This window comes from Polyodon spathula, chromosome 1 (assembly GCF_017654505.1).
Source record: "Polyodon spathula isolate WHYD16114869_AA chromosome 1, ASM1765450v1, whole genome shotgun sequence".
Taxonomy (NCBI): domain Eukaryota; kingdom Metazoa; phylum Chordata; class Actinopteri; order Acipenseriformes; family Polyodontidae; genus Polyodon; species Polyodon spathula.
The window spans coordinates 18,914,117-18,964,842 of NC_054534.1; the positions used below are offsets into that span (position 1 = coordinate 18,914,117).

The following is a 50,726-nucleotide window of genomic DNA, read 5'->3' on the forward strand; positions in this document are numbered from 1 at the left end:
GACTTCCTTGATGATTTTCTGTTTTGTTCTTGGAGAGATTTTGGTAGGACAATTGCTCCTGGGTAAGATGACTGTGGTCTTGAACTTTATCCATCTGTAGACTATCTCTCTGACAGTGGTTTGGTGGAGCCCCAAATCCTTAGAAATGGTTTTGTAACCCTTTCTAGACTGATGAGCATCAATAACTGTTTTTCTGAGGTCCTCAAAGATTTATTTTGATCATGGCATGATGTGTTTCCACACACCTATATGGTGAAGACCAAGGCAATAGTTCTGGGTGGAAGAAGGGTCGAGTGTTTCTTTAGAATGGAGGTTACAAGAGCAGTTTTGATCTTTATATAGGGTGAGGCCTCCCAAACTCACCCCTGAAAATCTACCTAATTATTTAAACACCTGATTCTAATTATCCTCTTCATTGAGCTGATAAAACCAGGGGTTCACTTACTTTTTCACATACCCTGAATTACTCATTGTTTGTCTAATTCATACATAATTTTGTTTCAAAAGACATGCAATTGGTTAATATAAACCCTATTGGATATTTAAGAAAAGACTGGTTTTGATTCAAGAAGGCTATCATGGCAAAACTATGGAATTTACATAATTATCATTGGGGTTCACAAACATTTTCTCAGAACTGTATACGGTGTGTGTATATGTGTGTATATGAGCAGATAAACTATATATATAGTTTACCTGCTCAGCATACTGAATCACAAAAAGGCGCTGATTTAATTTTATTCAATGAATCTCTAAAACTAAACAGTCTTAATATTCCCATTAAGTTATATGTTTATTTTCGATAGTTTAAAGGTCGAGCCCATACGTGTTTCTTTAGTGGGAGTTTCGATCTTTATCACTGTACCAAGCCCTCTGAAATATCCTCACTTCTAATTGGCTACAGAGCAGCGAGGATGTCACCGACTTAGTATAACCCGTCTTAGTGATAAACAAACAAATAATTTTCTTAAGTACGTGTGGTGCAGCTGAAATAAGAAAGTGCTTAGTTATAAACTAGTAACAATTAAGGACTTGGTAGAGACTTTCCGTTCTAACTTAGGAATGAACTTACTCATAGTTGGTGCAACCCAGCCCAGAGCTGTACCTTTAGCCGGAGCATTTACAATGGGAAAAAATCTGCTTCACCACAATGGTATTCCTTTAGGCGAAGTGTACCAATAAGAGGTGTTCCTATATGTGGAGACTACTGTATTGAAAAATTGAGAGTTTCGATGGGACCAGCAGCTGTGAGGCTTTCAAAGTACAACTAGAGACCCTGGCAGGACTGCAGGGCTGGAGAGATCGCAAAAATATACCCTTTAAAATCCCTACATTCCTTTTTATAATGAACCATGTAATTTAGGAATGCCCGAGAACCAAAATTAAGTTAAAGTGTCTTTTTTTAATAAGTAATAGCGAAGGCGGAATTATTATTATTAAATATATATTTTTTAATAGCATGTTTATAAATAGTTATCCGAACAACTTCACACTACTCAACCACAAGGAACCACTTTTGGTTTGTAGGCCCCATTAAGTATATTGTATTAGTGTGCAAAATCTTTTAAACACTGCTATATTATTGAATACCTGACAAACGGAGTACTTTTTCTTTGTTTATAGGTTGTTTAAATAGAAAGGTCAGCTCTTAATTGAGGGACACGTGATGTTTAAAATTTGCTCAGAGAAGCGTATTTTGAATCTTTGTATGGAATCAAATGTATATCTATACATTGTACACAGTGATGTTAGCAGTATTGAGCACTCATAATTACCAGTAGAATTATATAACCAGTGTGGCGTCATGACTCTTTCACCATGTAACCACAAATGGCTGTGTTTCAGCAGACAATAGCTGTACATCTAGCATGTTATTCACAGTAGTCTGACTGATTAACTGAAGTGAAACTGTCACAGCAGGGCAGGGTTTTTTTTTTTTCTTTTCAGAGAAATCTAGGTCACGTCATGTGACGTGTCAGCATGAATGACAATGTGCTCAGTTGAGGCCCCAAGAGAATTCTCCTGGTCAGCCGTGTGTGTTTGTATGTGGAAGAGGAGCTGGTGGATGCCTTTCAGTAAGCTTGTAGATGGTTGCTATTTTTTAGGAACCCTGAGCTGCAGCCATGGATAGTTATGTGCTGCCATTGGGCTTGGGTACCATTTGCTTGGTATCATAGCGTTGCCAATACTTTTAGCATGTGTGTTTGCCTATTTTTACACATTCTCACACTTGGGGCCATTCTGTGTTCTAATGTGATGTAACTTTCTCATTATATAGATTACAAGTGGCTCCTTGTAGGACCTTATAGTCAAATCTACAACACTCCCATCTCCCATCCTCCTCCATCATCTCCCTCTCCCCTTCTCTTTATCACTTGTTGCAATTAAGTGTATTAAGCTAGCCTAATTGTGTCCTGTTAATCATATCTCTTTTTCTTTTGCATAAACCATCTTAATCTTAATACAGCTGAGGCCAGTTTCAGACGGATGCTCCAAAGACATGCCGAACTCAATTGAAATTAAGTACACGTTAGAGCCGCACTTCATTAAATTCCATGAACCAATTGGTTTCATACTGACGAACCCAACATATTTTTTTCCAGCTGCATTTCTATTAAGTCGAGTTACAAGAACGTGAATCACAGCATCCCATTTAGTTAAAAAGCCTGTCATTGACAATTATTGAAATAGTCATTGTATTGTTGTTTTATTTAGATTTGCCTGAATGTATAAGAGGATCAAAATAAATTGCTCAGCTGAAACTAAAGAGAAATCTGCATTCACGTTAATATTTATGCAAACGAGGATTGATTTGTGTGGTTTATTTATTTATTTTAGTACTACGTATAAATAAATAAAGAACGAATAATTCAACTTAAGAACAATTTTAGGAAGATCTTAACTATTTTCTTGCAAACTTTCTTAGTGTTTTGTCATAAGACTTTCAAGAGTACGGCCCCTGACTCGTTGCTCCTTCATGGGCTCTGCCATGATTGATTAGCATTGCGGGATAGACGACACCGTTTTGCATATCATTTGTATATCATTTGTATACATTAGCATTAAGTACAGCTTAGTTCAGTTCGCCGCTGGAGCTCCTTATGAAACCAAGGTGCACCAGAGCCGTTCGGAGCGGCAGAGGAAGGTGTGATCGCATCAAAAGAATATCGAGGCAAACTTAATTGTTTCAGACGCCACTCTACTCATGTACTTAATGTTGTGCTTGAATTGAGTTCGGCATGCGTGAAACTGGCCTTACTTTTGCTGTTTTAACATTGCTAGAGAGATTCTGTCTAACGAGAGGGTGTATAGTTACATTTTTGTAAAACCTTAATATACTTTAATAATTGTCCTGTTATTTTCTTAATTATTTTCCTGTCATTGCATATTTACTGATTGTTGACTTGAAATGTATTATTGTATGTAAATGCTTTGTTGTTTGTATTTTTCTATACTATATGCCAGATGGTACATAAGGTCTTATTAATGTATGCATGTTATGGGTCTGCCTGCATAATTAATGGTACTCCCAGCCATAACAGGAAGACTGCATTTACATAACACAAAGAAAACATCTGCTTTTATTTTACAGGTACTACATTTTATTTAATTTTATTGATGGTTTATAGAAACTTGGTGCATGAATGGTTAAGGAAAATAAAATATTGTTTCCATGTTTCTGTTGCTATGTTGTTAAAAGCTGCCTCACTGCTGCTCATACAATATTAATACATCATTCCGTTAGTATTTGGAGGGCAAAATATTGAGGGCAGTGAATTAGTTTTAGTCTGTAATGGCCCAAACGTGAATCTACCGAATTTCTGAATTACAAAACACATATGAGAAATCAACCACCATTAAAGAGTTGTCAAAATCCCAGTTTACCTGTGTACAGTGTCAACTCATTCTAGAAGATTCTGCACAATTCCAGCTTATCCTGTGTACAGTGTGATCCCATTCTAGAACATTCTGCACAATTCCAGCTTATCCTGTGTGCAGTGTCATCCCATTCTGAAACAGTCTGCACAATTTCAGCTTATCCTGTGTACAGTTTCATCCCATTCTGGAACATTCTGCACAATTCTAAAGTTGAAAAACATACAAGAGTGTAATCTTCTTTTTTGTGATTTATAATAAGTTAATACATTGTTAGAAGGATGTCTGTCATTATTCAACTTTGCTTTGCAGTCTTCTCGCCCAAACTGCACAAGATGCCATCTCATATCCAATAAGAAACAACCTATACTCAACATATTGAATACATCTAGGTTGCAGTTCTAAGGGGCCCAGAGGCATTCAAATACAACTACAATCAATGTACTTGTGTTTTCATTTTCATGTGTCCATATCACCGAAATGGTTGAGTGGTGACATCAGGCCAGGTGCAGAAACAAACACAGACTCAAGTACTGCAGGGCAAAAGGCACTGTAGCACCATTTATTCTCCAAACAATAAAAGAAAAGGTTTGAACAAAAATAAACACACAGAGTAAAAATAAATAATAAAATAAATAATAAATAATTCAAAATCACGAACACTAAGGAATGTAAGTCAGGCAGGGCAGTAGCATTCACTGATCCTCAATTTCTTAGTTTCTTTTGTTTTCAGATGCCTTCTCTCGCTCTCATTCTCTCCACCTAGAGCGCAGAAAACTGCAGGCTTTTTATACAGGTGACCATCTCCAGATTAGCAACAGTGAATCACTGAATTGACGAATTGGGAATCGATGCTCAAAAAGTATTTTGTTGATCTATTAATTAGGAAGTTGAACCCATTCTTGTCTTCAGTCATGACAAGCTGAATAAAGAACACTGAAAGAGTAACCAAAATACCAGTTGAAGCTTAAAGTGTGGAAGTTTGGATTGGATATTGCCTTGATCCAGTTTTGAATTGGGCAGTGAATTGTAAAAAATTGCCAAGAAGAAACATTGCAGGAGGATTACCATGTGATCCATCATCTGGGTGTAGATCAAACATTCAATCCTTGACAAATTGCTCTTCTCGGGAGCCCTTTTATCACAATTCACCAAACTTGCTATCCTGTTTACATTATCTGTTTGATAGTAAATGCAAGCAAGTTACATCATATACTGAAAGCTATTTAAACCCAACTACTGTTTTGACTGCCAGTTCTACTAATGAGATGGGAATATGCACATATTAAATGTAGGCATGGGTGTGCGAAAACCAGTAGAAAATAAAATAATGCAGCTACTGTGCAGTTATTCCACAGAATGAAGCCCATTTTTGTTTTCAAATAACTTTTTTCAATCTGAGATGATTTTTTGCTGTTGTAGTAATCTCATAGTTTTCAGTACTAAAGGCTGTTGTAAATAGCATTTGTTTTGCCAGAATGCTAAAACTCAGGAAAGACATTTCCATCCAGCAGATTTGGAGCAGTGTAGAAGAAAAAGAAAATGGTAAAATAAACATCCATTAAACAGAATCAATCTTAGTAGGTACAAGTTCTGTTGTATAATATGCAGGATGTTTGGGAGGTTAGCATGATCATAGAGTATAATATACTGTAGGTGGAGCCTCTCTTATAGTATTCCTCTGAAAGCACTATTGTTCACAACAGCTGATTCAATTGTTGCCTTTCAAGTAACCACATTCGCGTTATTTCCTGTATGGTTTCTTTGATTCTATTGCATAATAAAGTTTTGGTGGGTAGCAGCTGCTTTCTGGTGAAATTAAAGCGCAGCTTTGAGGGTATGAAATATCACAGTTATCTTAACTAATTAATTCTTCTTCTTTAGTTTCAGTTTGAATGTCATTTCCTGAGTAAGTGAACATGCAATAGTAACACAGAAAGAAACCAAAATTCAATGACAAATGCTTCGACTCAAAGTCTTTTTCAATGCCTTCAGAATCTAAATAAAAATGTGAAGACATTGAAAAAGTTTTGTCATCGAATGTTGGTTTCTTTTTGTATTTCTTATTTAATTCCTAGTAAGTGGTAACTATATCAATGTAAATTGAAGCAGTTTGCATTGAAATGTCTTAGACATCACAGTGTATTTATTTTTTCACTATATAGAGTTCACAATTTAGTATCATTTTGGCGCATTTCCCCCACTCAGCCATCATATACAAGTTACCTAAGTTTCTGATACACAAAGCATTGAGGAAGTCTCAGTTAATTGAATTTGAATTGTAGGGTGTTTTGCCTAACATGGAAAATCTAACCTTCACAAATTATTATGCTCATAATTCTATTAATAGCCAGTGGGTGGGTGTTCTCCATGTTTTGGGGGGGAACAGTCTGTTTATAGTAATCAATTTAGTGTGTTTTATCCCTCCCTCCCATACAAAAAAATGTATACTAAAACAGGATGCAGCAGGTTGGTTGTGTGATGTTGAAAATGTAACAAGTAACAACACCTCAGTATCAGTAAAGTTGAAATAGATAAGTATTATCTTTAAAAAAAAAAAAAAAAAGTTATCTAAAAGACTTAGGTTTGCCATAACTGACTTATTACAGAAATTGTATGCAATAGGTTTTCAATACATTTTAGTATTTATATACTTTACATTGTAATGTGGATTTTGGTGAATACAATAACTTATATTCTCAAACAACTGATAAAAGACATGTTTACATTTTATTTTATTTATCAGTGTTTTCATACTCGTTTCTTCATCCTCATAACTAACTGATTATAGAAAAATCATAAATTCTGGGGTAAAAATAGTAGGCAAACATCATTATGTTCATATTGACAAAGGCATTAGGTGAAATATTTTAAGTGAGATGATTATTTAGTCTTCAGTTTTTAAATCACACATCAGATATTGTGTTGGTCAAAAATAAATCTTGATGAATTCTAAATGCCTTGTTTGCTCAATTGTGGCTGAAATACTAGCGCAGTGTTTGACAGTTTTAACCTAATACAGCATTGTATAAGCGATACACAAATTGACAGGCCGAAGGTGGAGACGAGGACGTAGGCGGACAGCTGGGACACGAGCAAAAAAGAACAGACCGCAAGCGATCCCGCAGCTGGAGGACAGAATTCAGACGCTTAAAAGTAGTGTGAACACAAAACATGTATTCTTATAAAAACTTGGAGAGAATCTGCTGCCATAAAGGTTGAAATTGGTGAATCCAGCCTTACAGGCCAGGACCATGCTAAAGATAACAGGACATACATTCAATTAGCATTATTAAAATCCTAGAGTAGGTGATTCATTAGCAGTCAAGGGAACACATCAACTGAAAAGTGTTATTTAGAGTTTGGTCTAGAAAATGACAAAACGTGTAGGATCATGACCCAGTTCAGCCAGACAACAAAGCAATAAAAAAAAACAGATTAGATCTTTCTACACAAGCACACCTGTATACACAAAAACAAATAATAATACATGTAATTTGGCTATGATAATATGAACTTGTTTAAATCTTCATTTGAAGAGTGTTTTGCCAGGTTATGCACCTGTAAAGGAAGTATTTGACCTTCCTTCCTGTTTGATGTGAATATAAAGAACACTGTATGGTGTTTCTCTTCAAATGTCACATGCCCTCATTACATTCAGCCTGTACAGACTGGGAAAACTTGCTCAAATAGTTGACAGATTGGCTATGTTTACAATGACTTTTGGCACCCAAAATGGAACGTTCTTTTTCCAGATGTGATGTGATACTATACTTTTCTAGTTTTTGGAAATGCATGTTCCAAGCGTGGAACGCTTGGATGGAGTAGGGCAGGGCCACTTTGGTACGATTGACATAATTCCATATGTCAAAATGAGCCAAATCAAGTGACAAATTGCAGAATCATATTTTTTTTGACAGATAGAAATAAATTATAGCTCAGAGATCACCTGTTTAAATCCAATCAATGCCACTGCTGACCGTGACAGGAGTTCCCAGGCCTGTATACAAGTCAGAACTGTGCGGTCCTGCAATGCTGCAAGTTCTGGATAGCGAAAAAAAGCTGACAGCACTCGTTTCGAAGGACATGGGTGCTCATCTTCATCTCTTCCGAGTTAGTTCAGGTTGAATAATAATTGGACATTACCAAAAAGCAAAGCACATTAACTTACTTTTTTTTTTTTTTTAAACTACCTTAAATTTAGGATGTTGGCACAGTTTTAGCACAGCAAATTAAAGAAAGTATTTTAATAGAAACATTTCACAAATAATTACATTTAACGGTCCTTGGAAACTAAAAAAATAAAAATAAATATAAAAAAAAACAGAGATGACCAGAAGAATGATCCAGTTAGATCTGTTGTAGACCAGTATAGCCATGATTAGGTGTGTAAAATTAGAAATTTTCTGTAATAGCATTCTAAAAATCTTACAAAGCCTTTGTACACAAATCTTACGTTGGTACGTTCTTATGATGTGTGCTGTAGGAAATATTAGCATAACTTCTCCTTAAGGATTAAGTAACAGGGTTCTGAAATATATACCATTACATAACCACATACCTGTGATTTTTATTTTCATTGTTAACATCTTGACATTTTTTTACAGTTATAACTTTAATGTCTGTTTCAAAATGGCAGCTCTAGTGCACTGGGGTTTGAGATCTGTCCTAAATCACTGGAGGAAGAGCTATAAAAACTAAAACATAAGTGCTCTGGCTTTCCTGTTCCGTACCAGGATTGTTATTGCTGTATTACCTGTTTGAGAATGTGGGCAATAATCCTTACACTATCAGTGTACTAGAGCAGCCATTTTGAAAAGAGCTTTGAAACAGACTTTAAAGTTATATATAAAAAGTGGTCAGGATGTTAACATTTACAGGTACGTTATTTAAACAGCTACTTTTTCTTTATTTACATAAATGGACACCTACTGGCATGGCCTTTAGAAGTTTGTTATTAACATTTGTCAAAGTAAAAAAAAGGACAGGGTCAAGGGACTTTTTTTCTTGAATAATAGCGCAACAATATAATAATAGCATACCACCTATATTTTCATTATAAATTTAGCCAATGTCTTTACTTTTCTAATTCACACTATTTCAAATCAGAAACATTACAGACATTACAAAAATGACATCATAAAGTTAGACAAACTTCTAGAACAATGACCATTGACAGGGTTTGCCCAGATTATAATACTTATTTTGACAATGCACCTGTAGGCATTCTGAGATACAGTTATTACATTGCGTGTAGGATGTGAAACAAAACGTTGCTGTGTGAAATAGTGTCTCTGATACAATGACGTCAGGATGCCTGTGTGTTAATGTATTCACTTTAGAAAAGATAAAAATAGTTTGTGCAATTAAAAATAATTGAATTATGCCATATATGTACAGAATGACAGCTCTATTTAGAATAAGATGTACAGGAATTATGACAAAATCCTTAACAGGAATACCTTATTAGATAAAACATGATTTCTCATACATTATTTATTATTGTTTGTCTTCTACTTTTTTTTGTATCTTTCTGTATTTCTGCTGCGGTCAATTGAATTAAGAAACACATACTCTTTCAAAATCCTTCATACAGTTACCATCAGTTACTGAATGGCTCAGCCACTTTTTTTTATGATGGCCAACTTGTTTTGGTGCAGATTTTAGCTGTCTGTCAGGAGCCAAAGACTATTACCTATTGACAAGGAATCAGGGCTCAGTCTCAGTCTGGAATGTTCTAACAAAATTAGAGCGACCAAGTAAACACAGACACCACAGTATAAGACACTTAAACAAGCATGATTAAACATGGAGAATGTAAAACATTACAGAATTCTATAATCTGCAATGTACAATATGCAAATGCATGGTGTCATGTGATCCGAGACCTACAGTTTGGGAATTGTGTTGCAGGCTTTTAAAGACTATTCTCTGATTTATTGGTCAGCCAGTCAAAACTCTGCCCCAACTTCAGGAAAAGTCAGCAAACTCAGGGTACAGTAAGTGAACTATAACTTTATTTTCCCCACTGGAAATACCATTATTTTCCCGGTATTTTATGTGTTCTGCTAATGCAAACACATTGAGAACCCTGCAAACCTGAAGCAGCATGCTAACATCGTAAAACATCCCAATACGTGAAATTCACATTGGAGTATCAGGAGTGTGATCTTCATATCCTGTAAGTATACATTTATGGAAAGAAATCTGTTTAAAGCTCAGTGCGTGGTATTTGCAAAGATGTGTGGACTCCTTTTGTTTGCAGTAAAGTGCAGCTAATGTTTATTCTGGTTTGTGCTACATAAACACTATTTATATTTAGTGCTGTTGCTCATTTGAGGGATTCACTTATCCTGTATCCAGTCCAGGTTGTTGAACTACCTTGTTTATTACAAAAATGATATTGTGCCAGTAATGTGAGCATAGGTTCTTGCTAAGTCTGCTCTGAACTGGCCAAGGCAAGTGGGACTTCAATTACTTATTCAGGAAAAGGTTGAGGTACTGTCAATACAGAGGGGTTGAGCAGGGACATGATTACTGGAACATGATCATTTAAGAAACACTTCTCAATGCAGTTCCCCCTACTTTAGCAGGGGAACCACCAATAGGGCAATACACTGATGCTATGGGGTAGCTGTCATTTCAGGAAATGTATCTGGTACAAGACACACAAATACTAAGATATTCACATGCATCACGCATGCTTTACTGCCCTTGTATTAGATCAAAGAAAACAACCAGACAAGTCCAATCTCAGTATGACAGTTCAGTTTTATATCGTCCCTTGTGTCTCTGGAAAACACCTTTCAGCTGTGTAACAGAAATTAAAGTTACAGAAATGCTGCCAGAAAGGCCTAGGAATTGTGTATAAATTATTGGAAACATTGTATGAGAAAGAAGACAAACAATGAAGGAATGAAACAGAGACTAACAAAAGTAGATTAGAGTAAAATAGAGAAAACATCTACAGAGAAAGGATGGCTATATTTTTAAAAAAATGTATTACTAGAGGCGCAAAATAATTACATCCCAAAAGTAGACAAATCAAAATCTAAAACAAAATGGTTTAATAGAGCAATTAAATATTCAGAGAAAAAGAAGGCACTTTACAGGGCATTTAAAATTGACCAAGATCAAAAGTACACAGAAAGAGTACTTGGAACTGCAAGTGCAAGTCAAAAAAGGAAGTTACAAAAGCCAAGAGAGAGATAGAAATTAACATTGCCAAGGGGGCTGAAACCAATTCCAAAAAGTTTTTCCCCAATATTATAACAGCAAAAGAACGAAGTAGTAAAATGCCCAAGAGATACAAATAGCAACATCATAGTTGAAGAGAAAAAGATAGCAAATATATTAAATGATTACTTTTCACAAGTTTCTACAAAAGGAGGATATGGACAACATACCCCCCATGTTGACCTGTTCCTAGCCAGTTTTAAATAACTTTAGCATAACCGAGGCAGAAGTGTTAAAGGGACTAGGAGCTCTTAAAATAAACAAATCCCCTGGGTCGGATGTGATCCTTCCAATAGTACTCAAAGAAATGATTTACAAACCGCTAACTAAGATCATGCAACTGTCTCTTGAGACTGGTTATGCCGACAGACTGGAGAATTGCAAACATAATATCGATCCACAAAAAGGTAGACAAAATTGAAACAGGTAACTACAGACTTCTATTATATGTAAACTATAATAAGATCCAAAATGGAAAATTACCTATATGGTAACATTGCCCTGGGAGACACTCAGCATAGTTTTAGGAAAGGGAGATCGTGTCCAACTAACCTGCTTGATTTTTTTGAGGACGCAACATCGACAATGGATAATTGCAAAGCATATGACAAGGTTTATTTAGATTTCCAGAACGCTTTTGACAAAGTCCAGCATAAAAGATTCATTCTCAAACTGAATACAGGGATTCAAGGAAATGCATGCACATGGATTAGGGAGTGGTTAACACTAGAAAAAGTACCAATTAAAGGAGAAACATCAAAATGGAGCGAGGTAACCAGTGGAGTATCACAGGGATCAGTATTAGGTCCTCTGCTCTTCCTAATCGACATTAATGATTTAGATTCTGGTATAGGAAGCAAATATGTTAAAATAAGAGGACACAAAAATAGGAGGAGTGGCAAACACTGTTGCAGCAACAAAGGTCATTCAAAATTATCTAGACAGCATTCAGAACTGGACAGACACCCACAGTGTACAAACACAGTCACCAGTCCAATAGTACGTGCTGTAGTGCTCGTTGTGCAAACACAATTAATTGTGATACAGTGCAGTGTTGTCTGGTTTTGTGCTGGCCCTTGGCAACAGCTCCGGATCGTGTTAGTCGTCTAACAATGACAACAAGCAAACAGTTAGACACGACAAAACGCTCATGATACAATACGATACAGGTCCTTTCTGGTTTTGTAACAATCAACAAAGGACAAATAGACAAAACAAATAAAAAAACAAGCACCATGCTGGTCCTCCAGCACGACATAGCAAGTTCTTTTCTCACTCCTGTTCTTTCTCCCTGAACACCCTTCCCCGAGTGAGTGAAACGTGCATCTATATATACTGCTGTGCAGGGATTCAATTACCAATTAATTATTCACTTGAATCCCAGCATGTGAACTAATTTCTTCAATCCCAGTGCTCACATACTATTACATGCTTTAAATGTACGTGAAGTGTTTGTGCAATCCCTGTGCCTGAATACAACTATATATTTTAAATCACTGGTGATGCACAGACCCATTTATTTCCTGTGCAGCAATATCTATACACCAACATTACCACTTCATACGCAAAACAGAACACTTAAATACGCACAGGGGTGGGCACTTGGCCACAGGGAGATACTGAAATTGAAGAAGGAATCTATGAAAAAGATCTAGGAGTTTATGTTGACTCGGAAATGTCTTCATCTAGACAATGTGGAGAAGCTATAAAAAAAGGGCCAACAAAATGCTTGTAGATAAAGTAGTGAAAAGTGTTGAATTTAAATCAAGGGAAGTAATGTTAAAACTTTACAATGCATTAGTAAGACCTCATCTAGTATATTATGTTCAGTTCTGGTCACCTCGCTACCAAAAGGATTATCGCTGCTCTAGAAAAAGTGCAAAGAAGAGTGACCAGAATTATTCCGGGTTTAAAAGGAATGTCATATAAAGACAGGCTAAAAGAATTTAACCTATTCAGTGTTGAACAAAGAAGACTACGCAGTGATCTGATTCAAACATTCAAAATTCTAAAACATATTAACAATGTCAACCCATGGGACTTTTTCGACCTGAAAAAAGAAACAAGGACCAGGAGTCACAAATGGAGATTAGATAAAGGGGCATTCAGAACAGAAAATAGGAGGCAGCTTTTTTACAGACGATTGTGAGGGTCCGGAAACAACTCCCCAGTAATGTTGCTGAAGCTGACACCCTGGGATCCTTCAAGAAGCTGCTTGATGAGATTCTGGGATCAGTAACCTACTAACAACCAAACGAGCAAGATGGACCGAATGGCCTCCTCTCATTTGTAACCTTTCTTATGTTCTTACAGTCAGAACATTTTGTCAGACCTTATATGTTATTTTATTTAAAATATTGTATTTTTATCAATGCCCTTAGTTATCAATATACATGCACAGCATTCTATTCTCATAAATTGATAGTGCTATTAAAGGCCCATGCTGGCGTGTATGAGTAATCGTATTATTAAAATAATCAATAAAACCCATACCAACTTTAATTGTAAAAATTTCCAAATGAAGTAAATCACTCGGAAGATATGTAATGCATTGAAGAAAAGCATAAGAGACAGACACTATAGAATATTGAAAACAAAATCATTATCTTGACACAGTGTATCCATTCATAATACAGTTATTTATCATTGGGCAGTCAAACTCTAAAAGGATAAGCAGCGTCAAATGTATTTTCTTTTCTTTCTTACTTCACCATACCCTTATATGATGTTTACAATAATTCACAGTTCAGTTTACATTTTCTCTATGTCTGCATCCATGTGGCTTGTAAAAATCAAAGGTACATTTAATGCCTAAATGCTGATCTGGAACAACACTAAAAATGTAAGTAACAAAAGATGATTTAGTATATAGACTACTATACAGTAGGTGTAGAATGACTACTAATTTGAGTTAAATACTTGAGGTGAAAATAATTGAATAGTTTAACTTTGCATGTTTTAAATTGTTAATGTTATCCATGGAAATGACAGTGTATGTATAATGGAGAAGGACATCACCTAACAACACTGCTATGAAAATGCTGTGAAAAAAGGGCAACGTTTAACAATTAATGGTAAATAATAAAATTGTGTTTTTTATTGCTACAAAAAAATGAGGTTATCACAACATGGATAAAACTATAACCTTTTCCACAATTACAACTAAAATAAATTGAATAAATCATTCTTCTTCATGGAGAAAAAAAGGTTATAACCATACATTAATTGTTTAAGTAGAATCCCAGACAAATGTTCAAATATTAAGAATCAGTCATGAACTGGCTGCAGAAAAATATTTTCTAGCAAAAGTTTTGCTTTTGTGGATGAGTTAAAAAAAAAAAGTTACAAGAAATAGACGTCTGCAATTATTTATTTAATCAATTTTTTGGCAAAACTCCAAAAATGCAAATTCAAAAGTATTCATACCATGAGAAGGAAAATGAAATTAATAGCTAGTTGATGCACATTTAGCAATAATAACAACTTTTAAACAATTAGGATATTGTCAATGAGCTTTTGATATGATTCTTTAGTGATTTTTGACAATTCTTCAATGCAAAATTGTTCCAGTTCATACAAATTCCAAGGACTTCTCTTGTATCTTTTTAAGCTCATACCAAAGATTCTCAATCGGATTTAGATCGGGACTTGACTAGGCCATTCCAGAACGTTGATTTTATTTCTCTTTGACCATTCTGAAGTAGATTTTGATGTGTGCTTTGGATCATTGTTGTGTTGACACGTCCAGTTGCGCTTTAAAACAGGTTTTGTAGTGGAGGTTTTCAGATGATTGGTCAATATCTTTTGGTATGCTATGGAATCCATTTTACCATGTAGTGGAACTAAATTTCCTGTACCATTAGAGGAAAAACAGCCCCATAGAAGGATACTACTACCTCCAAGCTTGGCAGTAGATATGGTGTACTTTTCTTTGTACATCTCACCAGATTTTCCCCAAACGTAACAACTAGCATCAGCGTAACCAAATAGCTCAATTTTTGTTTGATCATTCCACAAAACCTTTGACAGGAACTCATCCATCATTCAAATGCTGTTTTGTAAACTTTAAGTCCTTGTGACATCTTGCTACAAAAGATTTTTCCTAATATTCTGTTTTTAAGAAACTTCTAGAAATTATAAATTTCCATTGGGGTAAACTTTTGACTACAAAAGTATTCAGACCCCTGACCAATTCTCTCATTACTGAATTACAAATGGTACACTGAAATTTACCATTTGTAATTCAGTAATATGAGAGAATTGGTCAGGGGTCTGAATACTTTTGCAAGGCACTGTACACACACACACACACACACACACACACATATATACACAGTTGGAGTCAAAAGTTTACCCCAATGGAAATTTATAATTTCTAGAAGTTTCTGAATTACAAATGGTACATTGAAATTTCGTTCCGTTCGATATTTTATTTCAAAACACTTAAACTCAAAATCAGTTATTGTAAGGTGACATTGGTTTTATGTTAGGAAATATTTTTAAGAAAAATAAAAAACTGAAATATCTTGCTTGCATAAGTATTCAACCCCCACACATTAATATTTGGTAGAGCCACCTTTTGCTGCAATAACAGCTTTAAGTCTTTTGGGGTAAGTATGTACCAGCTTTGCACTCAGTGTCGGTGTGATTTTGGCCCATTCTTCTTGGCAGATTTGCTCCAGGTTGTTCAGGTTGGTTGAACGACGCTTGTGGACCGCAAGTTTCAAATAGTGCCACAGATTCTCAATGGGATTGAGATCAGGACTTTGACTGGACCACTGTAGGACATTCACCTTTTTGTTCTTGAGCCACTCCAATGTTGCTTTGGCCTTGTGCTTGGGATCATTGTCCTGCTGAAAGTTGAATTGTTATGCAGAGCTCTTGATATGGTTGACTGGTGCACCATTACTCCACTCCCAGCCACTGAACTCTGTAGCTTCTTCAAAGTGATTGTTGGCCTCTCTGTGGCTTCTCTCACAAGTCTCCTTGTTTGAGTGTTGAGTTTTGAGGGACAGCCTTTTCTTGGCAGTACCTGGGTGGTGTGATGCAGCTTCCACTCCCTGATTATTGATCCAACTCTGTTCTCACTGGGATATTCAATCACTTGGATATTATTTTGTACCCTTTCCCTAATCTATGCATTTGTATTAATTTATCTCTAACTTCTGTAGAATGCTCTTTGGTCTTCATTTTCTTTCAGATTCACAGCCTTACCAATGATCCTTCAACAGGGGGGTTTTTATCCAGAAAATGTGACAGCAACTTTAATGGTTCACAGGTGGAGGCTAATGGTAAGGTAACTGTGCCCTTGTTTGGGCAATTTCTTTCATCGGTGCAAACAGGGAGCTTCTAGAGCACAGGGGTCGAATACTTATGCAAGCAAGATATTTCAGTTTTTTATTTTTCTTAAAAATATTTCCCAACATAAAACCAATGTCACCTTACAATAATTGATTTTGAGTTTAAGTGTTTTAAAATAAAATATCGAACAGAACGAAATTTCAATGTACTATTTGTAATTCAGTAATATCAGAGAATTGGTCAGGGGTCTGAATACTTTTGCAAGGCACTGTATATATATATATATATATATATATATATATATATATATATATATATATATACTTTTTAAATGAAAAGCATTATGAGATTACCACAATGTAAGAAATGGCCAGTGTCCCGTTTTTGCATTTTGAAAAGGTGGTTATGGTATGACTGACTAGCAGGATATAGTCAGCTACTCAGCATACCCAAATATTCGTATGTAGGCCTACTTGTGTTAAGAAATAGCCACATCTTGTCACTCTAATGTAGCGTGTTTCACCTGCCACAAGGTCGGCAACTTTAGTTTGGCTTTTGAATTAATTCATAGTAGGAACAGGAACCAAGGGTGAATCCAATCTACAAACCACTCAGCAGCCACAAGCAATAGTGTTCCAAAAAATATTTTGGCAACTGTTTCCAGGGCCTCTCATCCCCCTTCCCCAGCCGTATTGAGAGAGAGAGAGAGAGAGAGAGAGAGAGAGAGAGAGAGAGAGAGAGAGAGAGAGAGAGAGAGAGAGAGAGGCTCTGTGCTGACCGACCACTGGCTGGTTGTTGGCTGGTTGTTGGCTGTTACGTCACTACCCGGGGTTTCCACACTCCAGTTCGGTTGAGTGTGAGCTCGACGGCGTCATGGCGGAGGCCGGCAGATAAGACTAGTAAGTGATCACCATACAATCATCAACCTTTTTGATTACAGAAAAAAAAAGTACAGAAAGGAAACCTAAAAACTCAGGCTGATTGATTGTTTTGAGTGAAGAATCGAGGGGAGCTTGGCTCACAGAATAGATTCCAAACAGCCGAGTCGAGAGAGGAAGCTCACAACGGGACCGACAGAAAATAATTTTGTTACAAAAAAAAAAAAAAAGGACCCAAGACGCCGGACGGAGAGTCAGACAGACGACTCGTTGGAGGTACAAAAGCAAAGCGGGATAGAGAGAGGATTACCGAAAAAACAGCCGGTCTGATTTTAACCAGGAACACTATAATCTCAATCATTCTTAAACTGCGAAAGGAGTTACTTAACATTACTACTCCACTAGAATATCACGGATGGGAGAAATGGGCATCTAAGTAGGAAACGCGTGATGTGTAAATATTTGGAGAATATCGGAAGGGATTAAAGTATCGAGAAAAAGAAAAGGCTGGCGGTTCAGGAAATAAATTAGTCACCCAGAAGTCAAGATATATAATTATGTAGAGTTTGTTTTTTGTAAGAGGGAAACATTTGAGGAATTAAATCCAAAATAAAAAAAATGGTTTATTTGTAGAAAGTGCTGCAGTTATTACTATTTATAAATAGCTAAAAACTATTTTTTAGCGGTGTTTTAAAACAAATACAAAAAACCTCAATTCTGCTGTGCAGGTCTTCACGAGCACAGCGTGGTTTTGGGTTTTTTGTGGTTTTGCTGCGCAGCGCTTCACTCACACAGGCATGAGGAGAGGAGCAGCAGGTTGCCTGGAGGCTGGAGGCAGAGACGCTCCAGCGGGGATCTTTGTTCAGGAGAGGCCGGTTGAAACTCAAGCACGCTGCAGGCCTCGAATCTGGGCCTTTGCGGTTTAAAAATAGTATATTATATTTAAGATTTTGAAATGGAGGTTAGGCTGGGCCTGAATTTATTACGCGTTTTGGGTTGTTTTAGGTCAGTTGCGTTTAGGTTGGTGTGGATTGGTTTTATTTTGCCCCTTAATGTATTGGACTTTATTGGAATGTTTCTTAAAACTAGGATGGATGGGGGAAAATACAGAATATTAATATTGTGCACCAGAAGAGCGTGTTTGTAAAGCAAAGCCTTGCATGTTCTTGCAAGTACCAGTCTTGGATCAAGGAGCCATGCTGGATTTTATAAGGAAATAAGTGAAAGTAAGGACAAAGACTGCGGAATGTGTGTTGGGAAATGCGCCGGTACTGTTTTCTACTGCAGTTGTTAAAATTTAAACCCGAGAGACAATATTGTTTTTCAATAACGTTGTAGTTGTTTGTTTTAGTTTAAGAGACCACGATAAGTGTTGTAACCTACCCGAATATGTTTGCTTTAAAACGTAGATGTACATACAGGTATAAGATGGATAATGCATAGGCGAAATACATAAGAGACATACACTGTAGTATATTGAAAACAAAATCATCTTGACACGGTATATCCGTTCAAAATACAAGCTCACTCGTGAAAATGACACACATTCCAAAACAGGGCCTCACAAGAATGCACTTGACCTTTTGAAAAAGTAGGCATCATGAGTTACAGTAACAAACTCTGAAAATATACTTTATTTTTTTGACTGAGTGACTGAAAAACAAGAAATGCCCAACGTGTGTATTGACAGCAACAGTAACTGTATGCTACAGTGAGTGCTGCTCAGTAGAAAAACAAACTGTTGAGTTCAGCAAACTACAACTTCAGTAAACAAAAGTAATTTGACCAAGCAAATGTCCCCAATATATTGACTAAGTTGTAAAATTCTCTTTATAGATATTCTGATACTCCTGGAGGGTTGCTGAAAGGACAGAAAATCAGTGTCGTTTGCAGTGATCTGAACTTGCTTCTAAAACTTGTATTGCTTCTGACAAGGAAGATTTTTAAAACACATTTTGTGTTAACTATAAAATGGATGGACACAGTGACCAGGAAAGTGTGAGCAACAGCAGTGGGGAATCAAGGTAAGACTTGTATTTGTTACTTCAGTTTAGTTTATGCATATTTAAACTTTCTATCAAAACTTTATGCATATTTAAGGTATGGGATGTTTCCTGTTTGGCATACCTGGTGATGAGATGGCTGTGAGGGAAAGCATTCATATTATGGCCAGTCATGGGTTAAAACCAGGCTCTGTAGCTGGTCAGCTCAACACAGTTTGTTTCAAGGAAGAGGTGGCATGGTATTTCAGCTGGTTTTATTCAGCTGGAATGCCATTATCCAGTTTTGTATTTCATCAGGTATTGTTTTTGCGGGACCTGGAATTAAAGCCCCCTTAGAATTGAACATACCTTTCATGACAGATGTAATTTCTGGAAAGTTCTAAAATGAATTGTCTATTGGTAGGTGACAGTGTGCTATTCTATTTGTTTTATATATTTATTTGGTTGGAGGTACCATTGAATTGTAATTTTAAGTTTGACCATGCAACTTGACTTCTCATTTTCTGTGCCAATTGAAAGGAACAGAGCTGTAAATGTTAGAGCTGAGATGTGTGGATAACACATTTGTCACCAGTTTTCAGTTCAACATGCATCTCTTTCAAATCTTCTGTCCATTTTCATAGAACCAATGCTCAGCCCAGTTTGCCTTGCCAAGTTGTGTTAAGTACAATGCTAGAGAAATGAGATTGTTGTCAGCTGTCTGCCATGGACCAAGTAACTATTAGCACTCACCGTTTTGAAATTACATTATAATTTGATTAAATCTATGTTTTATGACTGTTTTGTGACACACCCTTGGTATTTGCACTGGAGTAGCCATAAATTAATTTGCTGTCATGTTGGGTATCTAGTTGAATGCTTGTTTGGCTGTCCAGCCGAATGCTCTGGTGGGTTGTCTTTATAAATGCTGGACACTCTGGATAATTCTTTAATAAACAATACATTTAACATAACATTTTTTTATATTGGTATTGCAGTTATTTGTTCTCGATAGACAGGCACTTCTGTCTTCCATCCTAGTTTCATGTAAAATCTGATTGAACTAATTTGCTGATTGTAATACTCACCATACTACCAAACGTATTGTGCAGATAAACTTTAAGGACTGACTTAAAGTAAGTTATTCTTACTAATTTACCTGTTCTACAGTTAATTGGTTGCCAGTATGAGTTACAAAACATATTCACACACCTGCACATCATGTAGTTCATACCAGTGTGGTTTAGAATGATACCGGTGGCCTGTTTTTGTTCCACAGCCTGTATGTATTAGCCAGCATGCTCCAACCCCCTATTTAACTCTGAAGGATAGTCTGATTTAATTTGTGACATGTTTTATCTTTTTAGTTTTGCATGTGTTTTTTTTTTTTTTTTTTTTTTTTGCAACAATGTATACAAAGCTGTAACTTACAGTAAATGTTCAAGGACCAACATTTGTTATTTGAAAGCATAAGGATTACATTTTTTTTTATCTTTTGTTTGTAGACGGGTAAAAATAAAGACCTCGTAGGGACTGCAATGCATTCTCGTGATGTCATAACAGATCATATACCGTAAATGTCGGCATCGTGCGCAATCTACATATGACAGTTTCTTTAGACCTGTGCACACAAATGGCCAGAACTACAGTAAATGTCCCTTTTTAAGTTTCCAATGTGGTGTTAAATGTTAAAGTATAAATTCCTAAAATACAGTAGTGATTGTTATGAGTCTAACACTTCAAGTGCAAGTAGTTAGTAGATTTAAATAGCCTAAACCCCTGTAAAAACAAAGGGTAACTTCAAAAGACATTTGTGCCATTTGAAATTAGACAGAAGGTGGGAGATGGAAGGAGAGCAGATAAATTGAGGGTTTCAATACATTTGCCAATTGAAAGGAACATGTGTTTGAAGTGTTCAGAAAGATGTAAATGTGTAGTCTACCTACTAAAAAGCTGTGTGATTGTCAGTCTATTTTCAGACATGTAGTGTGAAGCCATGCTCTAAGCACTGTTAATAAACAGTGTATTTGTATGCCACTAAAATCGTCAGTTTGTAAGAGCAACAGTATTTTGGATGGACTGGAATATAAAGTTTTAATTAGTACAGTCCTGTTAAATTACAGGGGGTTGTGATGAGCAAGAGTGCATCTGTGCCTGAGTTTTTTTGCGATAGATGTGCATTTTAGTTTGAGATCAGATCAGGTTTGCAATTGCTTGACCAGATTACGGAGCAGGGTGCCAATTGAAAAAATACCGGAATAAAATATAGATGGTAAGACTGGCAGATTCATGTATAAGTTGATTTTCTCCAGCTGACTATGAATCTTGTTCTTTTAACATAAGTTGATGTGGCAAGTGACTAATTTTTGCTGGCTATGGAGAAAATGTGCTTTGAAATTCTTACCATGTTCAGTTAAACATGTAATTCTGTTTATTTCAGACTGAAGTTTTATTTGATTTAGATAATATTTAACTGCTTGTAAACTTTTAGCATTGCAGATTTTCAAATCACTCTGTTTACTTAGCTAACATTGGTATATTGGTTGCTTTTTAGTTAGATATACTGTACATTCAAGATGTATTCCTTTTTTGAAGAAATGTATAAAACAGAATATATTTACTGTTTTGTCTTCAGCTTATGCATGCCTTGTGCTCTCTGATTGATTGGGCTAATATAGGTTTTATCTAGGGACCCCTTGTCAGTTTGACAGATGCATTTGTTATGAAATTCTGTTCTATATTCTGTGATTGTGGCCTGTTTTTGCATGGTACAGAATAGCACATGTGGTGTTGTATGAATGCTAGAGTGGTATAGAGTGGTATATTTAAAGGCATGGTGCTCCTCTTTTCAAGCACATACTTTACTGATCAAACTTCTGTATTTGGATGGATCCATTGTCAGACAAATATTTGGGTTGGCATTAGTCCAATGTTGTCTTATACTTTTCCTCAATACATTAAATTTAGTTTAGGCATGTATATATTAAAAAGCAGGTGAGCATATGGTGTTGTGCCAGGATTGAGCATTATTCTGTAATGGCAGGGTGGCAGTAATGCAGAAATCTATTAGGCTATGTAGTTCTCTGAAGAATTGGTCTCTATACAAGCTGTGTTGCATTAGCTGATGTTTATGTGCTGTGCTGTGTTGAATATAGGGGCACATTTTCAGTCTTTCCCTAAGATATTGAAGAAAATATCTTAAATTAGTGTTCTTTTAAAAAATGTTAGTATTGATTATGAAGAATGACTACAGATAAGGATGCCATAATGAGGTCACGAGACTGCTGTGACAGGATGATGTGTGTGGTGACGTCAGATTAGGAAGTAATTACAGCATAACACAGCAGACTGGGGTTTAACCTGAGCAGCTATGGCGCTCAGCTTTTTATTAACAAAAACAAATAAAAGATTTAAACAAAACACTTGGTAAAATAAAACTGTGCGTTGGCCAAAACAAGTAGACGGACAAAACAAAACATGGTGAGTCAAAATAAACAAGTATAGTGCTGGTCCTACCAGCATGCAGTAGCAATTGTTATTAATTTAGTAATTTAAATTCTCTCACGTGAATCCCAGTACGTGAACTCATTTATGCAATCACCGTGCTCACATACTATTACATACTTTATCTGCACGTGAAGTGATTGTGCAATCCCCATGCCTAAAAAATATAAATATACATTTTAAATCACTCGTGCTACACAGACCCATTTATATCCCGTGCACCAATACCTGTACACCAGCAATAACACACCACACACAACATAACATACATAATACACACATGGGGGGGGGTGGCGTTGTCAAAACTCCACACACAAGCAAAGCATTGCAGTTCCTACAATGTCTATTTTTACCCGTCAAGTTTCAGTAATGGGCAAGTGTTGTGTAAGCCAGTAACCTTAGTAATGCTATAGGTATTACTACTTAGTAGGGCTGTCAGTTAAGCCTCCAAATAGCAATCATTTAATTGGACACACACAATATAATCATTCGAATAAATATGATTGTACCGCCCACATAAATGTTATGTTTTTAATAAAATTGATTTATTAAACAATTCATTATCAAAGACTTTTAATTTCTGTGAAATACATTTGATAACTATAATGGACACATTCATAGTTAGAAAAAAAAAAAGCACACACTTAGCTAGACTATATATTTGTGCTTTGTTGTCCTTGTTTTGGACTACTGTCTGATCGCAGCTGTGATGAGTTTAGTTTGACTTATTTTTTGCTCCATTATTGTTGTGCTCTTTTCTCTTTTTATGCTGAAGTAGAACTGCTACACTAGTACTTGTTTAAATATATATATATATAAGATGCCAACCCACCTCCTCCTCCTCCTGCTCACACATTGACATAGAGACATGTATTTCTAAATAGTTTGGGGACCGAAGTCAGACTCAAAATACCCAGTTCCAATGAGAGATACCCGGTTGTGACCCGATTCCAAAAATCACCTCAAATGCACATTAGCTGTGGCGGCACTGGTTGTACTTACATTGACTAGATGTGGTCATCAATCAGGAAACGGACGGAGCACGCAGCCCAGCTTGAAAAACACATCGTAAAAAAACAGGGTATTATTCCCAGGTTTAACAGTTCATTTTGAAACTCCAAAGAAGCGCAAACCATATACAGACAGTTTTCTTCAATGTGCATAATTTATTTACAACTTGTTTGTCACCAATATAAGCCTGTTGTCCTGATCTGTCCTCGATCCAAGGCAGCATGCTTTTTGTTTACATCGAATACACAGAGGGCACATACTTACAAATCATTTCCAAAACTGATGTGCTGGTAGGATGGGACCTGCAAATCAGATGCTAGTTAATACCAGCAGCAATAGAAGCGCTCACCCACTGCTTGTCTTTGGCAGAAATATTAAGGCAGGGCGTTCTGTGCAATTTCTTTGATAAACTTTAATGTTATTAATGTGTTACAAAAAAAATATTATTGAATCGATTATCCAGTGTTTATATCTGTGTATAATGAGGAATGGAATCGATTGAAAAATCGATTTGATTTAATCGTAGCAGCCCATTACTAGGTATAGTAGCTAAAAGCATACAGCCCTTGTTATTTTGGTTATGCACCCTGTGACTTAGATCTCTTTTTTTTGTTATAGTTACACATTGGCTAAGAGGTGCTGACATCATGTATCTATAACTTCTTATACTAAATGTATTTTTTTAGCCAATCTGATGAGGAATCTGGCTCTGGATCAGGCTCTGGTTCAGGTTCCAGCTCTGGGAGCAGCAGTGATGGAAGCAGCAGTCAATCAGGAAGCAGCGACTCAGGCAGTGGTTCTGACTCCAGCAGTCAGTCGGAATCGGAGTCCGAAGGGTCAAAGGAAAAGAAACCGCAAGAAAACAAAACTGCAGAAATAGATGGAGCAGAGGTATTAAAAGTTGCTGATGGGCTATGTGGGATTGTGTATATTCTTTTCACTGTTGGTGTTATCTGGTATAACTTGCTACCACACAGACTCTCTCAGGCAGTTTTCACTTCAAAACACAACCCAACACACAGGAATTGAAAGAAAAAGTGCTTCTGTGCACTTGTTTACACAATAAATAAAAAACCAAAAACCTAACTGAGTTTTTGGAGCACTGACTACACAAGTCAGGAACCCCCTCCCTGCTGTGTTACACAACTTACTGTAAGTTCCTAAAATCCACACTCAACTAGTCATGGTTTTTGAACGTAATAATGTGAACTGTTTTATTTTTCATGTTTATTTTACTTTCATATGGCTTGAACATGTTAAAGTGCTTGTCCTTTTATGTTTTGTATTGTATGTATTTATTTATTTATCTTCCCTCCAGTTTTGGAAATCAAATCCAAGTATCTTGGCAGTGCAACGATCGGCTATGCTCAGGAAACAGCAACAGCAGCAGCAGCAACAGCAGAGTTCATCAAACAGTGGATCAGATGAGGTAACCTCAACAAATGACATGTATTTGTTTCCTTAAAGATCTGAATGACCAGATGCAAGACCTTTCCCATAAAATAACTATCGAAAATTCCCTCCCCCCAAACAGGATTCGTCCAGCAGTGATGAATCAGATGACGATTCTTCTAGTCAGAATAAAAGGAAAAAGAAGCGTAAAGAGTAAGTTTATATTTAAAGATTCGTAATGGGAGGGGTCCTACAGCACAGGTTCGCATCCTTGCTGTGCAGTGTCAGTGGTCTTTGCTGGGGATTTGGAAGGGAGCATCACATTGGCTCTGGTGCGCCCGTGGGTTAGGAAGGAAAACTGATAGGGACTGCTCATCCCGCTACAGCGAACCCTGCTGGCTGGCCTTCATGCGCCAGAGTCCAGTAGCTCACTGACTGCTCTTGACTGTTTAAAAGAGGAAGCTGGCATGGACATGGGATCGCCTGAGCTATGTGGAGTATTACAAATGATAAAACAAGTAGAATATAAAGAGAAAACTGGTCACAGCTGAATTTCAGTGGTCTGGTTTGGCAGTGCAGTTATTGTAAGGTTGAGGACAATGGAGTTTGCACCCAGGACAAAGATATGTAACAGATTTCCTCTGACTTTTTTGGTTGGTTAGTATGTCAAGCCTAGAGTGTTTTGTTTAATAAAATAAATATTATACTGTGACAATGTTTGAATAAACAAATTCTAAACTTACAGCACTGGTGACATTTGGCCGTTTACCAGAATCCCTCCCAAGGAATATGTGTTTGCTGTTAAAAGTATTAAAATACTGTAAACCCAAATGATTTGTTTTTAGTGAGGACTGGCATTTGTCTGGTTCCAGGACAGAGTCCAGGTCTGGATCGAATACTGGTTCCGATTCTGGTTCTGACTCTTCAGATGACGAAGAAGGAAACAGTGATGAGAGTGTATCTGACTTCGAGCCTAATCACAAAGTTAAAAGCAGAAAGCCCCCAATCAGGTAAATCTGCACCGTTCTTTTTGCACTTTACCTTTGTAAATGCTGTTTTTATAACAAAGTTATTAGACCTTCATTGGTGTTGGGAAGAGTGTTACAGAAATCTGGTTTGAAGGCTTTGTCCATGGCATTTATAAAATTTAAGGTAATGGTTATGGAGCCACTTCACCTTACCAGAAATATATAATTAACTATTACACCTTTCTGTTATGAACCGCACATACTGAACCTCACATACACACTAACTAATTGCAACAATTTTGTTGCAGTATATTTAGTCTTCTACATGTCCTGTTTACTCCGAAACTTTACTGAACTTCAGTTTACAGATTTATACCAGATTTATTTATTTATTTTTTTAGTGTACTAGTCAGTATTTTCTCGGTACTACTTTTTAGGAACTAGACTAAAATGCCTTTTTATTTTGACTCAGACATTGTAATAAGCACCTCTACAATGTGTCTTAGGATACAGCACGTAGGGTTAGACAGAGGATCAAATAATGTTCAAACATTGCACGTGATTGGTTCTCTGTTGCTTCAGAAACACATTATCACCGGATTCTGTTGGCCAATTTGTTGTGCGTAGTATCTATCCTGATCAAAAACTAAACTGAAATAAGAAAATATGTTTTCATTGATGAGGAATGAGGAGAAAATGTAAATCAGTTTATGAATATTCCAAAGAAAACAACATTTCGAAGTATACAAAAAGCCAAATAGCAGAAGTGGGCCAGATGAGGCAGAGGATGCATTGTTTTGCAAATACTGTTGCATTGAGGTACATGTTCGCGCTGACAAAATAAAAGAACATGCTGAAATTAAGTGACACATTAAACTAAAACAAGAATGTGAGAGACAAACAGTCCATTTCTGCTGCGTTTGCTTGCGTTTTATAAAAGAGAGCACAGAATGACTGTTAATGAGTTTGACAGAGCTCTGTGCTTTGCTGGACAGCCACTGTTTATTGCAGAGAGGTGTGTATTGGTGACTCTGGGCGACAGTACTGTCCATTGGCTAAACACTGTGTAACGCTGACAATCTTAATCGTAAATATTTGACAGAAAGTGATGATGCTTTAGTTGGTAAACTTATGGAATGCAAAACCTGACTTGTTTTGTGCTGATGTCACGTTCATACCCTCTGCAGATACTAGCTCTGTCAGCACAGCAATTGTCCAAATGTTTGCAAAGTACCAGTAACTTGGAGAAATGTGGCCTCAATTTGCACAGATTCTGCTTTATCATACATTGCAGGAACATTAAACTTAATCAGAAACCAGAACTGCTAAGCATCATATTCCACATGTGAAGTGTGTATACAAAGATATTTGTACAGATGTTTCCATTAACGCATTTTTAGTGATTTAAAAAAAATATATATATATATGTTTAATCCTTTTTTTAATACAGTAATCCGTTGCGTATCTGACTGTGGTGGGACCAGAGTATGGGTGGATATGTAAAAAGTCAGATGAATGAATCCTGTTTTAAATACCATTATACACAGCTGTAACAATTACTATATTCACACAATTACTGTTTTGAGATTCAGCTTTTATTAGGGAGCTTCTCTAAATCCCTTGTTTAGAAAGATACAGGGTGTTAATGCTTGGGACCAGAGTAGTGACCGTCTGGGTGCATGCATTCACTGCTGAGTGACAAGCAAGAGATCGAGACAGGTTGAAATTGATACGCCCCACAGACAAACAGGATTTATGTACATATCAACACAATGAAAAGCTCCTGGGACACTACCAGCAGTGGTTGCACATGGAGTGCATACAACACTGTGTACGAAAACTTTGGTAGGATCTACAGTCCCTTGGATAAGTGGCTAGTGCGGATACACAACGGATTACTGTATATTTTAAATAAACTCAGAAAAATGTGTTAAACTGTAAATGCGGAACACAAAGTATACTTTAACATAATTGACAATTATTCTCCAGTACAATTGTTTATTTTTCCACACCTTGATTGGGAAACTTGATTGTTTTAAAGGACCAATGTAAGAAATGGTAAAAAAGGCAAAGCTCAGAAAAAGAAGCCACCAATGGGTTCCTCAGATGATGATGATTATGACAAGAAGGGGCCCCGTCGTCAGGCCACTGTAAACGTTAGCTACAAAGAGGATGATGAAATGAAGACGGATTCTGATGATTTGGTGGAAGTCTATGGTGAAGATGTTCCTCCTCCTGAAGATGATGAATTTGAAACGTTGGAAAAAGTGATGGACATGAGGGTTGGGAGGAGAGGAGGTATGCTTAACTAAATTAATAATGCATGTCATGCACATTTTAATTTGTCTTCATTTATAGGAGACAAAACTTACTTGTGGATTACTAACCGTTCATTTTTTTTTTTTTAAGCTACTGGTGCAACCACAACTGTATATGCAGTGGAGGCAGATGGTGATCCAAATTCTAACTTTGTACCAGGCAAAGAGCCTGGAGACAATCAGTATCTGATTAAATGGAAAGGATGGTCTCACATTCACAACACCTGGGAGACCGAAGAGACCCTGAAGCAGCAAAATGTCAAAGGCATGAAAAAACTAGATAACTTTAAGAAAAAGAATCAGGAAATGAAACGATGGTAAGTATATTGGTTAGAATTGCAGATAGTCACAGGTAAATTCCCCTCAAGTGCATTAATTGTCTTTTTTTTTTTTTAAATCGTTGTATATAATAGTAGAATGACATACTGATTTGCTCACTCTTTTTCTTTTTTAATACAATAAAGCTTTAAACAATTTTTATAAAAACACCTTTTATTTAACAGTTACCCCCTCCCCCCATAAAGAGAATACATTTTGTTCTTATAAAAGTAATATTATAATAGTGCCATTTAAAACCGACCTACCTCTACCTTATGTTGCTGCACATGGGCTATCTCATCAAACAATATTTTCTAAAATGCCTTCTTATTTCATTGTATTTTATTTTAAAGGATAAAAACATCATCTCCTGAAGATGTTGAATATTTCAACTGTCAGCAGGAGCTTCTTGATGACTTGCATTCTCAATACCAAATTGTAGAGAGAATAATTGGTGAGTAAAAATGTGAGCTTTTCATAAAAAAGACTTTCTTTAAATGCCACCCCCACTTTTAGAAGCCACTCCTCACTTTAGGGAACACGGTTAAACAGTTCACGCCACACTGAACTGTTTTTAAAGAATGCCTCAAACGTTGCCATGCTTCCTTCATTTAATTTATTTAGGAAACTTGCATACTTTTTCAGTTCAATAATATATTGGATTTCATTTTTGTTCCTGAAATCCAAAATAAATGCAATGGATAAGGTTGGCGCTTATAAAATAAACCACATTATTTTAACAAGATGTAGTTCTTTCAGAGCAGTTGATTGATTGCATTACAATCTTCTTCCATTGGCAGCTCATTCTAATCAAAAATCGGCAGCTGGTTATCCAGACTATTTCTGCAAATGGCAGGGCCTTCCGTATTCTGAATGCAGCTGGGAGGACGGGGCTCTAATTGCAAGGAAATTTCAGAAATGTATTGATGATTACATGAGCAGAAACCAGTCAAAAACCATTCCGTTCAAAGACTGTAAGGTAAAGTGCTTGCAGATTTCAATATGTAACTTCTTACAATGGAGCTTATGTTTGTTAGGCATTTGGGGGTACATAAACAGCTTTTCATAGAACATTGTTAGACCACACCATTAAGCATTTTCCTCAAGCTAAAATATGTGCTGAATGCTAAAACAATAAATTAGATAAGAAATAAGAAATTGTTCTGTCAGAGGTTAGGTAGTGCAGCCAGTTAATTTGCAAGTGCCCTTTTTACAAACCTTTGTCAGTGCAACAAATTCGAAAGCAGTGTTTAAAGCATCTTTAGCATTTCATTTTTACAACTGTTGAATTTGTATGTTGAAGCATTTTGTGTGTATATAATGTCATTAACAGGTGTTAAAACAGAGACCCAGGTTTGTTCCCATGAAGAAGCAGCCCTCTTACATTGGTGGTGATGGATTGGAGCTCCGGGATTACCAGCTGGACAGTTTAAACTGGATGGCACACTCATGGTGCAAGTAAGTCATTTGCCTAACATTTCACATCGATTTTAGTACTAATATCAATGTTATCTTAGGTAAGGTAGTCAAAAGGTGCTTTCACACAGAGGAGTTACGACGGTTCAGAACTGCCACCGAAGCGATTTGTAGGTCTGTGTGAATTGCCTGTACCGCAACAGGACAGTCATATTTTATGCTGTCTCAACCACATCTGTATCAACAAGCGTACAACTTTTAATACACTGCAGTTGGTATCACACAGCTGAATGAAAATATTAATAGTGTCCCAACTTCTTCAATTTTTTATATATATATATATATATATATATATATATATATATATATATATATATATATATATATATATGAGAGAGAGAGAGAGAGAGAGAATAGAGAGGACAGAGTGAGAGCAGGGAAGTTTACAGTACACTACAGTTCTCCAGCGCCATTCATTAAGACACATATATATATATTTTTTTTAAGTAGCTTGCTCACTGTATTCTGCTTGCTTGTTTGTTTTGTTTCTGTTGCCATGAAAACACTGACTGATAGATTTGAAAGTTGTACTCACCTGATCCATTTGCCTGTGTGAGGGTAATGACGGTATTATACCGGCGTAGGTTGCGCAGTTTCGTGGTGTGTGAATGGGTATTTAACATAATTTTAAACGTCTCTGAGATGGCAAGGTGGCGGTATGTGTGTGTGAAATTGGTAAAAGTTTTGTGTTGATCGTAGTCTCAAAATCAGCAGTTAAACTTCAATTACATAGTGTTTTTTGGAGTGGATTATTTGAAGGCCGCCTCCTTTTGTGCTTGTTCTAGTTTTGCATCATAACCTGTGTGTACCTATTTCTGGTACAAAATATAATCGACGTGAGACGTGATTATTTTAACGTCATTGCTGTTCAGTAAAAGCTTGTACACAACAATTGGATTCGAGTGGTAATTAACTGTAATATAGCTTTGCTCGTGGTGCTGTAGGATGGCTGCCATAAAAATGTTTTATCAGCTGTGGGCGCCACTGATTGTGCTGGCACCCTATTCCCAGGTTTAACAGTTCGTTTTGAAACAGAACAGTTCGTTTTGAAACCGCGCAATCTATAAACAGTCAATATTCTTCAATGTGCACAATTTATTTACATGCTTGCCAGTAATACAAGCCTGTCTGCCTGCTCTGGATCCGAGTTGGCGTGCTTTTTGTTTACATCAAACGCAGAGGACACGTACTTGCAAAGTATTTTCAAAACACTTAAGCCAGAAAAGAACACAGCCACTGCTTGTCTTTGGCAGAAAAACTAAATAGCAAGGCAGGGCGTTCGGTGCAGTTTCATTGATAAACTTAAATAATGTTATTAACAATGCGCGCTACAAAAAAATAATTTAAATAGATTATCCAGTATTTGTCGATTTATATGTAATGAGGAATGGCATCGTTTTGAAAAATTGATTTTCGATTTAATAGTAGCAGCCCTAGTCTACATATTTGTTTCCTCTTCCCCTCCTGCCAGAGAAGTGGATAGTACCCCAAAATATTCACTTTGATATAACATATTTATCCCATGAATAGGCCACGGCTCATTCATTCAGCATAATTTGGTGATGTTAACACTCGGTCTTGTTCTTTGTCAGTACTAACATTTGACACCCTGTATAACAGCTTATTGTGAAAACTTGTAGCTTGACTTCTGCCATTTGATTGGATGTACTAAACAAGACTATTGTCAGAACCGCTTTGCTGAATTTGATCCCTCTGAGTGGACATTAGCAAGGATTTTCCCTTTATACTGTGAATGTAGAGCACTGATCTTGTCGACAGTGTCATGATTATCTGAGAGGTTATCTTGGGTGTAAAATGCTATTGTATGTGCTCTGTATGTGTGTAGGACATAGTGATCTAGCTTTTAATAATACTGAAGCTTCTATTTTTTTCTTTCTTGGCAGAGTTATTGACCCCTTTTTGTGTTTTTGTTTTTTCCCTCAGGGGCAATAGCTGCATCCTTGCAGATGAAATGGGTCTTGGAAAAACCATCCAAACTATCTCCTTCCTCAACTATCTGTTCCATGAACATCAGCTCTATGGACCTTTCCTGGTGGTGGTACCCCTCTCTACTCTTACTTCGTGGCAAAGAGAAATTCAGTTATGGGCTCCTCTGATGAACGTAGCAGTTTACCTGGGCGACATAAACAGCAGAAGTATGGTATGACTGACAGCCTTTCTTCATTAAGCTAAAACTGTAGATTTAAACTGTGTTTCCAAGGACTGTTTATCCCCGACTGACATATAGTGAAATATCAGTTCTACATATGGCTGGTATTATGCTATAGAGAACTAAAAAAAAAACAAAAGAACATTGGTTTTGAACCAGGTATATATATATAAATACACTGATAAACAGCAATAACAATCACATCCTCCCAAAATCCTCTTTTTTCTTTTGGAGTTGGTTTACTCTTACATAAGACTGTCCTTGTGTCTTGGAACTGCTTGCTCAAATGTGTTGAAACATGTTTTGGACATTCAGAAGCACAAGTTTGAGAGTACCAAAATCTAAACATATTTGGAGGAACCAGTCCGGTATGTATGTGGTGGTCCACTTTTTCATGAAACTGATAGCTCTTATTTTGTATGTACAGCAACAGTAGGGGATGCACTATATTTTAGTTCTGAAAGGCAACAGTAATACATCTCAAGAGCTAGGTGATTCTAGGTAATTTCAGACAGACTTTATAATCAGCAATATGAAAGTGGTCCCCTGGTTCCTGCATTCTGCAACACATACAAATCGTATTGATTATTTTTTTATTTTTTTTGTATAGATTAGAACACATGAATGGATGCATCCACAAACCAAACGTTTGAAGTTGAATATCTTATTAACAACGTATGAAATCCTGCTTAAAGATAAGGTTTGTATATGGTCAACATTTATGTTGCCTGCATTTTCAGATTTAGACAATTTATTGCACTGCAAATCTTATTTGGATCACTCTTTTAAACATTTGTTTCCTATAACCTGTCCTTTTAGTGTATTTTAATGGTTCACCACAGATGGCTTTTAAGAAGTTAGCAAAATATGTTTTCCAGGACTAACAAATCCTTAAGCAGCTGAGCTTTTAGCTTCACAGTACCATGTACTTTGTGGAAAGAAAATAACATTAAATCCCCATATAAGGTTATTAGAAATTAAAGTTTCAATCGTAGACCATAATATAGAATATGTAAAGTAGATACCTTTTAATTAGCTGCATTTCTTTTGTTTTTGTCCCAGTCATTCCTTGGTAATGTCAACTGGGCTTTTATTGGTGTTGATGAAGCTCATCGTTTGAAGAATGACGATTCCCTTCTTTATAAAACTCTGATAGAGTTCAAGTCAAACCACAGACTTCTGATCACTGGGACCCCTCTGCAGAACTCTCTGAAGGAGCTCTGGTCACTGCTGCATTTTATCATGCCTGAAAAGTGGGTGAAGCTGAGCTTTTGAAATGTGTATTTTTTTAGTTTGATTCAAATTTTAAACGAACGACTCAGTCATAATGATACAATGATTTTAAAGTTCATGTAAAAATTATATTTAATTAAATTGATTCAATATTTTGATGTTTACCTGGTTTATTACTTGTCCAGTGTTAATTTTGTCATTTTTATTTAAGGTTTAGCTCTTGGGAGGTCTTTGAGGAGGATCATGGGACGGGTCGTGATTCTGGGTATGCTAGTCTGCATAAGGAGCTGGAGCCTTTTCTGCTGCGCAGAGTTAAAAAAGATGTGGAAAAGTCTCTTCCTGCGAAGGTGGAGCAGATCCTGCGGGTGGAAATGAGTGCAATACAGAAGCAATACTACAAGTAAGTAGTTTTCCCTGCACAATGGTCAGGCATAAGTATGTTTCTGTTCTGTAGATTGATTACAGACAAATGCAGATACTATGGGTTTTAAAATCATTTTTTATATTTCCATTTCAATTGGAAATTAAGACAAAACTCAATAAGAACATAAACATAACATTTCTTGAAAGTGTACAAACATATTTCACACTTTTCATTTTTACCCACTTTCATTGGATATATGTTATGGTGGCCTATGTTTTTATAATATTAGTCATTCTGTAGTTTTGTATTTACATACAGAGAGGGGCAGCTTCTAGGGAAAGCATTTTTGATCATTTAAGTATATTTTAAAGATATTCAGCTGGCATATTATTAATAGACTTTACAAAATAGTATTCTAATAACCTTTTTTTTTTTTCGCTTCCTTGAACAGGTGGGTGTTGACCAGGAATTACAAGGCACTCAGCAAAGGTACAAAGGGCAGTACCTCTGGCTTTCTGAATATAATGATGGAACTGAAAAAGTGCTGTAATCACTGCTACCTTATTAAACCACCTGACGATAATGAGTTTTATAACAAACAAGAGGCCTTACAGGTAAGACATTGTGACTAGTGCAAATTTATATATATATATATATTGTTTTTAAATCAAAAATACATTACTATTATAATACTGATACCATATAATTTAACATTTAATGTCTGTACAATATCTAAATGACTTATGAGGCACAAGTCTCTTCCTAACCAATAAACTTCCTCTAACATGATCCATACAGAATGTACCATTATTTCAAAATACTTGAATAACTGTAGGCAGTAAAGGTGTGTTCATTTTCTCTGTGTTCATAAAAAACATCTAGGTTATTGAAGGATTAATGGTGCTCTGACTTTTAGAAATCCCTGTGTGAACACATTAATAATATGAGATAAACGGCGAGACCCATGTAGATTTGAATTGTATAAACAAGAAATACAGCTGGTATTCTTTCTCACAGATTAAAGAAGGAGCATGTAATAAAAAAATAAATAAAAAAAATAATCCCCTCTTTGGTTCCCTGTGTGGGTTACATACTCTGTATTTACATGTAGTTTTATTCAGCAGCACTAATTGGAATCGCTTCTCGTTCCTCAGCATCTGATTCGTAGCAGTGGAAAGCTGATCTTGCTTGACAAGCTCCTCTTGCGCCTTAAAGAGAGAGGACACAGAGTTCTTATCTTCTCTCAGATGGTGCGAATGCTGGACATTCTCGCGGAATACTTGAAGAGTCGACAGTTCCTGTTTCAGGTAAGCTGTCTCTGTTCATTTCATGGGACGCTTTGTGTTTAGAAGGTTTAGAAATTGTTTTGGAATGCTTGAAAGATGAAGCAGAAGAGAAAATGCAGGTACCTAACCAGAATGTTTCTTTCTTTTATTTATCTAGAGGCTGGATGGATCGATAAAGGGAGAAATGAGGAGGCAAGCACTTGACCATTTTAATGCAGAAGGATCAGAGGTAAATGGCAGTTTATAATTACTTCTGTTACAAATCTGGTAAATCAGATTCATTGTGGATGTCTTTATTTAGACCCTTTTTACTGTATTAACTAATAGTACAGTGTTCGCTCTTCTGTAATGCTTTACTCGGGAGACAGTTACAAGACCGTGATTGTTTGTGTTCTGCCTTAACTAGAATGAAAGTTTATGGCAAATGGGTGCCACAGACATAAAGGGGGAGGATTGTAATCTGTATGAAGTATTCAGCCTGTACTCTGTCTTTTTAAACTCCTTTGCATATAGCAGTTTTACTTCTTGAAAGTGACTTCTAATGTAGGATTTCTGCTTTTTAAATGGCCATTTTCACCACGTTTATATATATATATATATATATATATATATATATATATATATATATATATATATTGCAAATTGCAAATTACTTGCTTATGGCAAAGTTATAACAAACTATAGTTCTGATGGATGACTTATATCATCCATCAGATGTTTATTCATTTTTGGTAATGTTGTTGTTGCAATGTTCTTTACTTGTTTGACTGACCCTTTAGGATTTCTGCTTCTTGCTGTCTACAAGAGCTGGTGGTCTGGGCATAAACTTGGCCTCTGCAGACACTGTTGTTATTTTTGACTCGGATTGGAATCCACAGAATGACTTGCAAGCACAAGCCAGGGCCCATAGGATTGGGCAGAAGAAACAGGTACAATTTTATTAGACATGCTTACACTATGTGTAGGTCATTGTATTCTTAGTAAATGTTAAAAGTACATTCTCAAATCACTTGTAATAAAATGAATGGGATTGTAATTCATTTTAATAGTTTTGTTCAATTTTAGGTCAACATCTATCGACTGGTCACCAAGGGGTCTGTGGAGGAAGAAATCATTGAAAGGGCAAAGAAAAAGATGGTGCTGGATCACCTGGTGATCCAGAGAATGGATACCACAGGAAAAACTGTACTGCACACAGGCTCAGCTCCTTCAAGGTGCTTGCTTCATACCCCCAGTAACAGTGTGCACTTTATTAAAACAGATGTCTGCAAAATACATCACAGTGCACACTGCCTGCAAAGTTGTGGACTTTTCAAAATTGTCAGAACATCACTTGGCAGTATTTCTCTGCCCAGTTCCTGTATGTGAAAAACACATGTGTGTATTGTGTGACTGATGTTGCTCCACCGTACTGTTAGTCCCTGTCCTTAGTCCCTGACTACTGTAACTTTCATGGAGAATATTTATAGGTAAAACCTGTGTAATTGCAATTCCTAGATGATTCCTGTTCTCTATTGTTATGTGTTAATGTGGTAATGGAGTTAATCATAAAATTGTCACTCAGAACTGCAACAATAGAGCCAGTATTGTTATGGATATTAATATTCGTATAGTGGTACTCAAGCAGACAGTATAGGTTTGCTGGAGCAGTGCTTGGCTGGCCTTAATAGTTGTAAAATCTTTAATTTAAAAAAAAAAAAAAGTTGTTTTAGTTGAGTTACTGTAACTAAATGCCGTCATTTGGTGCTACCATATGAATGTATTACCAGCCATTTAGAGAGTGGGAGGAGCAAATTACCCCAAAGTGAAGCTTCCAAGGGAAATGTGGTTTTATTAGACAAACTAAAACTAAAGAAACAAAATGTTGATGCAGGTGTTCGGTCATCTTCAATGTTCAGTCATCTTGTGAAATTTGTTTTTGATTTGTACAGTTCCACTCCTTTCAATAAAGAAGAGCTTTCAGCAATCCTGAAGTTTGGTGCTGAGGAACTCTTTAAAGAACAAGAAGGAGAGGAGCAGGAGCCACAGGTTAGATGCATTTCGGTTGTTAGTTTTGACCTGCAGGTCTTTATTTCAAGAGACCTAACATCCCTGTGCTTGCTTACCAGGAAATGGATATCGATGAAATCCTGAAGCGAGCTGAAACACGAGAAAATGATCCGGGTCCATCCACTGTGGGGGAAGAACTGCTGTCACAGTTTAAGGTGCTGCCATCTGTTTGTCCATCTGAATGCACAAAGTTGTTAAATATATTATTAAACCAAGTACAAATAATAATAAATAAATCAATATTGCTTTAGATAGCATTTATCTGAAATATGCTGTTGTAAATCTTTTACATGGCAATGGAACATCAATTCTTTTAACTCAACTTGTTTTTTGCTGTTTTAACCCCCCACCCCAGGTGGCAAACTTTTCAACAATGGAGGATGAAGAGATTGACCTGGAGGCTGATCAGAAAAAGAAGTCCTGGGATGATATTATTCCTGAGGAGCAGCGGAGGAGACTGGAAGAGGAAGAGAGGCAGAAAGAGCTGGAAGAGATCTACTTGCTGCCCAGAATGAGAAATTGTGCCAAACAGGTATTTGCTTATCTAGTACTTTGACTTAACGTCTGAGTTGCCAGGCTTTACTTAGTAGCAGTGCTTTTACTGTTCATGGTCTGTTGTGAATTAGTAAGATGTTATGATGTGTATAGATTAACTGAATTCTCCCTGTGCTGATATGCAAATGCTGAATTTGTGTGGATTGCTGCTTTCCTTGGACTCTGTTCTGTGGATGACAACAATCCACACAAATCCAAGCAGCTGTTTCTTCACTTGTTTCATTTTGATTAGTAAATTAGCCCAGTCAACATCAATGACCCTTACCTGAACCACGCTACAGCTTTTGAGTTGAGTATAGTATGAAGTGGAAGTTAAAAGTAAACTGTTAGAAACAATCATAAAGACAGATCTAGTAATGTTCTGGAGAATCTTATTTTGACACGACCGTGTAGGAGTGCTGTACATATTTCTGTGAAATGCTAAAAAGCATAGATGTTCATTGTGGCATATCTAGTTAATCTGTAATGTTATTCTTTAAACAGGCAAATTTTAATGGGAATGAAGGCAGGCGCAGCAGGAACAGCAGGAACAGCAGGAACAGGAGGTACTCTGGGTCCGACAGCGATTCTATTTCAGGCAGAAAGCGGCCAAAAAAACGAGGGAGACCACGGACAATTCCAAGAGAAAACATCAAAGGGTTCAGTGATGCTGAAATACGGAGGTAATGTCTGAAATTAATACTTTTTAAAGCTATCCTGCCCACAGCTTCTTGGCAATTTAAGAAAGCTCAGACACCATATATTTGACAGTTGAGAACTGTTTTTTTTTTTTTTTTTTTTTTTTTTTAGTATAAATTGGCATCCATTTAAATGAGCATATCAAAATTATCTATTGTGCTATGTGAAAAACGGGGGTTTACATTACTTTTAATGGATTGTTTTTGTGTATGACCACTTAGTTTATTTTGGATATGTTATTTATGAATTTGTAGGCTAGTTTCCATTGTACTATACAACCCTTTAATTTCTTTCTAGGGGAATACTGTCTTTTGTAACGTGGTTTTCCATGTTTGTTACAGGTTCATCAAGAGTTACAAAAAGTTTGGTGGCCCTCTGGAAAGGTAAGTTTTGTTTTATATAATACACATAATTTAAGACAATGTTCTCTTTTGAGTTGTAGGTAATGGACAATGACCTAAATCCCATTCCATTGTTTTCTAGACTTGATGCAATTGCCCGGGACGCTGAACTGGTTGACAAATCTGAAATGGACCTTAAACGGCTGGCTGAAACCGTGCATAATGGCTGCATAAAGACCCTAAGAGAGAACTCATCTGGGCCAGAAAAGACAGGAGGTAATTTTATGTATTTAGAATTTTAAAAAGAAAATGCTTTCTTATTGCCAATTCTGGTTAAAAAAAATTCTACCAAGAATAAATACAAATGCAATTTGTTGAGGGTGAAATAAATCATGTAATGTTATCTCTGAGCTGGTTAAATCTACCTGGCAACATGGATATAGTGGTGACAAATGCATACTACACTCTTATTCTCAGAGTTGCTTACCCAATTGTGATGAAACTTAGTTCAGGCATATGTTATATGTTTTTAAAGTTCTGGATTAACCTAAAATGACCTAACATTTGTTTTACACAATGACCTGTGGTATGTTGCGTGTTTAAAAATACTGCTCAAATCACTGGAGGTTTGAATAAGTAGGAGCCTGCTATCATTAAACCTCAAGCAATGTTCTTTTTGATCAACAGGGGGCAGGCGAGGTAAAGTGAAAGGACCAACATTCCGAATCTCAGGGGTTCAGGTGAATGCAAAGTTGGTCATCTCACATGAAGAAGAACTGGCACCATTGCACAAGTCCATTCCAGCAGATCCTGAGGACAGGAAAAGGTAGGGGTTGAAAGATTTGGTGATTCATGTAAGAACTGTAATGGCCATATAGACAAAAAGTTAATACAGCCACTTCGATTTACGCGGTAGATGCGTTCTTGAAAATGGGCGCGTAATTCAAAAACACGTAAATCAACCTTAATTTCCCCATAAGAAATAAAAGAAATGGTAGGGGTTAGGGGAAACTCTGCCTCAAAACACATTGGTACGTCTATTTCCTTCACTGTTATTTTAAACTGTGCTTATTTGTTACTGACAATAATAAAGACATTAAAAAGCCTATCTAAAATAAGAATTTTTAAATAAGTTTTTCTACTGTACTTATGTTGAACGCTGGCTGGGATGGCTTGCTGGTGGTGGTATTGGAGAGGTGGGGGTTACTGGGTTACAGACTGGTGCGCAAAGCGCGTAATTCAAAACAAACGTCCGCGTATATTAAACTTGTATAAATACTACATCTGCGTTATTCCAAAAACGAGTAAATAAAATGCATGTAAATTGCGTCGTGGCTGTAGTTAGATTCTGTTTAATTCATCCCCAATAGTGTTGGTAGATTTTCTTAAAACAAACGGTTCAAGATTTGAGTTAAAGCAAATTGAGTTGATTTTGGTGACTGAAGTAGTATATCTTGTTGCTTCAACAGATATAGCATCCCTTGTCATTCAAAGGCAGCTCACTTTGATGTTGACTGGGGTAAAGAAGACGACGCCAACCTATTGATTGGTATATACGAGTATGGCTATGGCAGCTGGGAAATGATCAAAATGGACCCAGACCTCAGTTTAACACAAAAGGTAAATCACATAGTGCTGCATTTTGATTGGGGAATGGGTTAGTGTAAGTGTTCAAAATGCTAAGAAATAGAATTATTGATTTTTTTGTAGTTTCATTAACCTTTTTTTATTTTTCTCAATGCAGCTTTTACCAGATGACCCAGATAAGAAGCCACAGGCTAAACAGCTGCAGACAAGAGCTGACTACCTCATAAAACTACTAAGCAAGGACCTGGCCAGGAAGGAGGCCCAGAGGCTAGCTGGGACGGTAAGGCAAACACTTCGTATTTTAAAAACTTAACAGTAAGGCCGCTTTTACTCAGCAGTTTGATATGTTGTAAACACAAAAATGTACCCACTAGGTGTCCCTGTTGTACTGTGTGCTTACGCTTGAGAGAAATGCATGCATACTATGAATATTTTATACTTTAAATGTTTTTCAATTGTGGTGATAGTTGTATAGAAATGTCTTTAAAAAATGTTTTTCATGTAGCAGTTAAAGTTAGTATCAAATATTATTTTGAATATTTTTAGAATTAACTTGGAACCTACTAATCTACTGTTTGTAGGCCAATTCGAGAAAGAGGAAGCCCAGAAGCAAGAAGAACAAAGTTGCAAAGCCAGTAAAAGTTGAAGAGGTGGTGAAGAGTGACTTGTCTCCGCCCCCATCAGAGAAAAGTTCAGAGGAGGAGGAGGAGGAGGAGGAGGCGGAAGAGAGAAAGGTGGGGATTGTGTGCTAATAAAACATTGCTGCCGAACTGTAGACACAAGATGACATTTAATATGCTCGTTTTATTATTTATTAACTTTTTTACTGTACCAATTAAATTGGTCCAAGATGAACTTGTTATACTTGCCACTTAACAGTATTATGTCCTTAATTGGTGCCAAAGAAGCCTGTCATAGCCTGTAAAAAATAAACTGCTTTAACTGAGCTTTTTTTTTGTATGTTATGCATTCTTTTTCTAACTATTATTGAAAGCTGAGTGATCAAAATGTGCTTGTGTAAACTCGATGGTTGCATCTGACTGAATAGTGTATTAGAACTACGGCTTCTGATTTTCTGTAAAAAAAATAAATAAATAAAATACCCCAATTTTACAAAAAAAAGTGTATAGCCAATAAACAACATAAAAACACTGGAAATGGTTACTCAATTCACATTGACTTCACCCTTTCCCATTTAAAAAAATTAAATAAGATACTATTCAAAATCAAACAAGCTGGGGGATGCTCCCGAGTGGCGCATCTAGCAAAGGCACTTCGCAGGTTCGAGTCCAGGCTATGTCACAGCCAACCGTGACCGGGCGTTCCTAGGGAGCAGCGCACAATTAGCTGAGCACTGCCTGGGTAGGAAGAGCTCGGGTAGGCAGGGGAATCCACCACTCACTGCGCAGCAGTGACCCCTGTGGCCGATAGGGCATCTGTGGTTCTGCAGTGGAGCCTCCAGATCTGTGTTGTCCTTCAGCACTTTAGGTCTGGTGGCCGCGCTGTGGATCTGCAGTGCGAAAAATGACGGATTGGCAGAAGCACGTTTCGGAGGACACGCGCTCCAGCCTCCGTTCCCAGAGTTGGTGGTAGGGGTTGCAAGCAATGAGCCGAGGATACAGATAATTGGGCACACTAAATTGGGGAGAAAAATACGGTAAAAAATTGGAGACTACGAAATTTAAATAAATAAATAAAATCGAACAAGCTACCTTTTCCAGTGCAGTTGTATCTGTCGTTGATTTGTTCTGAATACTTTAAACCCACCCCAACTACTGAGTGGCAGCAAATTCCTACATTTCTATTGGAGACTCTGCTTGCAAGATGTAAAACGAGATTACAATTAGAAGGCTTGCTTGCAGGATTTAAATTGTATTATGTTAGATAGGGAGAATTTAAAACAGAATTGCAAATAGTAGGGAAATGTAAAAAAACAAATGCCTAGACATACAAAAACCCCAGAATTTTGGAAAGTCACTAAAAACAACAATTTCCCCCCAGGGGGAGAAAAAACAAACAAAAAAAGGTAAATTTAATAAAAACTGAACTGAAGCCCTGATTATAACACAGTAGTTGTGATGGTAAAAAAATGAATTGCATTTTGTATATGTATTAGATATCCAGATGTAAAACACATGAAAACATGGTTTGTTTTCATCAGTTTGTAAAACAGCCATGTGTCCTTTTAGGAAGAGGTTGTTCCTGCCAAGCCTGTCAACAGGAGAGCCAAAGCTGAAAAAGTTAAAAAGTCAAGTGATGACGATGACGATGATGATGATGATGGTGGTGATGATGAACCAGAGCCAGAAACTGTAATTAAAAATGAGCCTGAAGAGAAGGAAGTGAAAGAAAAGGACAACAAAAAAGAAAAAAAGGATAAAAAAGAGGAAAATAAGGATGTAAAAGAGAAAAAGGAACTGAAAGAGAAGAAAGAAACAAAAGCTGAGCCTGTACTGAAAAAAGAAGAAATGAAAGAGGAAAAAGTAAGAAATAGGCAACATTCATTCCTGTGTGTAGTCTGTCAGTATACATATTGAAATGTATGAATCCCAAGTCTGATTTCAGAGACTTCATTTAACTCAAATTAAATGTTGCTGTGTTTTTTTTTAATTTTATTTTGTTTAAGATAACTGAAGTAAAAGTTGAGATTAAGGAAAAATTGAAGAAGGTAACGGATGCTCCTGTCCACATTACTGCAAGCAGTGAACCTGTACCCATTGCTGAGGAGTCAGAGGAGCTTGACCAAAAGACGTTTAGTGTGGTAGGTTCAAGATGGCAAATTCAATATTGACAGGAAATACCTCTTAAGACCAACAAAGGGGCTGGGTAAAAGGGTCTTAACAGAGAGCTGAGTCTTCTGTATTGAAAGGGAATGGACCCGGTATGGTCTGAATTTTAAGCTAGGGCTCATTTCTGTATACCAGTACAATGTTGTATGTGGGAGCAAAATATACAGCATATGTAGTATTTCTTTTATAAAGTTGATCACACTATTTAATCGTATTACCTGTCATATTCCACTGGCACTTGTATTACCTGCACTGTAAATACAACAAGTAGATGAGTCATTTCCCTTGTTGAACTTCAAGAAATGTGTGTTTAAAACATAAGCAGAAGCCACTACAGCATCAGAGAGCATCAGCACATATTGTCCTTTATTAATTTCTCCTTCTGGCAGTCTGTAAGCTACTGTAATGCTTTTGTTTTGTTGCTGTTTAGGCAGATGCTATTTATTATTTTGCTGTCTGCTTTGTTTCCCAACACAACCCACAATTTCCCTTTTATAGTTAGACTCACTAGATCTTGTTTTTAAATGTTATATGTGGTCTAACTGATTTGATCATTCTTTAGTTGGGTACGGTGCACTCGGTTTATAAGAGTCACATCTGTCCCCGGATGATTTAGATTCTTTAAGCGGTTGACTCTTAAATGGACTGATATGATTAATTAGCAAAAGTGTGACACCGCACATCAGCAGTTTAAATACAGTATACAAGTGTCAATGGTGCGCAATCACTGAGGACAGTACACAAAATAAGTCCTCATGGGTAAGCAGCTTGTAATATGATCATGATTATGTTTACTCAAAGCTGCAGAATCCTGTTTTACTATAGTATACTTGAGATCCGATAGTCTTATGAGGGTGCCTAGTTTAACTACCATGCGGTTACGTGTAATGGTCTTTGAATTAAAATGTCATTACAGTACAGTATTTTGTCACTGGGTTTAAGCATCTGTGGCTTTCTTTTTTTTTTAGTTGAGTTGCAAATCTCACTTTTTTACTAATGCAAAGCTCTGCTCCCCCCCCTCCTCCTCCTCATTGCGCAGTTACACAATCCCCCTCCTTCTAAACATGCATATCGCACAATAATAGCGCTGTACTCTAGTATGCATTCAATGAATGTATATTCACTTGATAGAAACACATTTTCACTAACAGAGAACAAAAAAAAATAACTGGACAAGGGATTATACTGTATGCACGCTGCATATGTGCCTAATCACGCAAGATGTAGTCAAATTCAAAAGCCGCTTTATTGGCTGTACACATCATTGTACTTCATACAGTATTGTATTACATGCAGTCAGTTTGCCCCGGAATTATTCTTGTTAGCAGATTGCTTCATTCTTAAAAGCGGAGTATTTTAGCATGATTAGTATAGGAATGATTTTGCCCAGTGGTTTTTGATTACTATATGCGGTTGATTCTGATAAACTGAGTGCACTGTATTAGCCTTATTACATACATATTTTAGTCTATTTACCATAGCACAGTGCTTATAGAGCAGTTCCAAATGTGTAAGTTGCATGGGAATCTATAATTGCACATCTAGTATAGGGCAGCAGTCTTCAAGCCTGGTCCCGGCAAGCCCCAGTCCTGCAGGTTTTATTGGTGTTTAAGTCATCAATGGCTAAAGGTCTGGAACACATATTAATTTTGACTAATTAAGCCAATAATTGGTTCAATTAAGTAGCTCTGTTGTAATGAAAACCAGAAGACCCTGTAGCTCTCCAGGGCCAGGGTTGGATACCCCTAGTACAGGGCATATGTTGGGTCCATCTCTAAAAAATAATGATCACAAAAGTAATTTCCAAGGTCATTTGTCGTATTTGCACTTATGATCTTGCAACTTCGAAACAAGCAAGAGTTTACTGTATGCATTTTGCCTTTTTTTTTTTTTTTTAAGTGCAAAGAAAGGATGCGACCTGTTAAGGCAGCATTGAAACAGTTAGATAGGCCAGAGAAGGGCCTTTCAGAGAGGGAGCAGCTGGAACACACAAGGCAGTGCCTGATCAAAATTGGAGACCACATCACTGAATGTCTGAAGGAGTACACCAACCCAGAACTGATCAAACAGTGGAGAAAGTAAGTAATCGGGCAAGTGATAAGATCTCCTCATATTAGATTGGTCAGTTGTTGGAGATGTGAGAGATGCACTTAATCCTGGAATTCTACTTGTTTAAATGATTGTCTGGTTTCACATACCCCAGCTGCCTAAATTAGGGTATATTAAGATAATTACTAATCAGGATATTTGAAACCAACTGCAAGAAAGGGAAGCATTTATTTATTTAGTTTATTTTATTTATTTATTTGTTTATTTTAAGGTTAATGTCACAGAATACTATATGCTAGGCTGATGTAGAATTAGCTTCCATTTGAATTAAGTACAATTTTTTATTTTGTTTCACTTGTTATGCATAGACAAGTTTTTGGTGCATTTACCTGGAGGTCATTCAATTTTATGTGTTTTATGGTTGGCACAAATATACTGATCAGGAGAAAACCTTTCTAAGGCAAGTTCAGCTTTTCAAATGCATGCTTTATTGTTTCAGAAATCTCTGGATATTTGTATCAAAGTTTACAGAGTTTGATGCTAGAAAACTACACAAACTATATAAACATGCAATCAAGAAACGACAAGAGTGTGCTCAGGTATGTGAACCTATTTTAAATTGTTGCAAAATGTAAAATTTTATGAAAGTTTAAAATCACAAATCACTGTTTTTGTTTGTTTTTTTGCAGGCAGGTGACCAAAACAGTAGCTTAAACATTTACAGCAGTAAACAGGAAGGTATGTGTACATGTCCTGTTTTGCATAAAGAATATCCATGTGTATATGCTACTTATATTTTTGGGCTTTGAAATCAACTATAGAACTTTTATGTAAGCTTGAGTACATTTCCTAACTGAGTACTTCATTGTGAAAGGTCGTTCCTCTCTTCTAATACAATGTAGATATTGAAAGGCTAAAGGAGAATTCTCATCATGACGACAATAGCAAGGAAAGCTACACCTCTGAGAGGCACCACTCCTCGCATTACAATGATCATCACAAAGACCGGCAGGGAGAGTCTTACAGGAAAAGTGATTCTTCGAGGAAGAGACCATATTCATCATACAGCAATGGCAAGGACCACAGAGACAGGGATCACTACAGGCAAGACAGCAGGTAGACACTGATGCTTGAATTTTTGTTGGTCATCTCACTGCAACCAACACAGGATCAAAACTAGCTTTAGTTGATGGAATCTACTGCAGCTTCATTAAGTTAATTGTTTCTAGAAAAAAATGCAAAATACAATACAGATGTTGCTATCCCAGATTAACAGTATATAGATCCTGGGCTCAAGTCACCTAGAACAGTCTTTGGGGGGAAAAAAGAAAAAAAAAAGTTTTTTTTTTTATTTTTTATTTTGTTTTAACAGATACTACAGTGACAGTAAGCACAGAAAACTGGATGACCACAGAAGTCGAGATCACAGGTCAGGTTTAGAAGGGAGCATGAAAGAAAGATCTCGCTCAGACCACCACTCCCATTCTGACCACAGGTCCCACTCTGAACAACGATCCAGTTCCGAATATGGCCACCACAAATCCTCCCGAGAATACAGGTACCATTCAGACTGGCAGATGGACCACAGGGCCTCTGGGAGTGGGCCTAGGTCTCCCCCATATGACTCCAGGTCTCCCCTCGGACACAGATCTCCATTTGAGTACTCTTCTGACCACAAAAGTACTCCAGAGCAGATCTGGAGTAGCCGCAAGACATAACACAAGCTGAGATGTCATGTCTGGACCTTTTTGTTAGCCATAGAAACAGCTGAACACAGTAAATGCCTTATGTGACTTGAAATATCCCATTAAAAAAACAAATATTTTTATATTTAAGGGTAATGCTGCACTGTGTTGCAAAGTTTGACATTTAAAAAAAAAAAAAAAAAAAAAAAAAAAAAAAGACTTGTTTACTACTACAAAACAGACCAGAACACTGCCCCCCTCCACCCACTTCACCACCAGACTGGATCTTGGCAAGGATTAGTTCAATTTTAATGTGGTCTTTGGTCTATTTAAAAACTAACAATAAAGAGCTATATGTAACTGATCTTTAATCATGTCTAAGAAATGAATAAAATAGTTTGATTGAAGGACTTTGACTCACCTTCCAAAGTAACATGTTTACAGTATAGACTGTGACAACCATGCCGATTTTTGCATCATGCTTGAATATTTAATTTCTGTTCTTACAACTGTAAAATAGCCATTTTTTGTCAGTTCAAATTAAAAAAATCACTAGTTATATATTTATATATATATATATATATATATATATATATTATATATATATATATATATATATTAATAAAATATGAGTGTGTGTACTACTGTAAATTTATTGTAAAATAATGAATTGAATGAGCTTTTCTCCTCAGGCTTTTTTTTTTTTTCCCTCCAAACTCAGGCCGTCTTGTCACAACAGTAAATGTCAGTTATTACTAATGGATAGTCTCACAATGAATTGCTGTTCCGAATGTAAGAATGGGGAAAGGAAACCTCTATTCCATTATTTGTACTCCCTATAGTGCCCCCTTTCTACCATTACTTATAATCAGTCTTGACTGTTTCCTTTTTGTTTGTAATTTGTTGTTTTTAGAAAAAAACAAATCCTTTCCTTTTAATTCAATACACTTGTGATATAGGAGAGAATATGGCCATTTATACTAAAAGTTAGAGCTCAAATAAACTAGATTACATTTTTAATGTAAATCAGTTTGTGTTCTTTTTAAATGTAGGCAATAATGTCAAATGTTTTATGCAGCACATATCTCTGACTGGGTAAATAAACTTGGCTTAATGTCATAAGATTCTACACACACACACACACATTATCATGGTGTTTGTATAGTATATATATCTATATATATTAATATATATATATATTATTATATATATATATAATATATATATATATATACATAGCTAGATACCTTCTGTATATTACAAATTAAATTTACACAGAAAAAGGCAATTTTTTTCTTTAAATTTTTTTTTTGTAACACCTAACATCATTCACCTTTTACAGTCTTAATTCTATCAGCAATAAGTTTGGGTTTTTGTATCCATCACAGAATTGAAGTATTGAAAAGATTTGGGGAGGGAGGAGACACACAATTGCACTGCACTTAAGACCAGTTCAGGATTTTTTTTTTTTTTTTTAACACCTCTATTAATTAAAGCCTCTGTTATCTATAAGAAGATATCATAAATCACAATAAGTAGTAAATCTCAGGGATTTAAAGTATGTTAACTACGCTGCTATGTACCAAACATATTGGAGTAATGCAGAAGGCAAAGAAACGCAGGTTACCGAAAGCTGTAGCTTTATACAATGTGGATGTTAACCTTGGTGTATCACTGTGAAAGAGAAACTGTATTGATGTAGGAAGTGAAGAAGAGCAAATGAAGACCAAATTTGACTACAAGTATAAACAGTCATGTTTTTGTCCTATTTTTTTTTTATCTAATGGGTATTCAATATGAAATGCAGTAAAGGGGAGTGTGGGTTTAGAGCTCTGAAATATAACTTGGCTTGAAGATTAGACTTTCATTAATATGTATCTGTAAATAAAAGATGTAATGGCAAGTTAAATGTGTACTGTAAGACATGCTGAACTGGTGGACTTGCAGTGATTGAAGTAGTTTTTAATACATTAGATACGAACACATTTATTTAGTCAAAGGATATAGAAATCTACAAGCTTCCGATGTTTTTTGAACATTCTGTATTACGTTTCATCCATTACATGTGCACCAGACCCAACTAAATCACTATTCTGTGCATCTTGGGTATCCTGATAACAAGCATACAGTACAAATAAATACATCTTTAGTGCCAGTTATGTCTAGTGCTCTTATATTGAAACAAGTCATTTCCATCAAGCTAAACTCCACCTCCTTTTCTACTTTACCCTACATGAAAATCTTAAGAGAAATGTAAGACGTTAGTGGTTTAAATTGTGTAGTCTAACAAAATTACAATTTTATTTTTGAAAAGCATTACTTTTGTCAGTCTCACACACCAAAATATTTTGGATTAAGTGAGCAGCTGAAATTAGTTAACTGCAGAAATGACCACAGCTGCATAAAAGAAATGTTGTACAACATGGCAATATACAATGAAGTTTTACAAGAGTTGCTCCGACATGTTTTAACAACTGAATGTGCTTTATTGCTGGAAGTGTTTTAGTGATTTATTTTGACAATGTTGCATACAACTGTTTTAACTGAATAATGCATAGAGTGATGGGAAGTCATTAGCAATACATATTACTATGTTTTATACATTCTGTATCTTAATGTGCAGTTTTATAAGGAGATGGCTGTACTTGTACATGTTACTTAAATTTTTTACTTGTCTCTAGATAACACACCCAGTTTATTGTGCAGCACATTACCTGTTGCATTGTCGTCTGTGTGGTTTTACTTCAGTTGCTGTGTTTTTCTCTCTTGCATCTATCACTGCTGTTGTGCATACATTATGTAAAACTGCAGTAGACAAGGTTTAACACTGGTTGTTCTCTTCTCTGTTCATTACCTTGTTGTTCATTAGAAGGAAATCTGCAATGTTCTGTTCTCCAGTGCAAGTGGAAAAGGACTTGCTCGTGGCAACAATGGTGTCTTAAGCCTAAGCACTTCACCCATAGCTCAAAGGCAATATAGATTGTCAGTTCACTAACCAAAACCTATAAATACTGGTAAATAGTTTTTGAGTGAACTGTTACTCAGTTCAGCCCCAAACATTTTGCCATCTAATCATAACACTCCATATTAAATATGACACAAATCCTAATTTTCTGGATGTAAACGGCTGTATAACAAACCTATACGGTTTGCCTGTTGCAAAAAAAATGACTTGCTTTATACTACAATGTTAATCTGATGTATTAACATTCTGCTTCTGTCTTATTCTGGTCCATACTGTGCTGAACAATGCAAAGCCCCAAAGTATATTGTAAAATACAACAGGCTGCAAAAAGAAAAAAAGGACTTTTGTTTGCATACCAGTAGACAATTGTGTGTTGTAGTTTTCCACCAGCAAGTTACTCTACAGGTTATAAGTGGTGGTCATGATCAAACCTCTGTAATCTGGATACAGAATCAGCTGCTGGTCTCGCTTGCCCAGATTCCACTGGTTGAAGGGAGTCTGGTAAAGACTGCTGTTTTTTGTCAGATCTACCAACAGCAATTCAGGGATAATGTATGTTGCATAGGCAATTAAAAATTGTGTCCTGGATGAGTTTAAAAAAAACAAACAAACTATTTCCTAAGCATCAGTTTTCTAAGCATGAAATGACTTCCTCGGGTAAGAAATTATCTGCTTTCAGACTACAGGCTAGTTTACTGCCAGTACACACATTGCT

At 36.4% G+C, this 50,726-nt stretch overlaps 1 protein-coding gene across 3 annotated transcripts; it reads left to right on the top strand.

Moving 5' to 3' along the window:
- The first annotated feature begins 17,247 nt into the window (after nucleotides 1-17,247).
- Nucleotides 17,248-47,586, top strand: LOC121315125 (chromodomain-helicase-DNA-binding protein 1-like). Of its 3 annotated transcripts, none has more exons than XM_041249063.1 (37): nucleotides 17,248-17,312; nucleotides 19,128-19,315; nucleotides 24,475-24,679; nucleotides 25,107-25,217; nucleotides 25,323-25,393; nucleotides 26,026-26,190; nucleotides 28,190-28,446; nucleotides 28,558-28,783; nucleotides 29,138-29,238; nucleotides 29,585-29,763; nucleotides 30,118-30,242; nucleotides 32,205-32,421; nucleotides 33,041-33,130; nucleotides 33,493-33,683; nucleotides 33,875-34,063; nucleotides 34,479-34,641; nucleotides 35,182-35,334; nucleotides 35,471-35,542; nucleotides 36,093-36,242; nucleotides 36,379-36,527; nucleotides 37,245-37,341; nucleotides 37,422-37,517; nucleotides 37,718-37,894; nucleotides 38,401-38,579; nucleotides 38,937-38,978; nucleotides 39,079-39,212; nucleotides 39,624-39,762; nucleotides 40,406-40,556; nucleotides 40,681-40,803; nucleotides 41,105-41,257; nucleotides 42,713-43,006; nucleotides 43,150-43,284; nucleotides 45,212-45,390; nucleotides 45,861-45,960; nucleotides 46,051-46,099; nucleotides 46,264-46,477; nucleotides 46,734-47,586. In XM_041249063.1, the coding sequence occupies exons 2-37, from the start codon at nucleotides 19,263-19,265 to the stop codon at nucleotides 47,077-47,079; spliced, it is 5,475 nt and encodes a 1,824-aa protein (XP_041104997.1). In that variant the 5' UTR covers nucleotides 17,248-17,312; nucleotides 19,128-19,262; the 3' UTR covers nucleotides 47,080-47,586. The 3 variants fall into 3 exon arrangements, with proteins under 3 accessions (XP_041104997.1, XP_041104988.1, XP_041105007.1); XM_041249054.1 differs by having other exon boundaries at nucleotides 17,254-17,567; XM_041249073.1 differs by having other exon boundaries at nucleotides 17,254-17,567; nucleotides 26,053-26,190.
- The last annotated feature ends 3,140 nt before the right edge of the window (nucleotides 47,587-50,726 follow it).

What these genes read in the sequence shown, in the direction of transcription:
- LOC121315125 (XM_041249063.1), top strand. Translation starts at nt 19,263, where the DNA reads ATGGATGGACACAGTGACCAGGAAAGTGTGAGCAACAGCAGTGGGGAA. An exon ending in AAATCCTGCTTAAAGATAAG is followed by an intron (nt 33,131 to 33,492) that starts GTTTGTATATGG and finishes TTTTTGTCCCAG; the next exon opens with TCATTCCTTGGTAATGTCAA. An exon ending in CATTTTATCATGCCTGAAAA is followed by an intron (nt 33,684 to 33,874) that starts GTGGGTGAAGCT and finishes TTTTTATTTAAG; the next exon opens with GTTTAGCTCTTGGGAGGTCT.